The 72089-nt window shown below is 45.2% G+C and overlaps 1 long non-coding RNA gene across 3 annotated transcripts; it reads left to right on the plus strand.

Annotated features, from left to right (window-relative positions):
• Window positions 1-14072: 14072 nt before the first annotated feature.
• LOC147092407 (uncharacterized) lies at window positions 14073-52190 on the plus strand. Of its 3 annotated transcripts, none has more exons than XR_015075015.1 (2): window positions 14073-14214; window positions 52031-52190. It is a non-coding gene; the product is annotated as an uncharacterized LOC147092407 (long non-coding RNA). The 3 variants fall into 3 exon arrangements; XR_015075013.1 differs by lacking the exon at window positions 14073-14214 and adding an exon at window positions 22503-22674; XR_015075014.1 differs by lacking the exon at window positions 14073-14214 and adding an exon at window positions 51051-51272.
• Window positions 52191-72089: the final 19899 nt, after the last annotated feature.

Below are 72089 nucleotides of genomic sequence, written 5' to 3' on the forward strand. Positions count from 1 at the left end.
CATCCTCCCTGTGTTACACACTGTGTTATCTCACTGGGCCCATCCTCCCCGGGTTACACACTGTCTGATCTCACTGGGTCCATCCTCCTCGGGTTACACACTGTCTGATCTCACTGCACCCATCCTCCCCAGATACACACTGTCTGATCTCACTAGGCCCATCTTCCCCGGGTTACACACTGTCTAATCTCACTGGACACATCGTCCCAAGGTTACACGCTCCCTGATCTCAATGGGACCATCCTCCCCGAGTTACATACTGTCTGATCTCACTGGGCCCATCCTCCCCGGGTTACACACTGTCTGATCTCACTGGGCCGATCCTCCCCGGGTTACACACCGTCTCATCTCAGTAGATCCATCCTGCCTGTGTTACACATTTTCTGATCTCACTGGGACAATCCTTCCAGGTTACACACTGTCTTATATCACTGGGCGGTTCCTCGCGGGTTACACACTGTCTGATCTCACTGGGCCCATCCTCCCCGGGTTACACACTGTTTGATCTCACTTGGCACATCCTGCCCTGGTTACACACTGTCTAATCACAATGGTCTCATCCTGACCGGGTAACACTCTGACTGATCTCAGTGGGCCCATCCTCCCCGGATTACACACGGTCTGATCTCACTGGGCCCATCCTCCCCGGGTTACACAGTGTCTGATCTCACTGGGCCCATCTTCCGCGGGTTACACATTGTCTGGTCTCACTTGGCCCATCCTCCCCGGGTCACACTCTGTCTGTACTCACTGGGCCCATCCTTCCTGGGTTACATACTGTAAGATCTCACTGGGCCCATCCACCCCGGGTTACACACCGTCTGATATCACTGGGCCTATCATGCCCGGGTTACGCACTGTCTAATCTCACTGAACCCATCCTCCCCGGGTAACACACTGTCTGATCACACTGGGCCCATCCTCCCCGGGTTACACACTGTCTGATCTCACTGGACCCATCCTCCCCGTGTTACACACTGCCTGATCTCACTGGGCCCATCCTCCCCGGGTTACACATTGTCTAATCTCACTGGACCCATCGTCCCCAGGTTCCACGCTCTCTGATCTCAATGGGACCATCCTCCCCGGGTTACATACTGTCTGATCTCACTGGGCCCATCCTCCCCAGGTAACACACTGTCTGATGTCACTGGATCCATCCTCCCCGGTTTACACACTGTCTGATCTCACTGGGCCCATCCTCTCCCGGTTGCACACTGTCTGATCTCACTGGGCCCATCCTCTCCCGGTTGCACACTGTCTGATCTCACTGGGCCCATCCTACTCGGGTAACACACTGTCTGATCTCACTGGGCCCATCCTCCACGGGTTACACACCATCTCATCTCAGTAGATCCATCCTGCCTGTGTTACACACTTTCTGATCTCACTGGAACAATCCTTCCAGGTTACACACTGTCTGATATCACTGGGCGCATCCTCCCGGGTTACACACCGTCTGATCTCACTGGGCCCATCCTCCCCTGGTTACACACTGTCTGATCTCACTGGGCCCATCCTCCCCGTGTTACACACTATCTGATCTCACTGGCTCCATCCTCCCCGGGATACACACTGTCTGGTCTCACTGGGCCCATCTTCCCGGGGTTACACACTGTCTAATCTCACTGGACCCATTATCCCCGGGTTACACGCTGTCTGATCCCACTGGCCTCATCCTCCCCGGGTTACACACTGTCTGATCTCACTGGACCCATCCTCCCCACGTTACACACTGTCTGATCTCACTGGGCCCATCCTCCCCTGGTTACACACTTTCTGATATCACTGGGCCCATCCTCCCCAGATTACACACTGTCTGATCTCACTGGGCCCATCTTCCCCGGGTTACACACTGTCTAATCTCACTGGACCCATCGTCCCCAGGTTACACTCTCTCTGATCTCAATGGGACCATCCTCCCCGGGTTACATACTGTCTGATCTCACTGGGCCCATCGTCCCCGGGTTACACACTGTCTGATCTCACTGGGCCCATCCTCCCAGTGTTACACACTGTCTGATCTCACTGGTCCCATCCTCGCCGGGTTACACACTGTCTAATCTCACTGGCCCATCCTCCCTTGGTTAAACACGGTCTGATCTCACTGGTCCCATCCTCCCAGTGTTACACACTGTCTGATTTCACTGGGCCCATCCTTCCAGTGCTACACACTGTCTGATCTCACTGGGCCCATCCTCCCCGGGTTACACACTGTCTGATCTCACTGTGCCCATCTTCCGTGGGTTACACACTGTCTGTACTCACTGGGCCCATCCTCCCTGGGTTACATACTGTAAGATCTCACTGGGCCCATCCTCCCCGGGTTACACACCGTCTAATCTCACTGGACCCATCCTCCCGGGGTAACACACTGTCTGATCACACTGGGCCATCCTCCCCGGGTTACACACTGTGTTATCTCACTGGGCCCATCCTCCCCGGGTTACACACTGTCTGATCTCACTGGGTCCATCCTCCCCGGGTTACACACTGTCTGATCTCACTGCACCCATCCTCCCCAGATACACACTGTCTGATCTCACTAGGCCCATCTTCCCCGGGTTACACACTGTCTAATCTCACTGGACACATCGTCCCCAGGTTACACGCTCCCTGATCTCAATGGGACCATCCTCCCTGAGTTACATACTGTCTGATCTCACTGGGCCCATCCTCCCCGGGTTACACACTGATCTCACTGGGCCGATCCTCCCCGGGTTACACACCGTCTCATCTCAGTAGATCCATCCTGCCTGTGTTACACATTTTCTGATCTCACTGGGACAATCCTTCCAGGTTACACACTGTCTGATATCACTGGGCGCTTCCTCGCGGGTTACACACTGTCTGATCTCACTGGGCCCATCCTCCCCGGGTTACACACTGTCTGATCTCACTTGGCCCATCCTGCCCTGGTTACACACTGACTAATCACAACGGTCTCATCCTGACCGGGTAACACTCTGACTGATCTCAGTGGGCCCATCCTCCCCGGATTACACACGGTCTGATCTCACTGGGCCCATCCTCCCCGGGTTACACACTGTCTGATCTCACTGTGCCCATCTTCCGCGGATTACACACTGTCTGATCTCACAAGGACCATCCTCCCCGGGTTACACACTGTCTGATCTCACTGGGCCCATCTTCCCCGGGTTACACACTGTCTAATCTCACTTGACCCATCGTCCCCAGGTTACACGCTCTCTGATCTCAATGGGACCATCCTCCCCGGGTTACATACTGCCTGATCTCACTGGGCCCATCCTCCTCGGGTTAAACAGTGTCTGATCTCACTGGATCCATCCTCCCCGGGTTACATACTGTCTGATCTCACTGGGCCCATCCTCCCCCGGTTACACACTGTCTGATCTCACTGGGCCCATCCTACACGGGTAACACACTGTCTGATCTCACTGGGCCCATCCTCCCCGGGTTACACACCGTCTCATCTCAGTAGATCCATCCTGCCTGTGTTACACACTTTTTGATCTCACTGGGACAATCCTTCCCTGTTACACACTGTCTGATATCAATGGGCCCATCCTCCCCCGGTAACACACTGTCTGATCTCACTGGGCCCATCCTCCCGGTTTACACACCGACTGACCTCACTTGGCCCATCCTGCCCGGGTTACACACTGTCTAATCACACTGGACCCATCCTGACCGGGTAACACTCTGTCTGATCTCACTGGGCTCATCCTCCCCGGGTTACACACTGTCTGATCTCACTGGGCCCATCCTCCCCGTGTTACACACTGTCTGATCTCACTGTGTCCATCCTCCCCGGGTTACACACTGTCTCATATCACTGGGCCCATGTTCCCGGGGTTACACACGGTCTAATCTCACTGGACCCATTATCCCCGGGTTACACGCTGTCTGATCTCACTGGGCTCATCCTCCCCTGGTTACACACTGTCTGATCTCACTGGGCCCATCCTCCATGGCTACACAATGTATGATCTCACTGGGCCCATCCTCCCCAGGTTACACACTGTCTGATCTCACTGGGCCCATCTTCCCCGGGTTACACAGTGTCTACTCTCACTGGACTCATCCTCCCCGGGTTACACGCTGTCTGATCTCACTGGGCTCATCCTCCCCGGGTTGTGCACCGTCTGATCGTACTGGGCCCATCCACCCCGGGTTACATCCTGTCTGATCTCACTGGATCCATCCTCCTCGGGTTACACACTGTCTGATTTCACTGGGCCCATCCTCCACGGCTTCACAATGTCTGATCTCACTGGGCCCATCCTCCCCAGGTTACACGCTGTCTGATCTCACAGGGACCATCCTCCCCGGGTTACACACTGTCTACTCTCACTGGGCCCATCCTCAACGAGTTACACACTGTCTTATCTCACTGGGCCCCTCCTCCCCGGGTTACACACTGTCTGATCTCACTGGGCCCATCCTCCCCGGGTTACACACTGTCTGATCTCACTGGGCCCATCCTCCCCGGGTTACACACTGTCTGATCTCACTGCGCCCATCCTCCCCGGGTTACACACTGTCTGATCTCACTGGGCCCATCCTCCCCTGTTTACACACTGTCTGATCTCACTGCGCCCATCCTCCCCCGGTTACACACTGTCTGATCTCACTGGGCCAATCCTTCGCATGTAACACACTGTCTGACATTACTTGCAGTTGTTTTCTACTTTGCACAACTCTCCAAACCCTCAGCCCCGAGGCTGTGTGTTTTGTTTGCTATTTATCCTCAGAGTGAAAGTCCGGCCGCCTGAGAGTTCCACATTTCCACTCAACCAGACCGAAATGCGCCTTTCCCCTGCACATTGCTGACACTTTCAAATCTCACTCGGCCCATCCTCCATCCCCGGACCATCCACCGTTTTTGGCCCTTTTCAGTGCATTCCATGTGGCTTATATCCAGGAGCATCCCATGTATTGTGACCCAGCTCAGTCCATTCCCTAGGGTTTATATCCCAGACCATCCCCTGTAATCTGGCCTGGTCCAGTACAGTCCCTCAGGTTTAAATCGCGGAGCACCCCCTGTATTATGACCCAGTTAAATCCATTCCCTGGTGTTTATATCGCGGACCACCCCCTGTACTATGACCCAGTTCATTCCATTCTCTGCAGGTTGTATCCCGGACCATCCCCTGTTTGTTTCCTCGCTGTGATCTATACTCTGGGCTGAGCATCCGCACTGTCTGGCCATGTGCTGAATTGAGCCGAGTTCTCTCAGTCACAGAGCGTGGCCCCTGTAACCCGGGGAACAATCCGTCTTTTTACCGTCACCCACAGACCGGCCTGCGCCACCCGGCACAGAGCCAACCCCGCCCACTGGACTTCCCTGCACTAACGGCAATTATACCCGTGTATCCCGGAGAATGATCCTGCTCCTTACCCTCTCTCACAGATCACCCCACACCTCCCAGCACAAGCAGAAATCTGACCCGTGACTGGGAAAACCCCAAATAATGGCAGCGAGCAACACTGCACCTGAATGAGAGCAAAGGTGCTGGACTGTGCCTGCGTATCAGAGCCAGGCTACTTTGCCTGCTCTCATTAAGTTATTGGCGGAACAGGATCGAGGGCCTGATTTGAATCCAATTGTTCCTATCTGTCTATGGTCTTGTACTGTCCCATATTTCTATCATATGTTAATTACCTGGAACCAATATTAACGACCCATCACATAAAGGCTCTCCCTAAACAGTTGTAAGATGACTAAACGTGTCTCATGCAATTAGAACTTGCAGATCCACTTCCATTTGGAACGAATGAAAGGTTTCACTAGAACTGTGATATCTGAGGTGTAACATGACATGAATGTGATAGATGAGTTGGGCCAACGGTAATTGAGAATCTTACAGGAAGTGTGCTTTACAAACAATAATTAATTAATTACTGTTGAATCTCAACGTCATTGCTCAATCTCAAACTGATGAAATGGAATATATTTTCACAGCATCTGTAGGCAGAGGCCAGAATGGCAGGCGGACATGTGGCAATGTTAGAATATGTGCGAGCACCAGGTTGAAGCAGGCTTTATTATTAATATAAAATGGTTATTTAGCCCTGGCAAGAGGACGTTTTGTGAATTATATGTACCTATAAAACCTACTGCTTTTACACAACAGCATTATAACTATTTTTAATATTGTTAGCATTGTACTAAACTATTCAGAAGATGTTCCTACTCCTGGACTGCCGACTGCACAGACAGGAGTTTACACTGACTGTTTCACAATCTTTCAGATATAAATTGGAGCCAAGGCCTCTTCTACTGAGAGCTGACAGTTTGTTACCCTGGCAATAGAGGAAATCACTTAGCGAAAATTAAATAACGGAAGTAACAAAACCAACTTCACATGTTCTGAGTTTATTTCAGAACATTAACCCTAAACATTCAGGCAGTGTTTATAACCATGCAGCTACGATTCCAATAATGGATTTTTACACCACCAGGCCTGGAACTGCGGATTTACTGTATCCACCGTCAGTTCCAGTTGTAAGGAACATTAAACAGCGCCGCATCTACAGAAATACATCGATAAAATAGTCACATTGTTAGAAATAGACCCCGTCACATCAGTAAATCTGATTGTCTTAAACCATTTAAATGTGCAACTGCTAACAGTGACCAATTAAATTGCAGCTAAAATATTGAATTCGATGGCAAAACATCTGATAATCACCTTCTTTATACATAAGAACTTTTATAACATTTCAATAGAAACATCATTTCATGAAACTCCAGTTCCTCATTAAAGTGCTGAAACACTGTATTTTTATGTCCTGTTAAAAGCAGGTCCCCGCAATAATCAGGTGACTCTGTTGAACGAGCTGGGTAATAAATCCAGAGATTATGGGGAGAAACACTGCTCTCAGTTTAATAAAATGAACTCTCGGCCGAGGCAGGGAATTGGATCAGCAGAGCACCGAGAGCCTTCATTCTGACTCAACACACACAATATTTATATAATAGCAAAATACTGCTGATGCTGGAACCTGCTTAATATCTATTACATCTCCAGCTTTTTCCAGTTCTGATGAAGGGTCCCAGACCTCAAACGTTAACTCTGTTTATATGTCCACGGACGCTGCCTGGCCTGCTGAGTGTTTCCAGCATTTTTTGTTGTTATTAAACACAATATTTAATTGGAATTAAAGTAACAAATTTTTACTTTAAAACTAATAACGCTTCGTCTTAAAGTTCTCACCGGTATATAGCTGAATAACCAATTAATTCAACAGTAATTGTTATTTTGTATTCCTTCCTGCGATGTGGGCATCGCTGGCAAGGTCAGCGTTTAATGCCCATCTCTAATTGCCCTTGAGAATGTAGTAAGTGGTGAGCCGCCTTCTTAAACGGCCGCAGTCCGTGTTGTGACGGTACTCCCACAATATACTTCTTTGCATCGGTTTAGTACAACTTACTGGCTTGCTAGGCCATTTCAGAGGGCCGTTGAGAGTCAACCACATTGCTGTGGATCTGAAGTCACATATAGCAGACCGGGTAAGGATGGCAGATTTCCTTCCCTAAAGAACAGCACAGAACCAAATGGGCTTTTACATAGAAACATAGAAGTTGGGAGCAGGAGTAGGACATTCGGCCCATCGAGCCAGCTCCGCCATTCAATGAGATCATGGCTGATCATCGAAATTCAGTACCCTGTCCCTGCCTTCTCCCCATAACCCTTGACCCCTTTAGCCTTATGAAATATATCTAACTCCTTCTTGAATATATTTAATGAATTGGTATCCACTGCCGTCTGTGGTAGAGAATTCCACAGTTTCACCACTCTCTGGGTGAAGAAAATCCTCCTCATCTCTGTCCTAAATGGCTTACCCCTTATCCTTAGACTGTGATCCCTTGTTCTGGACTCACCGTCCATCGGGAATATCCTTCCTGCATCTAGTATGTTTAGTCCTGTTAGAATTTTATAAGTTTCAATGAGATCCCCTCTCATTCTTCTAAACTCCAGCGAGTATAAGCCCAATCGACCCAATCTCTCCTCATACGTCATTCCTGCCATCCCAGGTATCAGTCTGACAGTTACGACAATCCGGTACATACAGAATATTCCAGATTTATTTAATTAACTCATTTTATATTCCCCCACTGTCGTGGTGCGATTTGATTACATATCTCCGGATCATTAATATAGGTCTCTGGATGTCTAGTCCATTAACTATGGTACCGTGAACCAGTTATCGTTATTATACACGGGAGAGGCGATTCCGTTGGCCTGGCTGTGCAGCACCCGAACCCCCACTAATCTCCAGGTGTAACCTGAGATCAGTGATTTTAAATCCATTCCTTTTACTCCAAGGACCTGTAAATGTCTACGTGGGAACTAATCGGGCAGGCAGGTTTCTGAATATCTGGGACAGGCATTGACCTGTGGGGCTGCTGGGGAAAATTAGGAAGACATGGATTCTTAAAGAGAACTACAGGGAGTATAATCGGGTATTACATTTTTAAGATATCTCAATGTGGACCAAGACATGAGAGGAGACCACTATTCTTCCTTCAGTAGAGCCGTGGGTTATTTCCCTTCCACCTGTAGATGCAGTCAGGACCTGGATTGCATTTGTCATTTTAAAGACGACACACCCGACAATGCAGCACTCACTCAGTCTCTTCCGATTATGTGCTCCGGTCCTTGCTGTGGGTCTATGAATCTACAAGAGTGAAACTGGGCTAGTCCGGGACAGGTAACCTGGTAAGGTAAAACGACCCAACAGCGCCATGTATCAGAATGTTTCAAACTCCCCAGGCTCACTCACTCACGAAAACACGTCAAATAAATTCAGTTTGTCTGTTGCCTTTCATTCAGGGCTCTTGTTAGCAGGGTGATCAATATTACAATTGGATATACCTGTAGTTTTATTACATTACGATTTTCCATGTCTGTGGTGATCAATATTACAATTGGATATCCCTGAAGTTTTAATATAATATAATTCCCCATGTCTGTTTGATCAATATTGCATTGGCTATACCTGTAGTATTAATATATTACAATTCCCCATGTCTGTAGTGATCAATGTTATATTGGATATACCTGTAGTTTTTCATATAATACAATTCTCCATGAATGTTTGATCAATATTTCATTGGATATACCTGTAGTATTAATATATTACAATTCCCATGTCTGTAGTGATCAATATTTTATTGGATATACCTGTAGTTTTTCATATATTACAATTCCCCATAACTGTGGTGATCAATATTACATTGTGTCTACCGGTAGTATTAATATATTACAATCTTACACATCTTTGTGATAAATATTACTATTGGATATACCTGTTGATTTAAGACATTACAATTTTCCACGTCTTTTTGATAAATATTACTATTGGATATACCTGTAGTTCTAATATATTAAAATTCCACATGTTTGTGTGAACAAAATTATAATTGGGTACACCTGTAGATTTTTAAATATTAAAATTCCCCATGTATATCATGATCAATGTATCACAATCGGATTCTCCTGTAACTTTTATTATTTTGTCATTCCTGATGCCTGCAGTCATCACGGTATTGCAATCCACTTCCTGCTCTTATTAAACTATAACAGTTCATCATGCTTGCAGTTACAGTTATATTACAATTCTACAAATTATTTTGTTATCAATGTTACAACGTTTTAAAGATGTGTAAATGTTGCAGTCGAATGGGAGGAAAGGGGAAGTTGAATTTTTTCTCTGGGTTTGAATAAAAGACAATTTGTAAACTCAAAGACAGAGAATCATAAACACCCAGGATTGCCATAAACATAGAAGATAGGATAGAAACATAGAAGATAGGAGCAGGAGTAAGCCATTCGGCCCTTCGAGCCTGCTCCGCCATTCAATGAGATCATGGCTGATCATCCAAATTCAGTACCCTGTCCCTGCCTTCTCCCCATATCCCTTGATCCCTTTAGCCTCAAGAATAATATCCAACTCTTTCTTGAATATATTTAATGAACTGGCCTCCACCGCCCTCTGTGGCAGAGAGTTCCATAGGTTCAGCACTCTCTGGGTGAAGAATTTCCTCCTCATTTCAGTCCTAAATGGCTTACCCCTTATCCTTAGGCTATGACACCTAGTTCTGGACTCCCCGGCCATCTGAAACATCCTTCCTGCATCTAGACTGTCCAGACCTGACAGAATTTTATAGGTTTCTATGAGATCCCCTCTCAATCTTCTAAACTCCAGTGAGTATAAGCCCAATCTACACAATCTCTCCTCATACATCATTCCTGCCATCCCAGGTATCAGCCTGGTGAATCTTCGCTGCACTCCCTCCATGGCAAGAACGTCCTTCCTCAGGTAAGGTGACCAATACTGCACACAATACTCAAAGTGCGGTCACACCAAGGCCCTGTACAACAGTAGCAAGACATCCTTGTTCCTGTACTCGAACCCTCTTGCTATGAAGGCCAACATATCATTTGCCTTCTTAACCGCCTGCTGCACCTGCATGCTTACCTTCAGCGACTGGTGCACAATAACACCCAGGTATCTCTGCACCTCCCCTTCTCCCAATCTATTGCCATTCAAATAATAATCTGCCTTCCTGTTTTGCCACCAAAGTGGAAGATGACCAGCAATGCATCTACTATCTCTAGGGCCACTTCCTTATGTACCCTGGGATGTAGACCATCAGGCCCTGGGGATTTATCAGCCTTCAGTCCCATCTATTTTCCTAACACCATTTCCCTACAAATACTGATATCTTTTCCTCCCTTTCATCAGACCCTATGTTCCCCGACATCTCTGGGAGGTTATTTGTGTCCTCCTTTGTGAAGACAGAACTTAAGTATGTATTTAGTTGGTCTGCCATTTCCTTGTTTCCCATTATAAATTCCCTTGATTCTGACTGTAAGGGGCCTATGCTTGACTTCACCAATCTTTTTCTCTTCACATATCTATAAAAGCTTTTACAGTCAGTTTTTATGTTCCCGGATGGCTTACTCTCATATTCTATTTTCCCTCTGTTAATTAATTGGATATGTGACTAGTTGCTAAGATAGAAATAAAGATTGCTCCACGCATTAGAGTACAGTACACAATGCTTATGGGGAGAGTTGGAGGCCAAAACGATTAGACTGTCATATAAATATGTTGAGCGTGGCTTCAGCTTGGTGGAATACTGTAATAGTTTGTTCAGCCCAATGTAGCCGAATAGGGTAAGGGTAGATCCTGTTCCCTTCAGTCTGCTCACTTGGGTTTTAACGAATTCAGTCTTCTGCTTATATTCATTTCATTCTTTAACTTCAGCATAGAAAGCAGTTTACAAGCAGAGTCTAGTAACAGATAGAGCACGCGTCCCTAGGCATGGGTACGTCCATGCTCCCATACAAGGGAAAAAGCTTACATTTATACACTGTTTTCTTATCAAACCTCTACAGGCATTGCCAAATATGGATATCTCTGGCTAATGTATAGTCAAAAGATGCAATCTACATCAATAACACACAGATAAACATCTTGGCCTTGCTATGGTGAGCATAAACACTCGTTCTGGACTTTCCTTATCCTAACATATTATTTCTAATCTAAACATTCTATTGGCCCAGTAATTCCATTCCAAACGCGTGAGTATGGTCGGGGTACTCACGCGTCTGGCCGGAGGAAATGCCGGTTTGCAGCATGCACAGCGCATGCGGGGAAAACCGGCATTTCCTGTCCTCTGAACGAAGGGGTTCAGAGGCACAGCGCGTGCGACTGCACAGGCAGCGCGTACGCAGTGAACTTCGTCGATTTCATTCATGGATTCAGTGAGGTTAAGTCCTTACAACTTACACGTGAAAAAAGCATGTGTAAAGTTGCTCCAGAGGCTGCGGAGGAAGATATATTTTATCGTGGAGCTTCTGCAAGACAATATTTTTGTTTGGGAAAGGGAGGAAAGTTATTTTAAGAAATGATGAGGTAAGTTTTAAAGTTACTTTTTTTTTTTTCAACGGGTTTCCAGTACTGTAGGTAGAAGGAGCAATTGTGGCTGTGTGAATTGAATTTGCTGTGTTAAATGACTGTTCTAAAATGAGTAATGTAAAATTTCCAACATTTTTAAGAAAGAAACTTCATCAGTAATATATTCTTTTAAGTAATTATGTATGTATGTCCATATATATTCCTTTACATATATGTATATATTCCTTTACTTATGTGTATGAATGTATGTATTTAATTATGATTTTCCAATAAGTTACTTTCTCTGAAAGTCATAATTAAATACATACATTCATATACATAAGTAAAGGAATATATACATACATATACGCAAAGGAATATATACAGACATACATACATAATTACTTAAAAGAATATGTTACTGATGAAAAGTTTCTTTCTTGAAAATGTTGGAGTCATTTTCACATTTAATAAACACAGCAAATTCAATTCACATAGCCACAATTGCTCCTTCTACCTACAGTACTGAAAACCCGTTTTAAAAAACAAAAATAAACTTTAAAACTTACCTCAGCTTTTCTTAAAATAACTTTACTCCCTTTCCCAAACAAAAATATTGCCTTTCAGAAGCTCCACGATAAAATATATCTTCCTCCGCAGCCTCTGGAGCAACTGTACTCATGCTTTTTTCATGTGTAAGTTGTAAGGACTTAACCTCATTGAAAGCATGAATGAAACTGGCGAATTTTACTGCGCACGCGCTGGCTATGCAGTTGCATGCGTTCTGCCTCTGAACCCCTTCATTCAGAGGACAGGAAATGCCGGTTTTCCCCGCATGCGCTGTGCATGCTGAAAACCGGCATTTCCTCCGGCCAGACGCGTGAGTACCCCGACCATACTCACGCGTTTGGAACGGAATGACTGGGCCAACACTTTACATGTCAATAAAATGAAAAATTTAACAATTGCATGATTTGCCCCCTCGCATCTGCAACTGAGGGTCCAAGGAGGTGCATTGCGCAAGAGGTCATCGTCGTACATATCCTCACACTGTTCCCCTTCGGGAACTGTATGAAGTGGTGGAAGGTTTTCTGGCCACGTTAATGCTCCTTCCGTGACCATAACCATCTTCATACCAGCCATTAGGGTGGTTAGTCCTATGGCGTGAGGGTTTTACGGGCTCCCACAACCCATCTGAGGGGCACCCACACACGCAGACGCAAGTATCCCGCTGGATGTCCACCCAGAATTTATAGTTGGAGCTCCGACTCCACTTGCCAGGGCTGTCTGGAGCGGGGCTTGAAACCCTACTCCTTCTGGCCCAGTGGCGGGGATGCTTACCGCTACTCAAAAGGCCCACTCCGCGCAAAAGGTGACACCCATACGTTTCCTGCGCCTTTTTCCTCCCCGTGACTGGAGCCCTATGCTGCCACTTGAAAGACCAAGCTATTTTCTCTCCTTTTTGCGGCGCCTTGGACTTCTCATTGCCAATGATGAGCAGGTGCTGCGCCTCCACCTCGTTGAGGAGATTGCTGAGGTCATCATCAGTTCAATTGCTAGTTCTTTGAATGCCGTGAATTGTGCTCATTCCAGCCATTTCACGTTGCTAATCTGAGTGGGCCTTTGGCGTAGCGGTAGCATCCCCCCCACTGGACCACACGGCATAGGATTTCTAACCCCGCTCCAGACAGTCCCGGCAAGTGGAGTCGGAGCTCCGGCTCTAAATTCTGGGTAGACATCCAGTGGGATATTTGCGTCGGTGGGTGTGCGTGGCCCCTCCCCCCCGTATAGATTGTGGGAGCCTGTAAAACCCTCCTGCCATAGGACTAACCACCCTAATGGCTGGTACAAAGATGATTACAGTCACAGAAGGAGCGTTTATCACGGCCAGAAATCCTTCCACCACTTCATACAGTTCCCCAAAGGGAACAGTGCGAAGACATGTACGACGATGACGTTGCTAATTAAATAAATGGAATGAAAGAAATGCTTTTAAATCGCTTTAATTCTGTTCAAAACTACTTCAGATTCTTCAAAATAATGTAAACTTTTATAAAAGTTACCAAAAGCTTCTTAAAAATACCAAAAACCTATTTAAAATGCTGCTCTACATGTAAAAATGCTTTGCAGCTTGTGAGAAACATTGGGGGCGTGTCCTTTTAAAATGAGACCTCAAGGGGCGTGTCTCACTTGCACGGCGCGCTCCAGGCTTCACGCTGGCTGCACTCCTGGGCGGCGTGACGTCAGACGCTGCCCGGGAGTCAACATTTTAAACCAGGAATTCCAGGCGTCCCTGAAGCTCAACGGCCGGCGCGTCGGGTAAGTGCAGATCGGGGGCTTCTCCCCCCAACCCGAATTTCTGCCCCAATATGTATATCGAAGGCTGGTTGGTTGCAAAACTCCAGCTGTTGCTAAGTGAAATCTGTCTTTCCGTCTCTTTGTCGCTCTCTCTCTCTAAAAATATGAAACACTTTTTTCCCTTTAACAAATTAATTGAACATGAGTTCCTTTCAGAAACTGATTTAACCGGGGTCCATATGCCAACATGTCCCACTTTTGTATGGGTTATTTTACCTCTTGGCAAAGTGTTTTATATCATTCTTTGTCTTTACTAATCCTGGCCTCCTCTTAGTGCCCTTGCTATCTTCTTACCTTTCAGCATTTCCTATGTCCATTATCGACTCCCTTACACAGCACAATGCAATGACCAGAATCCCAAAAGCTTTTGTCTGTGCTATCACCAATCCCATCTGGAATAATCTAGCCCAAGGATATAGTTCCACGCTAGATACTACTTCCCACCATTCATGATTCCCAGTATCGGGATTGCACTGTCTCTCTATTTGTCTTTATCATTTGCACTATGTGTTTCTGGGATATCCTAGTTCATTGAATTATGCCATTTAAAGCCAGAGACAGAGGAGGTAGGAAGGGTGACAGAGGAGGTAGGAAGGGTCTCACATGAGGAATGGTTCGAATGGCTTCATCCTTTAGCCACGTGCTAATGAGTATAGGAGTGGGAGGATAGAGCAGATGAATGAGTGGCTAAAGAGTTGGTGCAGGAGGGAGGGCTTTAGTTTCCTGGATCACTGGGTCTGCTTCTGGGGAAGGTGGGACCTGTACAAGACGGACGGGCTGCACCTGAACCGGAACAGCACCAACATACTTGCGGGAAGGTTTGCTAGTGCTGTTGTGGGGCTAAACTGATTTGGCATGGGGATGGGTTACGGAGTGGAGCTATAGTAGGGGGTGATGCACAGCCAAATATAGAGGGAAAGCAATTCAGCCTGGAAGGCAGAGCAAATATGTAACGGCACAAGGGCGTATGGCAAGGCTGGAAGGCATTTAATGTAACACATTGGCCCAGAAATTAGGTTTGGGGGCTTGCCGCGCGTGCAAGCCCCTGATGTGCACTCACCCGGCGCGCCGACATCTGAAGCCTGGGCCTGCTTGGAATTCCTGTCACTGGCCCGGTTCAGATGTTGGCGCGCTGTGCTTGCCTAATCCAGCGGCGTAGTTAGTGCGATGTGCCGGCTGGAATCAGATGAGCACTGTGCAGCCAATCAGGGGAGGGGAAACTTCATTCATGAGTTTGATAGTAAGAACTGTCAAACTCATGAAAAGTACGGGCACCCAAAAGACTAGTTTAACTTTAAATAAAATTTTTAAAAACATCCCAAAAGTTAAATAAACTATAAATATCTTTAAAAAACTATTTTAATCAATTAATCAAACTTTTGAAAAAAATAATTTTTTAAGAAATCGAGTCTAAAAATAAACTTACCTTACTGTAAAGTCCTTAAAAACAATAAAACTGTGGGAAAAATTTTATAATTTTAAATAATAGACCACTTACCTTAAAGAATCAAGTCCTTACGCCTCCTTTTTATATGTCTAAATAGTTCAGGCCCTTACACACGGGCAAACCTGTCAAAAAGGAAGTTCAATGCATCCGCGCAGAGCCCTGCATGCACGCGTTGGACCTCTGAACCCCTTGGAGGGAATGCCAGTTTCCCGCGCATGCGCTGTGCATGCTGAAATCCGGCACTTCCAGCGGACCAACGCGTGAGTACCCCGTCCGTACTCACGCGTTGGGACCGGTATTACTGGCCCAAGGAGTCTTGCGAGTAAGGCAGACGAAGTAAAGGTGTTGATGAACATTTGGGAGTACGATATTGTTGCTCTCACAGAGACATGGCTGAGGGAGGGGCAGGACCGGCAGCTCAATATTCCGGGGTATAGCATCTTCAGGCGAGACAGAGGGGCGTGTAAAATAGGAGGGTGTGTCGCAATATTAATCAAGGTGTCAATGACTGCTGTAAGGAGGGATGCTACCTTAGCAGGTTCCTCTAATGAGGCCTTATGGGTAGAACTTAAGAACAAAAAGGGGCAAGCACTTTGCTGGGAGGGTACCATAGGCACCCAAACTGTCAGGGGGAGATAGTTGAACTGGTATATAGGCAAATCTCAGAGAAGTGCAGAAATAAGAGTGTAATAATAGTAGGGGATTTCAACTTCGCCAATATTAACTGGGATAGTGAGAGTGTGAAAGACTAAGATGGTGCAGAATTCTTAAAGTGCATCCAGGAAGGCTGTTTGAGCCAGCATCTAGAAAGTCCTACAAGAGAGGGGCGGTACTAGATCATTCTAGGGAATGTAGCCGGGCAAGTTGTAAAAGTGTCAGTAGGAGAGCATTTTGGTGACAGTGACCATAATTCGGTGGGATTTAAAGTAGTCATGGAAAAGGACAAAGATGGACCGGAAATAAATATTCGATTTTAATATGACAAGGCAGGATCTGGCAAAGTGAATGGGGATCAGCTACTTGTAGGAATATCCACAGCAGAGCAGTGGGAGTCTTTCTGAAAGGAAATAGAGAGAGTACAACAGCAACATCTTCCCGTAAAGGTCAAGGGTGGGACCAACAAGCCCAGGGAATTCTGGATCTCAAGGGATATACAAGAATGCATTAGGAAAAAAGGGAGGCTTTTGGCAGATACACAGCACTGAAAACAGTGGAAGCCCTAGAGGAGTATAGAATGTGCAGGGGGTACTTAAAAAATAAATTAGGAGAGCGAAAAAGGGGCATGAAAATACACTGGCGGGCAAAAAAAAGGAAAACCCCAAGGTGTTTTATAATTATATTAAGGGCAAGAGGATAACCAAGGAAAGAGTAGGGCCCATTAGGGTGTAATGGGTCCAGTGGTGTATCGCAGGGGTCGGTGCTGGGAACTTTGACGTTTGTAGTGTACGTTAATGATTTCCATCTTCTGTGTGTAGAGCCAGAAGATTTAGGAGAAGTTTTAATTAATATTTTGTATCTGTGTTCACTATGGAGAAGGACGATGTAGGCATAGAAATCATGCAGGGGGATTGTGATATACTTGAACAAATTAGTGTTGATGAGGAGGATGTACTAGCGGTTTTAGTGGGATTAAAATTGGACACATCCCCAGGCCCAGACGAGATGTATCCCAGGCTGATGTCTGAGGCAATGGAGGAGATCGCAGGGGCTCTACAGGGGAGGTGCCATAGTACTGGAGAATATATAAGGTAGTACCATTATTCAAGCAGGGTAGTAGGGATAAACCAGGGAATTACAGGCCAGTGAGCCTAACACCAGTGGTAGGGAAATTATTGGAAAAAATTACGAGGGACAGAATTAGTCTCCACTTGGAGAGGCAATGATTAAACAAGAATAGTCAGCATGGCTTTGTCATGGGGAGATCATGTCTAACTAATTTGTTTGAATTTTTCGAGGGGGTGGCTAGGTGTGTGGATGAGGGTAGTGCAGTTGATGTGGTCTACGTGGACTTCAGTAAGGCTTTTGACAAAGTCCCGCATGGGAGGCTGTTCAAGAATTTAAGAGCCCATAGGATCCAGGGCAATTTGGCACTTTGGATCCAAAATTGGCTTCGTGGCAGGAGTCAGATGGTGATGGTCGAAAGGTTGTTTTTGTGACTGGAAGCCTGTGTCCAGTGGTGTATCGCAGGGGTCGGTGCTGGGAACTTTGACGTTTGTCGTGTACGTTAATGATTTCCATATCAATGTAGGAGGTATGATCAGTAAGTTCGCAGATGACACGAAAATTGGTGGAGTCTTAAATAGCGAGGAGGGAAGCCTCAGGCTACAGGACGATGTAGACAGGTTGGTTAGATGGGCAGCTCAGTGGCAAATGGAATATAACCCTGAAAAGTGTGAGCTGGATGCATTTTGGGAGCACTAACCATGCAAGGGAATACACAACGAATTGTAGGACCCTAGGAAGGACAAAGGATCAGCGGGACCTTGGTGTGCATTTTCATTGGTCCCTGAATGCAGCAAGACAGGTAGATAAGGTGGGTAAAAAGGCATATGGGATACTTGCCTTCATTAGCCGAGGCATAGTCTATAAGAGCAGGGAGGTTATGATGGAGCTGTACAAAACGCTACTTAAGCCACAGCTGGAATACTGAGTGCAGTTAAGGTAGCCACACTTTAGGAAGGATGTGATTGCATTGGAGAGGGTGCAGAGGAGATTCAGCAGGATGTTACCTGGGCTGGAGCGCTTCAACTATGAAGTGGGACTGGACAGGCTGGGGTTGTTTTCCTTAGAGCAGAGAAGGCTGAGGGGGGACCCGATTGAGGTGTGCAAAATTATGAGGGGCACATATTGGGTAGATAGAAATGAATATTTCCCGTTAGTAGCAGGGTCAATAACCAGGGGGCATAGTTTCAAGGTAAGGGGAAGGAGGTTTAGATGGGATTTGAGGAAAAAACGTTTTCACCCAGAGGGTGGTTGGAATCTGGAACTCACTGCCTGAAAGGGTGGTAGAGGCAGGAAGCCTTACAAAATTCAAGAAGCATTTAGATGAGCGCTTGAAACGCAATAGCATACAAGGCTACGGACCAAGTGCTGGAAAATGGGAATAAAATAAACATAGAAACATAGAAGATAGGAGCAGGAGTAAGCCATTCGGCCCCTCGAGCCTGCTCCGCCATTCAATAAGATCATGGCTGATCATCCAAATTCAGGACCCTGTTCCTGCCTTCTCTCCATATCCTTGATCCCTTTAGCCTTATGAAATATACCTAACTCCTTCTTGAATATATTTAATGAATTGGCCTCTGCTGCCTTCTTTGGCAGAGAATTCCACAGGTTCACCACTCTGTGGGTGAAGAAATTCCTCCTCATCTCTGTATAAAATGGCTTACCCCTTATCCTTAGACTGTGACCCCTGGTTCTGGATTCCCGACCATCTGGAACATCCTTCCAGCATCTAATCTGTCTAGTCCTGTTAGAATTTGATAAGTTTCGATGAGACCCCCTCTCATTCTTCTAAACTGCAGCGAGTACAAGCCCAATCGACCCAGTCTCTCCTCATTTGTCATTCCTGCCATCCCAGGTATCAGCCTGGTGAATTTTCGCTGCACTACTTCCATGACAAGAATAACCTTCCTCAGATAAGGCTACCAAAACTGCACACAATACCAAGATGTGGTCTCACCAACGCCCTGTACAACTGCAGCAAGACATCCTTGTTCCTGTACACAAACCCTCTCGCTACGAATGCCAACATGCCATTTGCCTTCTTAAACGCCTGCTGCAACTGCATGCTTACTTTTAGCGACTGGTGCACAAGGACACCCAGGTCTCGTTGCACTTCCCCTTCTCCCAATCTATTGACATTCAGATAATAATCTGCCTTCCTGTTTTTGACACCAAATTGGATAACCTCGCATTTATCCACGTTATATTGCACCTGCCATGCTTCTGCCCAATCACCCAACCTGTACAAGTCATACTGGAGTTTCTCGGCATCCTCCTCACAGCACACACGCCCACCCAGCTTTGTGTTGTCTGCAAACTTGGAGATATTACATCTAGTTCCCTCGTCCAGATCATTAATATATATTGTGAATAGCGGGGGTCTAAGGACCAATCCCTGCGGTACCCCACTAGTCACTGCCTGCCGCTTGGAAAAAGAGCCGTTTGTTCCAACTCTTTGCTTTTTGTCTGATAACCAGTTCTCTATCCAAGTCAATACCTTGCCCCCAATACCATGTGCCTTAATTGTACACGCTAATCTCTTATGCGGGACCTTATCAAAAGCCTTTTGAAAATCCAAATGCACCACATCGACTGGTTCTCTCTTATCTATTCTGCCAGTTACATCCTCAAAAATTTCCAGTAGATTAGTCAACCACGATTTACCTTTTGTTAGTCCATGTTGACTTTGTCCGATCTGGTCACATTATTCCAAGTGTTCTGCTATTAAATCCTTTATAATGGACTCTAGCATTTTCTCCACTACCGATGTCAAGCTTCCCGGTCTGTAATTCCCCGTTTTCTCTCTACCACCCTTTTTGAACAGTGGGGGAACATTAGCTACCCGCCAATCCATGGGTACTGTTCCATAATCTATCGAATTTTGGAAGATGACCAGCATTGCATCTACTATTTCTAGGGCAACTTCCTTAAGTACCCTAGGATGTAGATTACCAGGCCCATGGGATTTATCGGACCTCAATCCCATCAATTACCCTAACACCATTTCCCTACAAATACTGATTTCTATCAGTTCCTCCCTTTCATTAGACCCTATGTTCCCCGACATCTTTGGGAGGTTATTTGTGTCCTCCTTTGTGAAGGCAGAACCAAAGCATGTATTTAATTGGTCTGCCATTTCTTTGTTCCCCATTAAAAATACCCCTGATTCTGACTGCAAGGGACCTACGTTTGACTTCCCCAATCTTTTTTTCTTCACATATCTATAAACAATTTTACAGTCACTTTTTATGTTCCCTGCAAGCTTACTCTCATACTCTATTTTCCCCCTCTTATTAATCCCTTTGTCCTCTTTTGTTGGATTCTAAACTGCTCCCAATCCTCAGGTTTACTGCTTTTTCTGGCCAATTTATATGTCCTCTCCTTGGATCTTATGGTATCCCTAATTTCCCTTGTTAGCCACGGTTGAGTCACATTTTTTGTTTTATTTTTATGCCAAACTGGGGGAACAAATTCTGTAGTTCATTCATGCCATCTTTGAATGTTTGCCATTGCCCATCCACCGTCAACGCTTTGAGTGACATTCCCCAATCAATCCTACCCAACTCGCACCTCATACCATCATAGTCGCCTTTATTTAAATTCAGGACGCGAGTCTCTAAGTCAACTATTTCACTCTCCATCTTAATGAAGAATTCTATCATATTATGAACGCTCCGACCCAAGGGGCTTTGCGCAAGATTGCTAATTAATCCTTTCTCATTACAATTTACCCAGTCTAAGATGGCCTGATCTCTGGTTGGTTCCTCGACATATTGGTCCAGGAAACCATCCCTTATAAACTCCAGAAATTCCTCCTCCACAGTATTGTTACTAATTTGGTTAGCTCAATCTATATGTAGATTAAAGTCAACCATGATAACTGCTGTGCTCTATTTTGCACGCTTATCTAATTTCCTGTATAATGCCATCCCCGACCTCCTCATTACTCTTTGGAGGTCTATATACCACTCCCACTAACGTTTCCTGCCCCTTGGTATTTCTCATTTCTACCCATACAGATCCCACATCATCAGAGCTAATATCTCTCCTTTCAATTGTATTAATCCCCTCTTTAACCAGCAATGCTACCCCACCTCACTTTCCTTTTTGCCAATCATTCCTGAATATTGAATACCCCTGGATGTTGAGTGCCCAGCCTTGGCCACCCTGGAGCCATGTTTCTGTCATCCCAATCATATCATATTTGTTTACCTCTACTTGCACAGCTGATTCATCCACCTTATTAGGAATGCTCCTCGCAATAAGACACAAAGCCTTCAGGCTTCTTTTTTAACGCTCTTAGATATTTGAGAATTATAGTTTGATGTGGACATATTTGATTTAAACCCTTGATTTCTCTGCCTGTCCCTTTTGTTTTTCTCCTTCCTATCTTTTGCTTTAATCCTTGTTTCCCTTTCCTCTGTCCCCCTGATCAGGTTCCCAACCCCCTGCCATTTTAGATTAAACACTCCCCCAGAGCACTAGCAAACACTCCCCCTAGGACATCGGTCCCGGCCCTGCCCAGGTACAAATCTTCCGGTTTGAACTGGTCCCACCTCTCCCAGACCCGGTTCCAATGTCCCAGGAATTTGATTCCCTCCCACTTGCACCATTCCTCTAGCCACGCATTCATAGTAACATAGAGATAGGAACAGGAGTAGGCCATTCGGCCCTTCGAGCCTGCTCCGCCATTCAATGAGATCATGGCTGATCCTCGTCTGAGATCATAGCTGATCTTACCAGTTCAGTACCCCGTCCCCGCCTTTTCTCCGTAACCCTTAATCCCCTTAGCCTTCAGAAATATATCCAATTCTCTCTTGAAAATATTTATTGAATTAGCCTTCACAGCCCTCTGTGGCAGGGAATTCCACAGGCTCACCACTCTTTGAGTGAAGAAATTCTTCCTCATCTCTGTTTTAAATGATTTGCCCGCTATTTTTAGACTGTGGCCCCTGGTTCTGTGCTCCCTGGCCATTGGAAACATTCTCTCTGAATTCAGCCTGTCCAGGCCTGCCATAATTTTATATGTTTCGATGAGATCCCCTCTCAATCTTCTAAACTCCAGTGAGTACAAGCCCAAACTATTTAATCTCTCTTCGTAGGTCATTCCCGCCATTCCAGGTATCAGCCTGGTGAATCGCCGTTGCACTCTTTCCATGGCAAGAACATCCTTCCGCAGATGGGGCGACCAAAACTGTACACAATACTCCAGATGCGGTCTCACCAGCACCTTGTACAGCTGTAGTAAGGTATCCCTATTCCTATACTCGAACCCCCTTGATATGAAGGCCAACATACCATTTGCCTTCTTAATCGCCTGTTGCACCTGCATGCTCTCCTTCAGTGACTGGTGCACAAGAACACCCAGGTCCCTCTGCACTTCCCCATCTCCCAATCTATTGCCATTTAGATAATAATCTACCCTCCTGTTTTTACCCCCAAAGTGGATAACCTCGCATTTATCCACATTATAGTGCATCTGCCACGTATCCGCCCATTCCCCCAACCTGTCCAAATCGCACTGTAGCCTCCTGACATCCTCATCAGAGCCCACCCCTCCTCCTAGTTTAGTGTCGTCAGCGAATTTGGAAATATTGCATCCAATTCCCTGATCCAGATCATTTATATATATTGTGAACAGCTGGGGTCCCAGGACAGATCCTTGCGGCACCCCGCTGGTCACTGCCTGCCACTCTGAAAACGAGCCGTTTATTCCAACTCTCTGTTTTCTATCCGCCAGCCAGTTCTCTATCCACGTTAATACTTTGCCCCCAATCCCATGAGCCTTAATTTTGCATGACAATCTTTTGTGTGGAACCTTATCGAAGGCTTTCTGGAAGTCAAGGTACACCACATCCACTGGCTCTCCCCCATCTATTTTACCAGTTACTTCCTCAAAAAATTCCAGCAGATTAGTCAAACACGATTTACCCTTTGTAAATCCATGTTGACTCTGTCCGATCCTTTCCCCATTTGTCAAGTGCTCCGCTATTTTATCCTTAATAATGGACTCTAGCATTTTGCCCACAACCGATGTAAGGCTTACTGGTCTATAATTCCCTGCTTTCTCTCTACCCCCCTTTTTAAATATTGGGGTAACATTAGCTACCCTCCAATCCACGGGTACTGTTCCCGAGTCAATGGAGTTCCGGAAGATGATCCTTAGAGCATCTGCTATCTCCAGGGCCACCTCCTTAAGTACCCTAGGATGTAGTTTATCAGGCCCCGGGGATTTGTCGGCCTTCAGTCCCCTCAACTTACCCAACACCATATCCCTAGAGATACTAATTTCTGTCAGCTCCTCCCTCTCATTAGTCCCTATGTTTGCCGATATTCCTGGGAGGTTATTTGTGTCCTCCTTTGTGAATACAGAACCAAAGTATGAGTTTAATTGGTCTGCCATTTCCTTATTCTCCATTATATATTCTCCCGAATCGGACTGCAGGGGACCGACTTGGGATTTTACCAGTCTTTTCCTCCTGATATACCGATAAAAGCTTTTGCAGTCTGTCTTTATTTTTGCTGCAAGTTTACTTTCGTATTCTATTTTCCCCTTCCTGATTAATCCCTTTGTCCTCTTCTGCTGTATCCTGTACTGCCCCCAATCTTCCGGTCTGGTGCTTTTTTTTGCCAGTTGATATGCCCTTTTTTTTGATTTTATGCTGTCCCTAATTTCCCTCGTTATCCACGGTTGAGTCACCTTTTTAGGTTTATTTTTATGCCAAACCGGTATAAACATGTTCTGGAATTCTTCCATTCTATCTTTGAATGCTTGCCATTGTCTATCCACTGTCAATCCCCCCAGAAACACCACCCAATCAATCTTACCCAATTCCCGTCTCATACCCTCGTAATTCCCTTTATTTAAGTTCTGGACCTTAGTCTCTGATTCAATTTCCTCACTCTCCATCTCGACTGAGAGCTCGATCATATTATGATCGCTCTGACCCAAGGGGCCTCGTACAAGAAGATTGGTGATAAGTCCCTTCTCATTGCACAATACCCAGTCTAAAATGGCCTGATCTCGAGTCGGCTCCTCGACATATTGGTCCAGATAACCGTCCCGAAAACATTCCAGGAATTCCTCCTCCTCAGAATTTTTACTAATTTGGGTAGTCCAATCAATATGTAAATTAAAGTCACCCATGATGACAGCTGTGCTCTTATCGCACGCTTCTCTAATTTCCCTTTTTATGCCTTCCCTCACCTCCATATTACTATTTGGAGGCCTATATATCACACCCACTAACGTTTTTCTCCCCTTGCTATTTCTCATTTCTACCCATACAGATTCCGTTTCATCCGAGTTAATATCCTTCCTTTCCATTGCATTAATCCCCTCCTTTACCAGCAATGCTACCCCACCTCCCCTACCTTTTTGCCGATCCTTCCTAAATATTGTATATCCCTGGAAGTTAAGTTCCCAGCCTTGCCCACCCTGCAGCCACGTTTCTGTAATCCCAATCAAATCATACTTGTTTACCTCTATTTCCACAACTAATTCATCCACCTTGTTCCTAATGCTTCTAGCATTAAGATACAAAGCCTTCAGGCTTGCTTTTTTCACACTCTCATTATGAATTAGTTTGGCCCTTTCTATTTCTACTCTGACTAGCACGTGGCACTGGCAGCAATTCTGAAATTACTACCTTTGAGGTCCTACTTTTTAATTTACCTCCTAACTCCCTATATTCAGCTTTTAGGACCTCATCCCGGTTTTTACCTCTATCGTTGGCACCTATATGCACCACTACAACTGGCTGTTCACCCTCCCCTTCCAAAATGTTCTGCAGTCGCTCTGAGACATCCTTGACCCTTGCACCAGGGAGGCAACACACCAACTTGGAGTCTCGCTTGCGGCCGCAGAAATGCCTATCTATTCCCCTTGCAATAGAATCCCCTATTACTATAGCACTCCCCCTCTTTTTCCTCCCGTCCTGTGCAGCAGAGCCACCCCTGGTGCCAGGAAGTTGGCTGCTGCTGCCTTCCCCTGGTAAGCCATCCCCCCCATCAGTATCCAAACTGATATATCTGTTTGAGAGGGGGATGTCGAGAGGGGACCCCTGCACTACCTGCCTGCGCATATCTGCCGTGTGACCAACTGATTAAACATGCTATTCACGACATCCTCAGCATCGCAAATGTTCCAGTATGTATCCAATCGCTGCTCCAACGCCGCAATGCGGTCTGCCAGTAGCTGCAGCTGGACACACTTCCTGCACACATAGTTGTCAGGGACACAGGAAGTGTTCCTGAGTTCCCACATAGCGCAGGAGGAGCATACCACAGCACCGGGCTGTCCTGCTATGACTTACCCTTTAATTAATTGAAATTAAATTAATCAAATGAGTCATACCAATTACGCTACAGATAAATGATATATTTAAGGGCCCTGGTTTAACAACAGACCACAGAGTTAAAGTTTTAAAAAAAAGCGTGAAATACTCACCAGCCAATCACTTCCCTCTTTCTGGTGACGTCACACTTCGATTACGTTTTACTTCTCTCCCTCTCTGAGATTGGAGATTAGTAAATGTGAGGCCTACCTGAGTCTCTGGGGCCTTTTATAGCCTCGCTGCTCGCATTTCCCGCCACCCCCGCTGCCGCTCTGAGGCCTACCTGGTATCTGGGGCCATTTATAGCCTCGCCGCTCGCATTTCCCGCCGCCGCCACTGCCGCTCTGAGGCCTACCTGTGTCTCTGGGGCCATTTATAGCCTCGCCGCTCATGTTTCCCGCCGCTGCCACTGCCGCTCTGAGGCCTATCTGAGTCTCTGGGGCCTTTTATAGTCTCGCCGCTCGCATTTCCCGCAGCCGCCACTGCCGCTCTGAGGTCTACCTGAGTCTTGGGGGCGTTTTATATCCTCGCCACTCGCGTTTCCCGCTGCTGTAGCTCTGAGGCCTTCCTGAGCCTCTGAGGCCTTTTATAGCCTCGCCGCTTGCGTTTCCCGCTGCCGCCGCTGCCGCTGTGATAGTGCATGATAGCCGGCATGGACACGATGGGCCGAAGGGCCTCTTTCTGTGCTGAGTATCTCTATGGTTCTATGATTCTCTCCTCCAGAGGCAGTTACATCTGTAGGTTACTAACTTTATAATGATGTACCGGTACCAACGTTTTAGCACCTGTATGCGTATTTCTCATTGGAATCAAACAAAACTGGTGTTCTAGTATGGGGAATTTGCGAGAACCCACAGTCATATAAGTGGACGTAGTAGTCACACAATATAATCATTTTGCTTTATACACCATTTAAGTTTTGTCTTCACCCCATTTACTTATTTCAATCTGGCATTTTGGTGATTCTTTGCGAGGGTGAACCCAAAACGTGGAACAGCATGTTGATGGAGTATGTCACATCTACAAACCCATGTGATCCCTTTCAGCGTACAACATTACTATCCAAGTTCCTCCCTTCTTAATCTGATATCTTCGATATTCCTCATACTGTTTATGGATCGGAACTAACTCCGAGTCTTCGTAAATTCCAATCGATTCTACCCTATAGACCTTCCAAGGTTTTATTTCATTTCCATTTTTCTTAACACAGGCAAGACCAATCGCACTGGCATAATATCTTCACTTTCTTCCCCATCCTAGGGGAAAAAACGCCATTCCCATTTGTTGTATGACATCATAGACTATGCCGTGGTTCATTTAAACCATTTTCTCAGTTATTCTCATGCATAAACAAAGGGATTTGATTACCCGTTATGTTGACCAATCCCTTCTGTACCACATTCATCACAAATGACACACAGAGGCTACACATGATGCCTCTAGTAAGGCCTTGATTCTGGTCGGCCTTATTGTTTGCCAATAATCTTTTTAATTGCCTCTTCATTACCTCTTCGTGTTCCCACATATTTCTATATCTATTCTGTTTACTCCTGTTAAGCTTGCCATGGCTCCCTTTCCTAGCTATCCTGTCAGCTTTCGCTTTATTTTCGATTTAAACTGATTCGCCTTAGGTTCCCTATCTTACTCAGCCCTTGGTTCCTGTTCTCTATTCTTTACTGACACATCCTTTGCTAATTCTCCTACCATGTTGTCTATTCATTGTGAATATCGCCCTCCACATAATCTACTTGACAGATCCAAGCTCTTTTTAACACTTTCAATTGAAATTAACAATTTCAAAACGCACATCGTTATTTAATAAATTTCATTATTCAATTATTTCTAGTCCATTAACATTTGGGTCCTTTTCCTGGATCAGAAAGTTAAAGTTTTATTTGCGAGGTGGGATGTCTTTTTTTTAGTCCCACATATGTTTTAGTGTGATGACGATCACCATCAGCATTTGTACTTGGCAAACCAATAGTTAACATTATTAACATAAGGCTTTTCTTAATTTAAAATAACCGGCTGTCATTACCTTTTAAGTTTATATTGAAGTCTTTTACATTGTGCTTGAATCACTTTTTGCCCTAGTGTGATACGAACTCTTTAACAGAACCCTATTTATACCGTGACCAATTCAGTGTTTGGCATCAGGAAGTGTCCAATACAACCTGGTTCAGGGTAGTCTTCCTGGTATCCCGCATACGGGACTCCCAATCTTCCCAAGGAGCCCACCTTAAGGTTATTTCTCTAGTACCGCCGAAATTATGCTTCTGAGAGGCTGTACCTCGTTTTAGCACGGATTCCAAACTTACCCCTTTTGAGGTCTTTTGCTTCCGCGTGGAGGTCGCCTCTCACTTGGATCTATATGTTGTTATGGAACCTTGTCTCCCTCCTTCAGCTTGTAGCTGATTTGCATTCAACCTTGTCCAGACAGACAGGCCTCGACCTCCATGATTTTTTTGCTTGTTTATTCTCCCTATCAGCCTTCTTTGTTTAGTACTTAGTGGAGGCCTTACAATTGACGACCATTCTAGATGTAAGGACATATTAATTGATCAGCATTCTCTTTACTTTTAATTTTAATGCATCTGACAGGAAGCAGTGTGTTTACCTCTATTTTGATTATTTCAAAGTTGGATTCACTATGGAGAATGCGTCATAGCTCGTATCAAATTCTAAAGAACCATCTGGTTCACTCATGTCCTTTAGGGAAGGAAATTGACTGTTCTTACTCGGTCTGGCCTATATGTGACTCCAGACCTAGAACAACTCTTCTTGAAAACTGATTGAATTGATGGACCATTTCAGGGGGCATTTCAGAGTCAACCACAAGCCGTGAATGAATTAAAACAATTGAACGTGTCTCACTCTCCTGAGCCACATTAGATATTTCATGTTGTGCTGTTGTCGATAACTGAGCATGTGTGAGACTCATTCATTCAGCCACACACTGGTATACTGTTTTCGTGAAATTAAGAAATGGCTGAGCGCACCAGATACAGGAAAGGCTATGGGTCCCGACAACATCCCTTCTATCGTGCTGAAGACCTGTGCTCCAGAACAACCCGCAAATCTAGCCAAGCTGTTGCAGTACAGCTACAACACTGGCATCTCTCAGACAATGTGGAAAACTGCCCACGTATGTCCTGTCCACAAAAAGCAGCACAAATCCAACTTGGCCAATTATCGCCCCATCAGTCTATTCGCAATCATGAGCAAAGTGATGGAAGGTGTCATTGACAGTGCTACCAAGCAGCACCTACTCACTAGTAACCTGCTCATTGATACCCAGTTTCGGTTCGGCCAAGACCATTCAGCTCCCAACCTCATTACAGTATTGGTCGAAACATGGACAAAGACGCTGAATTCCACAGGTGAGGCGAGAGTGATTGCCCTTCACATCAAGGCAGCATTTGAGCGAGTGAGGCATCAAGGAGCCCTAGTAAAACTGAAGTCAAAGGGAATCGGGGTGGGGAACTTTACACTGACTGGAGTCATACCTAGCACAAAGGAAGATGTTTGTGCTGGTTGAAGGTCAATTATCACAGTCCCAGGACATCGCTGCAGGAGTTCCTCAGGGCAGTGCCCTAGGCCAAATTATCTTTAGCTGCTTCATCAATGAACTTCCCTCCAACATAAGATCAGAAATGGGGATGTTCCCTGTTGACTCCACATTGTTCTGCGCCATTCACAACTCCACAGATAATGAAACAGTCCATGCCAGCAGGCAACAAGACCTGGATGACGTTCAGGCTTGGGCTGATTTGTGGCAGGTAAAATTCACGCAACATAAGTGCCAGGAAATGACTCTCTCCAAGAAGCGAGAGTCAAACTACCTCCCCTTGAAATTCAACGGCATTACCAAAGGAGAATCCACCACAATCAACATTCTGGGCAACACCATTGACCAGAAACTTAACTGGACGAGCCACATAAATAATGTAGCAACAATAGCAGGTCAGAGGCTAGGTATTCTGCGGGCTGTGTCTCACCTCCTGACTCTGCAAACCCTTCCACCATCTACAGATACAAGTAAGGAGTGTGATGGAATGCGCTCCACCTGCCTGGATGAGTGCAGCTCCAACAACACTGACGAAGCTCGACACCATCCAGGACGAAGCAGCCTGGTTGATTGGCACCCAATCCACCACCTCAAACATTTGCTCCCTCCACCACCGGCGTATCGTGGCTGCAGTGTGTACCATATACAAGATGCACTGCAGCAACTCGCCAAGGCTTCTTTGTCAGCACCTCCCAAACCCACGAGCTCTTCCACCTAGAAGGAGAAGGGCAGCAGGCAGATGGGAACACCATCACCTCCAAGTTTCCCTCCAAGTCACACACCATCCGGACTTACAAGGATATCACCAATCCGTCATCGTCGCTGGGTCAAAATCCTGGAAATCCCTACCTAAAAGCACTGCGGAATGACCTTCATCACATGGATTGCAGCGGTTCAAGAAGGCGGCTCACCTCCAGCTTCTCAAGGGCAATTAGGGATAGGCAATAAATACTGGTCTTGCCAGCGACGCCCACATCCCATAAACGAATAAAAAATATGTATATCATAACAGACCTGACATCTGAACCAAGAATTCTCGGGCTTCCAGGTGATCTTAAGAAAATATCTTGAAATGTCTGGAGATCTTTGCTCATCTCGCACTGCATGCTCCCGATATCTGGGATAGTGACCCAGCTATCAAATTCACTTATCTTATTGTTCAGTGTGAGAAATGACACAAACATCTCCAAGTGAAAGCTTATCAATTCATTACACTCTCCGAGTTTCTCAATAATTTACATTAATATGAGATTGTGCCCAAGTGCATTATGCCAATTTGCCTAAGAAAAATGATTTTCCAAAAAATCAAATGTTTGTGTGTAATTTTCCTGTTTACTTCTTATATCCTCACTCACTTCCCCTACTTCAATTTTATACAGTATTCAGCATTTCATTTATTCACCCCGATGAAATTTACTGTCTAATACAATATTATCATAATATCTTTAAAACATTGATCAAACGTTTTCACTTGGTTCAAGATATAACCCATTTTGTTTGTTTATTTTGTTTAACCGAACCTCTTCTTGGAATTTTAATTCCCCAAAATATGCCAGAGATCAATTCAGTCTACAAGATGTGGGTGTCAGTTACTTTTAACATAAAAGTATCCCCCAAAAATTCTTTCAGAATTAATAGTTTGAACTTAACCCAATAGGTTAAAGTCCTAAGTTCAATTTTGTCACCACGCTGCGGCAGTCGATGTCTGCAGATTCATTCTTGAAACTATTATATCTCTTGCTATGCCATCAACCTCTATAAGGTCCAGGAAACCCTGATCCTCTGTCTAAAGGACAATAGAAAGAGAGGACCCATTGTGGATCTGCTTAAGACACCAAGGGGTTAACCTGATAATTCATAAATTCCTTCAGTCACCGTGGGGACATACTGAAATCCAATATTACAGAAGTGGTTCTTTGATGATTTAAGAAAACGGCAGTCAGCAGAAAGGGTTAACTTCTTTGTAGGTTTTTAAGAAGGCGGAGCAAAGCGTTGCCTGACATCATTATGTCACCGCACCTAAATTTAAGAAAACTTTCCCAAACAACCAAACGCTATCTTTTTCATTTTTTAGCAGCAAAAATTGGAATCAACATCACTATTAACTTTAAGCATTCTGCGAATCAATTCTGTTCCACTATAGGGTGTCATTATTCCCCAATGTGAAAGGCTCATGCCTGGGATTAGAGACCGTCACACAATTAAAAATGACCAGCATTTCACTGTAGTCACAACGAAAGTCGGGCTTTCACCATGTAATAGGTTATTTAAACCTCAATAGTTCCAAATTAATTCAGACCAATATTTTATTGACTAAATACAATACAGAACAGATCAAATAAAATAAATTGCCTATGCTAACAGTGAATGACATCTTTCTTTTTCGTTCTTCAGGTGACTTTCCAAATGACTGTAACAAATTGTAAATAACTGAATAATAAGTTAGTTTTCCTCTGTGAAACACAACTTTTAACATTCTTACACAAAAGGGGAAAATACCAAATACCTTCACACAAGCTGTTCACAGAGGCAGTACACTAAAATCTTACAGATTTAATACTAGAAAAGCGACAGAATCTTTCTCTTTCTCCTTCTTTACTCCATCATGGACTACTTTATCATTTTTTCCTCAAACCAATTTTCAATTTCTGATGTTTGGTACTTAATCTAATTTACAAAAGCAGTCAATTGCAACCAAAATGTATTGGTTACCCTTCTAATTCTTCTGAAAACTGGTCAATGTAATTAAGCTGCAAATTTCTCTCTATCTACGTTATCCGTTCCCTTTAATATCTTGAAAACTTCCATCAACTCACAGCCCCGCCCTTTCGTTAGAAGTTCCAGGGAATACAAATGCATTTCTGGTAAATCACTGCACTCTCTCCAAGGCCGACATATCCTTTTAAGGTGTGGGTTGACCACGGCTTTGTATAGTTGTAGGATGACATCTACACGCTAGTCTTATAGATATAAAGGCTAGCTTTCCATTAGCCTTTTAGATTATTTCTATTTTTTGATTTTTGTGCATGGACCAGATCCCCATTTCTCTTTGGTACTCCATTGTTTCTAGCTTTTCATCATTTAGAAAGTGTTATCGTTTTTTATCCTTTTTATGTCCAAAGTGGTTGACCTCACATTTGCAACAATCATGAGTCTTTTAATCGTAGGTATTTGTAACTGTTCTGGAAGTTTGTTTAGAATATTTCAGGCTCTGGTCTCACCATCAGATCCCATTGTCCACTGTCCCAATTGAACCCAGACCCTGTTTGCTAATAAGTGCTCTAATGATGGAGGAAGGAGGAACATGAGTTGTCAAATTGATGTTAGGCATCCCTGTTTATGGATAGTTACTGAAAATGAAAATGTATTGTTGAAAAATGAAGGCTGTTCTTGTAGCAAAAGAATCAGAAGCAACAATATTGATATTCTGGCCTCAATCAGTCTTCCAAATGGTGTTAAAGTGGGTGATCTGCTGAACACTTGCAGGTCCTTCTAAAGCATATTTGGTGAGTACCGTCTTAGTTCCTGGACACATATTGTTCCAACTCATTTAGCACATGTCACCATTTTTAATCAGTAACTCGTTGTTCACAGGTGATCTACCCTCACATTCCAGTGTGAATAAGAAGGGGTGGGAACAAAGTCTGAATGGAAAGAAAGGCGAGGATGAACAGCTAGATATCGGTGTTTAAAGACTTAATTTCCTGACAGTACGGGTGCAGAGAGTAAATCCATCATAAAATCAGCAGGAATTCGTGTTTAACATAGAGGGGCATTGAGCGCAAGAGTAACAAGTAATAATGCATTTGGGCGAGGTTTTGGTTCGGCCAAAGTTAGAACAAGAGCTGCAGCTTTGGTCGCCTCATTATAATTCAACCCAAAGAGAGGCACTCCCCAGAATGCTGTCAACGTCCTGCGGAGTCTCGCCGGTCCCCTCCAGGCAACGTCCTGTTCTCACTGAGTTACACAGTCCGGCTCTACCAGCGGAACTCACTGCGGGATTTGGCTCCTGGACTTTGCCTCACCTCACACTGCATCCTCTTTCAACTCAGAACATTGAAAATCCCCGCAGATCACAGCAGGTACAGAGTAAAATAATCCTGATATTAATTAGTAGTTTGAGGAGTAGTAAGCAGTTGAACTCCGACACCAAAATATTATTTGTAACTACAAATATGTTTATTGTGTTCAACCCAGTCCAGATAAACATGTTTTCTTTGCTTTTCCACATAGCTAGAACCATACTGTAACATAGAAACATAGAAATATAGAAGATAGAAGCAGGAGTAGGCCATTCGCCCCCTGGGGCCTGTTCTGCCATTTAATGAGATCATGGCTGATAATCCAACTTCAGTACCCTGTCCCAGTTTCTCCCCGTATCCCTTCATCCCTTTAGCCTTAAGAAATATATCTAAATCCTTCTTGAATATATTTAATGAATTTGCCTCAACTGCCTTTTGTGGTAGCGAATTGCACATGTTCACCACTCTCTGGGAGAAGAAATTCCTCCTCATCTCTGTCCTAAATGGCTTGCCCATTATCTTTAGTCTGTGACCCCTGGTTCTGGACTCCCCCGCCATCGGGAACACCCTTCCTGCATCTACTCTGTCTAGTCCTGTTAGAATTTTATTAGTTTCAATGAGATCCCCTCTCATTCTTCTAAACTCTAGCAAATATAAGTCCAATTGACCAAATCTCTCCTCATACGTCATCCCTGCCTTCCCAGGTCTCAGTCCAGTGAATTTTCGCTGCACTCCCTCCATGGCAAGAACATCCTTCATCAGATAAGGTGATCAAATTGTACAAAATACTCATGGTGTGGACTCAACAAGCCTGGTAGAGCTGTTGCAAGTCATCCTTGCTCCTGTACTCGAATCCTCTCACTATGAAGGCCAACATACCATTTGCCTTCTTAACCACTTGCTGCATCTGCATGCTTACCTTCAGAGACTGGTGCACATGGACACCCAGGTCACGTTGCAATTCCCCTTCTCCCAATCTATTGCCGTTCAGATAATAATCTGCCTTCCTGTTTTTGCCACCAAAATGGCTAAACCCGCATTTCAACACATTAAACTGCATTTACAATGCATCTGCCCAATCACCCAACCTGTCCAAATCATACAGGAGTTTCTCGGCATCCTCCTCACAGCAAACACGCCCACCAAGCTGTGTGTCCTCTGCAAACTTGGCGATATTACATTTAGTTCCCTCGTCTAGATCATTAAAATATATTGTGAATAGCTGAGGTCCGAGCACCCATCACTGCGGTACCCCATTCGTCACTGCCTGCCACTTGGAAAAATACCCATTTATTCCGACTCTTTGTTTCCTGTCTGGCAACCAGTTCTCTATCCAAGTCAATACCTTACCCCCAATCCCGTGTGCTTTAAATTTACACGCTAATCTATTATGCGGGACCTTTTCGAAAGCCTTCCGAAAGTCCAAATACGCATTGGTTCTCCCTTATCTATTCAGCCAGTTACATCCTCAAAAAATTCCAGTAGCTTAGTCAAGCACGATTTTCCTTTTGTAAATCCATTTTAACTTTGTCTGATCCTGTCACTGTTTTGCAAGTGCTCTGCTATTACATATTTTATATTGGACTTCAGCATTTTCCCCACTACCGATGTCAGGCTTACCGGTCTATAATTCCCTCTTTCCTCTCTACCACCTTTTTTGAATAGTGGGGTTACATTAGCTACCCTCCAATCCATGGGAACTGTTCCAGAATCTATAGCATGTTGGAAGATGAGCAGCAATGCATCTACTATTTCTAGGGCCACTTCCTTAAGTTTTTTTTTCAATTCATTGATGGGTTGTGGGCGTTGCTGGCTAGGCTTGCATTTAGTGCCCATCCCTAATTTCCCTTGAGAAGATGGTGGTGAGCCGCCTTCTTTAACCGCTGCAGTCCATATGGTGTAGGTACACCCATAATGCTGTTAGGAAGGGAGTTCCAGGATTTTGGCCCAGCGACAGTGAAGGAATGGTGATAAAGGTTCAAGTCAGGATGGTGTGTGGCTTGGAGGGGAACTTGTAGGTTGTGATGTTCCCATGCGTCTGCTGCCCTTGTCCTTCTAAGTGTTAGAGGTCACGGGTTTGGACGGTGCTGTTGAAGGAGCTTTGGCGAGTTGCTGCAGTGCATCTTGTAGATGGTACACACTGCAGCCACAGTGCACCGGTGGTGGAGGTAGTGAATGTTGAAGGTGGTGGCTGGAGTGCCAATCAAGCGGGCTGCTTTATCCTCAATGATGTCCAGCTTCTTGAGTGTTGTTGGAGCTGCACTCATCCAGGCAAGTGGAGAGTATTCAATCACACTCCTGACTTGTGCTTTGTAGATGGTGGAAAGGCTTTGGAGAGGCAGGAGGTGAGACACTCGCCGCAGAATTCCCAGCCTCTGGCCTGCTCTTGTAGCCACAGTACTTATATGGCTGGTCCAGTTCAGTTTCTGATCAATGGTAACCCCCAGGATGAAGATAGTGGGGGATTCAGCGATGGTAATGCCATTGAATGTCAAGGGGAGATGGTTAGAGTCTCGCTTGTTGGAGATGGTCATTGCCTGGCACTTGTGTGGTGCGAATGTTACTTTCCACTTGTCAGCCCAAGTTTGAATATTGTCCAGGTCTTGCTGCATATGGACACGGACTGCGGCAGTATCTGACGAGTCTCAAATGGTGCTGAACAGTGTGCAATCATCCGCGGACATCCCCACTTCTGACCTTATGATGGAGGGAAGGTCATTGATGAAACAGCTGAAGATGGTTGGGCCTAGGACACTGCCCTGAGGAACTCCTGCAGTGATGTCATGTGTTTGAGATGAATGACCTCCAACAACCACAGCCAACTTCCTTTGTGGTAGGTATGATTCCAACCAATGGAGAATTTTCCCCTTGATTCCCATTGACTTCAGTTTTGCTAGGGCTCCTGGATGCCACACTCGATCAAATGCTGCCTTGATGTCAAGTGAAGTCAGTCTCACCTCACCTCTTCAGTTCAGCTCTTTTGTCCATGTTTGGACCAAGGCTGTAATGAGGTCAGGAGCTGAGTGGCCCTGGCGGAACCCAAACTAGGCGTCAGTTAGCAGGTTATTGCTGAGTCAGTGCCACTTGATAGCACTGTCGACGACAGCGTCCATCACTTTGCTGATGATTGAGAGTAGACTGATGGGACGGTAATTGGCCGGGTCGGATTTGTCCTGATTTTTGTACAACGTAGATTATCATGCCCTGGGGATTTATCAGCGTTCAATCCCGTCAACTTCCCTAACTCCATTTCCCTACAAATACTGATTTCATTCAGTTCATCCCTCTCATTGGCCCTATGTTCCCCGACATCTCGTGGGGGTTATTTGTGTCCTCCTTAGTGAAGACAGAACCAAAGTATGTATTTAATTGTTCTGCCATTTCGTTGTTCCCCATTATAAATTCCCCTGATTCTGACTACAAGTGACCTACGCTTGACTTCACCAATCTTTTGCTCTTCACATACCTATAGAAGCTTTTACAGTCAGTTTTTGTGTTCCCTGCCAGCTTACTCTCATGCTCTATTTTCCCCCTCTTAACTGATCCGTTTGTCCTCCTTTGCTGAATCCTAAACAGCTCCCAATCCTCAGGTTTGCTGCTTTATCAGTCCAATTTATATGTCCTATCCTTGGATCTTATGCTGTCCCTAATTTCCCCTGTTTGCCACGGTTGAGTCACCTTTTTGATTTTATTTGTATGCCATCAGGGATGAACAAATTCTGTAGTTCACCCATGCGATCTTTAAATGTTTGCCATTGCCTATCCACCATCAACCTTTTAAATAACTTTCCCCAATCCATCCTATCCAACTCACGCCTCATACCATCGTAGTTTCCTTTATTTAAATTCAGGATCCTAGTCACTGAGTCAAATACTTCAGTCTCCATCTGAATGTAGAAATCTATCATTAAACGATCGCTCCACCCCAAGGGGCTTCGCACAAGATTGCTAATTAATCCTTTCTCATTATATCATCCCCAGTCTAAAATGGCCTGATCTTGTGTTGGTTCCTCGGCATATTGGACCAGGAAACCATCCCGTATAAACTCCAGGAATTCCTCCTGCACAGCATTTTTACTAATTTGCTTAGCCCAATCTATATGTAGCTTAAAGTCAGCCATGACAACTGCTGTGCCCTTATTGCATGCATCTCTAATTACCCGTTTAGTGCCAACCCCAAACTCAGCAGTACTGTTTGGCTGTCTGTATACAACTCCCCCTAGCGTTATCTTTCCCTTGGTAATTCTCAGCTCTACCCATACAGTTTCCACATCATCAGAGCTAATATCCTTCCTTACTATTGTGTTAATCTCCTCTTTAACCAGCAATGCTACCACACTACCTTTTCCTTTTTGCCTGTCTTTCCTGAATATTGAATACACCTGGGTGTTGAATTCCAAGCCTTGGTCACCCTGGAGCCATGCCTCCACTCCCAATTATATCATATTCGTTTACATCTATCTGTGCAGCTAATTCATCCATACTATTACGAATGCTCCTCACATTAAGACACAAAGCCTTCAGCTTGTTTTCTTAACAAGCTTTTGTAGGAATTCGGGTTGACCTCAGCAGGTATTGGACGAATGCATACTAAATAATCGAGTTCGACTTCAGGAGAACAATAAGTACGTTCTTTAATGCAGGAAGCAGACGAAATACAGCAGGTAAGTGAGATGGTTGCAGGAGCGCCGTAGAGTAGGTCTTTCCCCAGTGGGGACGCCACGAGGACTGAGTCCGCAGTTATCATGCTCGGCCGTGTTTTCCCGCGCTTCGGGCATCACGTGACCACGTCGTGACATCAGCGCATTCGCCCGCGCTTGGGGCGGTCATGTGACCGACGCTGATACGTCATCGCATTTACCCATAAGTGAGGCTGGCCGTTGCGACCGAAGTCACGGGAGCGAGAGGCACCCGGCACTGCAGCTGGCCGATGAGGCTGAAGTCGCGGGAGCGGTAGGCCTGCTGTGCCGGCAGCCGTTATGGGAAGCCGAGCCGGGCCGGCGGCTGCCGCGGGTGCATCACGTGATGCACGACGTCATCAGCGTGCTAGGGTGCGCCTTAAAGGGGCAACGGCCCAAACAGGTAAGTTAAAGGGGCAACGGCCCAAACAGGTAAGTAATATACATACCGTTAGTATAACGTGAATTATGTCCATTATATATGTAAGGGACATCCGGTGGAACCGCCACATGCGCCCCACCAGAATTCACTTTAACGAATGTCCAATGATGAGAGGTCTGACAAGCCAGTGGTCTCGGCGGGCGTGCTGTCTCGACTTGGCGGGCCAGGTCTGAAGCTGCTGGTAATAAGCGGATCATTACGCATGTCATGGCAAATTAAACGTATCGATCAGGCGAAGGACCATGGAGACGTGCGAAGCAGCAGGCCTTGTCAGAGTGATGGGCAGGTTGGGCGGACGCGGGCGATGCCTCCGTTGATGTTGAAACAAGTCCTTGTTCTGACGAACTCTGCAGGAATGCCTAACGAGCGATCCAGAAGGACTTGACAGGCGAAGTCAGTAATCTCGGCGACAGGTGATCGACACCTTCGGGAAACTGGAACGCACAGAACGGTGCGTGCCATAGTGTTACGACGATAACATAACGGAGGGTGAAAAGTTGCTGCATTGATCAGTGATCGGTGAGGATAGCAACTTTCACCTGGCTGATCGCAGCCATGGGATGCCCGCTGGACCCGTCCTCAATGTTTTCTGCGTCAGTGGATGTTTGCATTTGTTAAGGAGAAAACTGGAGTAAGGGCAGTAACAGTCCAGGTTGATGTTGATTGCGGTAGGGGTAAACTCTGGCTGGAGGGCGGCAGCACTTGTAGTTGTTCTTGCTATTGGAGTAAACAGCCGGGAGGGCGGCACGCTTCTTGCCTCGCTGAAAAGTGTGGTAGGTAACGCAACCAGCAGGCTGATGGGCTGGTGCTTCGTCGGCGGGGCACGAGTCTTCGTGTTTCATGAGGGATGGGTCCTCGTGGTTCGTGAGTGATGGATCCTCATGATGCGTGAGGAGTGCGTCCTCGTGGTTCGTGAGGAGCGAGCCCTCGTGGGTCATGGGGGTCAGCCCTCGTGGTATCCCCGCAGGGCGTGCTCCGATCTTGTGTGCCCTATCATACTGTACCCCATGCTTGGAGAGATTTATACTTGCTGTTGCATAGGACGTACAGGCGGATGACCCGCGTGGCAGTAGAAAAGTCGAATACGGAGAACGTAAACAAGTGCGTGGTCTGCGATGCATCAATGTTCTCGGAGAACAGGGCTTCTACCTTTACAAAGCACGAGGGTGGTTGTTTCCCACTGAATTGCGTTAGCGACAGCGGAATGGCTTGTGCTTCCATGGCGTGCTTCTTTGGTGAAAATTTTTCACAAAACATCGTGGTCCGGCTGCGTTTTGTCCGTGAAAAATGGGATCACCTCCAGGCTGCGCTTCCTTTGCGAATACGTTCGCAAAGGCGGGCTCGCCAATGTAGGAATTGGTGTTTGTCAGCTGTTCGTCGGTTATCTTCTGTGAAGACGAGCTTCAGGCTGCGCGTTGCTTCCGTGAAAATAGTTCATGGATACAGGGACACCAATTGTAGTGTAGGAATTGATGAGCTCCCGTACTCATGTCGTTGGGTTACCACTTTTAGGTGAGATTCATTAATTGTAGGTGAGGTTCAGGCTGTGCGGTTCCTCCATGAAAACCGTCCACGGAGTGGGGTCACCAATTGTAGGAATTCAGGTTGACCTCTGCAGGTTTTGGACGAATGCCTACTAAATAATCGAGTTCGACTTCAGGAGAACAATAAATAAGTTCTTTAATGCAGGAAGCAGACGAAATGCAGCAGGTAAGTGAGATGGTTTCAGGAGCGCCATAGAGTAGGTCTTTCCCCAGCGGGGACGCCACGAGGACTGAGTCCACAGTCCTCTGGATAGCATGATGACATTATCACGCTCGGCCGTGATTTCCCGCGCTTCGTGCGTCACGTGACCGCGTCGTGACGTCAGCGAGTTTGCCTGCGCTTGGTGCGGTCACGTGACCGACGCCGATACGTCATTGCATTTACCCAGCAGTGAGGCTGGCCGTTGCGGCCGAAGTCACGGGTGCAAGAGGCACCCGGCACTGCAGCTGGCCGATGCGGCTGAAGTCGCGGGAGTGGTAGGCCTGCAGTGCCGGCGGCCATTACGGGAGGCCGAGCCAGGTCGGTGGTCGCCGCGGGTGCATCACGTGACACGCAACGTCACCAGTGCGCTAGGGCGCGTGTTAAAGGGGCAACGGCCCAAAAAGGTAAGTTAAAGGGGCAATGGCCCAAACAGGTAAGTAATATACATAGTTAGGTTAAAGTTAATTATGTACATTATATATGTAAGGGACATCCGGTGGAACCGTCACATGCGCCCCCCCAGAATTTGCTTTAACGAAAGTCCAATGATGAGATGGTCTGACGAGCTAGTGGTCTCGGCGGGCATGCTGTCTCGACTTGCCGGGCCAGGTCTGAAGCTACTGGTAATAAGCGGACCCTTACGCATGTCGTGGCAAATAAAATGTATCCGTCTGGTGAAGGACCGTGGAGACGTGCGAAGCAGCACGCCTTGTCAGAGTGATGAGCAGGTTGGGCGGGCGCAGGCGATGTCTCCGTTGATGTTGAAACAGATCATTGCTCTGACGAACTCTGCATGAACGCCAAATGAGCGATCCAGAAGGACTTGACAGGTGAGGTCGGTGAACTCGCCGACAGGTGATCGACACCTTCGGGAGCCTAGAACGCACGGAACGGTGCGTGCCATATTGTTACGACGATAACACAACGGAGGGTGAAAAGTTGCTGCGTTGATCAGTGAGGACAGCAACTTTCACGTGGCTGATCGCGGCCATGGGATACCCGCTGGACACATCCTCGATGTTTGCTGCGTCAGTGGATGTTTGCGTTTGTTAAGGAGAAAACTGGAAAAAGGGCGGCAACAGTCTGGGTTGATGTTGATTGCGGTCGGGGTAAACTCTGCCTGGATGGCGGCAGCACTTGTAGTTGTTCTTTCTATAGGAGAAAACAGCCGGGAGGGTGGCACGCTTCTTGTCTCGCCGAAAATTGTGGTAGGTAACGCAACCAGCAGGCTGATGGGCTGGTGCTTCGTCGGCGGGGCATGAGTCTTCGTGTTTCATCAGGGATGGGTCCTCGTGGTTCACGAGTGATGGGTCCTCATGGTGCATGAAGAGTGCGTCCTCGTGGTTCATGAGGAGCGAGTCCTCGTGAATCGCGGGGGGGTGTCACCATGGTATCCCCGCAGGGCGCGCTCCGATCTTGTGTGCCCTAACATGCTGTACCCCGTGCTTTGAGAGATTTATACTTGCTGTTGCATAGGACGTACAGGTGGATGACCCGCGTGGTGGTAGAAAAGTCGAATATGGAGACCGTAAGCAAGTGCGTGGTGTGCGATGCATCGATGTTCTCGGCGAACAGGGCTTCTACCATAACAAAGCATGAGGGCGGTTGTTTTCCCTGAAATGTGTTAGTGACAGCAGAACGGCTGGTGCTTCCATGGCATGCTTCTTTTGTGAAAAATGTTCACGAAAAATCGGGGTCCGGCTGCGTTTTGTCCATGAAAAACTGGATCACCTCCAGGCTGCGCTTCCTTTGCGAATACGTTTGCAAAGGTGGAGTCGCCAATGTAGGAATTGGTGTTCATTGGCTGTCCGTCAGTTGTCTTCTGTGAAGATGAGGTTCAGGCTGTGCGTTGCTTCTGTGAAAATTGTTCCCGGTTACGGGGACACCAGTTGTAGTGTAGGAATTGATGAGCACCCGTACTCACGTCATTGGGTCACCAATTTTAGGTGAGGTTCAGTAATTGTAGGTGAGGTTGAGGCTGTGCGGTTCCTCCGTGAAAACCATCCACCGAGTCGGGGTCACCAATTGTAGGAATTCAGGCTGACCTCAGCAGGTATTGGACGAATGCCTACTAAATAATCGAGTTCGGCTTCAGGAGAACAATAAATCAGTTATTTAATGCAGGAAGCAGACGAAATACAGCAGGTGAGTGAGATGGTTTCAGAAGCGTCGTAGAGTAAGTCTTTCCCCAGCGGGGACGCCATGATGACTCAGTCCGCATTCCACTGGATAGCGTGATGACGTAATCACGCCCGGACGTGTTTTCCCACGCTTCGGGCATCACGTGACCGTGTCGTGACATCAGCGTGTTCGCCCGCGCTTGATGCGGTCACGTGACCCACGCCAATATGTCAGCGCATTTACCCAGCACTGAGGCTGGCCGTTGCAGCCAAAGTCGCGGGAGCGAGAGGCACCCGGCACTGCAGCTGGCCGATGCGGCTGAAGTCGTGGGCGCGGTAGGCCCGCTGTGCCGGCGGCCATTATGGGAGGCCGAGCCGGGCTGGCGGCGGCCGCGGGTGCATCACGTGATGCGCGATGTCGTCAGCACACTAGGGCACACCTTAAAGGGGCATCCGCCCAAACAGGTAAGTTAAAGGGGCAACGGGCCAAACAGGTAAGTCATATACATACAGTTAGATTAAACTGAATTATGTACATTATATATGTAATGGACACCCGATGGAACCACCACGCTTTGATCTTTTAGAATTATTATTTACTGTGGCCATGTTGATTTAAACCCTTGATTTCTCTGACTGCCAGATTTTTTTTTCTACTTCATGTCTTTTGCTTTTATCCTTTCTTCCCTTTCCTATGTCTCCCTGTATAGGTTCCCATCCCCCTGCCATTTTTGTTTAAACACCCCCCAACAGCACTAGCAAACAGTCCCCCTAGGACAGCGGTCCTGGTCCTTTCCAAGTGCAAACCGTCCAGTTTGTACTGGGCCCACCTCCCCCAGAACTGGGTCCAATTTCCCAGGAATTTGAATCCCTCCCTCTTGCCCCATTCCTCTAGCCACGTATTCATCTGAAATATCTGTCTATTTCTACTCTGACTAGCACGTGGCACTGGTAGCTATCCTGTGATTACTACCTTTGAGGACCTATTTTTAAATTTACCTCCTAAATCCCTATATTCAGCTTTTAGGATCTCATTCCGGTTTTAACCTATATTTTTGGTAACTATATGCACCGCGACAACTGGTTGTTCACACTTTCCCTCCAGAATGCCTTGCAGCCGCTCCGAGACATTCTTGACCTTGCACCAGTTGGTCAACATACCATCCTGGAGTCGTGGTTGCGGACGCAGAAATGCCTATCCATTCCCCTTACAATAGAATACCCTATCGCTCTCTCCCTCTTTTTCCTCCCGTCCTGTGCAGCAGAACCACCCACGGTACCAGGATGTTGGCTGCTGCTGCCTTCCCCCGATAAGACATCTGCCTCAACAATATCCAAATTTGTATATCTGCTTGAGAGGGGCTGGGCTCAGCGGATGCCTGCACTACCTGCCTGCGCCTACTACTCTGCCTGGTGGTCACCCATTCCCTTCCAGCCTGTGCAGCCTTTACCTGTGGTGTGACTAACTGATTAAACGTGATATCCACGACGTCCTCAGCATCGCAAATGCTCCGGTATGTATCCATTCACAACTCCAATGCTGCAATTCGGTCTGCCAGTAGTTGCAGCTGGATACACTTCCCTCACACATGGATGTCAGGGACACAGCAAGTGTCCCTGATTTCCCACATAGTGCAGGAGGAACATTCCACAGGGCCGAGGTGTGCTGCCATGACTGACCCTTCATTTAATTTAAGTTAAATTAATTCAAAACCACCAATTACACTACAATTAAATGATATACTCAAGGTCCGTTGGTTAACAGCACTCCCCGATAATCAACAGACACCCTAGAAACTATAACCGCTAAAATTAAGGCCTTCTAAACTTTATAAACTACTAACCTTAACTGTCAAACTATAGCTTAGTCTAAATACTCACCTGGCCGTACTCACCCAATCGGCTGCTTCCTCTTGCAAATGTCACTTTTTGAATCACGGCGTGGCTCTGGAATGCTGCCGCCGCTCTGCGAGATTGACCAGCCTTTGAGAAAAAGCCCGCAGAAGTGAATTAAAATACTCACAACTCTCCTGCTGCACTCGAAACCGGCCTCTTCCTACAGGGTGAAAAGTTGGGAAAAACAACGGCGGCGCAAGGGAGCTCTTCCTTCCACTCCTCACCTAACTCCGACTCACCCAACACGCAGCACTCTGTTGAAACCACACTCAGTCTGTCTCACTCATTCGCAAGTGTCATGTTGAGAAGCGCCTGAGGCCCTCATTATTTAATGTAACAGACACAAACACAAGTAATAGTTCAAAATCAACCTGAGGGTTGCGCACACAAATAAACACAGGCAGAGATACATAGAGAATCGGGAAACAGCAGGTAACAGCCAAGAAACATTGACATTGGCAAAGGCCATCAGAACATTGCATGAACCCCTTTGGTCAATGAATGGTTTGATGGCTGACTTCCTTATGCAACTTGGAATTCAGGAGGGCTTGGTTCCCGATTTGTCGAACAGTTTGAACCCATGAATCAGAGCCAACAGCCGCCTTGTTGCAATAAGCGACAATGACGCACATGTTACCGGGGCCCGGCTAGTTGAGTCGGTAGAGCATCAGCCTCTTCGTTTCAGCATTGCTGGTTCAAGCCCTATTTTGGATGAATATCTTTTTAACCTGTTCTGTTGTTTTTACAGTGACCCCCAGGTCTGAATTCCAGCGGGAGTGTCACTGCGCTGAAACCGGTTCATTTTACGGCAGCTATTGGTTAATATTTTATATGCTGGTTTATGTGTGAAATCTGCCCTCTGCAAACCATCATTTGGAGTGGGATTTAACTGCTTACAACTCCTCAAAACAGGAATTATAAATTATCAGCGGTCCAGACAGAGTAGATGGAGGGAAACTGTTCCCATAGGCGTAAGGGACTAGAACCAGAGGACACAGATTTTAGGGGATTAGCAGAAAGTCCAAAGGGGACAGTGGGAAAAATATTTTTATGCAGCGACTGGTTATGATCTGGGATGCACTGCCTGAAAGAGTGCTGGAGGCGTATTCAATCGAGGCTTTCAAAAGGGAATTGGCTAAGTAGCTGAAGGGAAATACACGCAGGGCCACGGGATAAGGTCGAGGGAGTGGGACTAGCTGAAGTGCTCTTGCAGAGAGCCGGCATGGACTCGACGGGCCGAATGACCTCATTCTTTGCTGTAACCAAGCTTGAATTCTATGAGTCTATGAATGAGAAACGAAAGGTTTGACGTTGACCAGACTCGCAATGAGCCTGATATTTGTGAGCTCAACCTTTATATTTGATATTTTCTCCCCTTTGATCAGGGTCAGCTTTAGTTCAGCGGTTACTTCGCAGCACCAACTTCATCAGGAGACCAAATCTATCTCACCGCGGGTGCTGCCTGGCATTTTAGTGTTATTTTCAATCCACTCCTTTTACACTGAAACAAACTGTAAACGTGATATTAAATTAGCGCTCGGTGATTTTTAGATGGCTTCTTTAAATCATTCGAAAATGACTACTGTCACGTGGCATTTCTCGGCTTTCCACGTCTTCAATCGAAAGAAAAACAAATAATTGAGGAATGAGGGATTACAGTAATGTGGATAGCCTGGAGCAGCTGGGGTTGTTCTCCTTCGAGAACGAATTAGTCCACGGATTGCAAAGAGGGTAATGTTTGCATGCAGCATTCCCTGGCAGTCTACTGTTTAGGATTCGGTGCTCTCATCGTCCGCACCTCATTCAGTTCTCCTGTAGTGCAGCAATTTTTACAAAACAGTTAATCCATCAGAGGAAGGATAGTTGTTTCCATCACAATGAATAAACCTACAGGATTCTCTTGGACACGGAAGGAAATGTTAACCGAGTGACCAGGGGCCTTTCCCATGTGAGGCGACGTTGATAACCGCTACACTACGTAAACATCTAACTTTTTGACCTCAGGCCTGAGACAGTGTTGAGGGAGAAGGGGAAAACCTGACTATCTTTAAAACACATTTCACCACTCGGAAAGACACAAGTCACACGGGAAAAATATCCATTACAAAGTCATTAAACTCCCGAAGGAGATCCCGAATGTACTTCTTTGAATCCTCTGAATCGGATCACTCCAGTTAGCATCCATTTGGATGGAAACCGGCTGGTCTCTGCCTCCCGGAAATGGACATTCTAATTCAGTGACTGTGGCGAGTTTTGCTTGGACACGTTCACAACTGATTATTCTCAATATCACGTTTCCACGATGGGACTTGAGGTAATAATTCAACATGTTTCGGCACTGACTAGCACAGCTGGACAAGGATCGCCCAGGCCAAGCAGAGCTGGACAGAGAGACCCAGCGACCAGCACAGCTAGACAGGGATCAACCGAGCAAAACACAGCAGCATTGGAATACCCAGGGACTAGCACAGCTGGACAGAGATACCCAGGGACTAGCACCTCTGGACAGGGATATCCCGGGACTGTCACTGCAAAGTTACACGTGTTTATAGCTTCTTTCTCTTTTTTGTGCAAACGAGGTCAAATGTTGATTGGTGTTTTTACCAGCATTTACGGGTGCAGTCCTCTCCAGGGGAATGTTACTATTTTAAGGGCAAGTGTTGCAGTAAGGAGGCATGAGATTGGCAAATTTATGCTTTCATCGTCTGCTGATTGGCACTAGCTATTTCTCTCGGGTGTTTCTAGGGGATATCCCAAAGCGCTTCATAGATGTGTAAACAAAGACATGGATGCCAATCCCAAAGAAGGGGCTCGTTAGTGGGAAGACCAAATCTGCTGAAAGCTTTCGGTTTCAACGAGGGACTGAAAGGAGGTGAGCGATGGGTAATGGGGGAGGTGTTTAGGCAGGGAATTCCACACATGACGTCTACAAAATTATTGTATCATTTTAATATCTGTCTTCTACCGGACAGCAGTGTTTTACAAAACTTTACAAACAGTTATTGCATGCTGCTAAAAAGCACTAAAATGGTCCAAAATGCTCTGAATTATTTTCCTTAATATCAGCTGTACAATAGCCACAAATTAAATGTAGCCTCACATGGTGCGATGGCATGTTCCAGTTCTATATATGCAGATTGAGAATCAATTTCCATCGGTTCCTTGGATAACAAAAACTTCATTTATTTCTAATGTATTGAATGGAGGAATATGACCCATCTATATTTTTATCCTTTTAAAAAATGAATATTCATGAAAGTATTTGGGTGGGAACTTAATGGATAACAGCACAGCTGGTAATGTTTGCAGTATATTTCCTTGTAGCCAAAGCACACATTGACAACCTGAAACTGTGCAGCAATGAATCATAAAGGGCAAAAGCCTTCGTCCCTGGGTGGGCTCGATCCAACAACATTTCATGTAACAGAGTTAGCCATGCAAGATTCTAAAATCCTTAGAAAGGTAATACTGCAAAAGTAACCGCTGAGCTAAAGCTGACGATGTTTAAAGGAGCAGAAACCACTAAATATAAACGATGAGCTCACAAATATCAGGCACAGTGCGGGTCTGGCCAATGTTAAAACCCTCCTTTCTCATTCAATAGAGGAAGAAGAGACTTACTGGGAGTCAGACGGAAGAAATATTCATAAATAGAACAAAGAAAGACACAAATGCAAGTAACACCGTTTTCGAAACTTCTTCACGATAAATTTATTTCTGGGAGAGAAGCGCCAGGTGCCCTCATTTAGTTAATGTAACAAACAGACACAAACACACGTATTCAGTAAATTTTTCAACACAGCTTAATAATCCGTGGCCCCCTCCCCACTTCTAGGGAATCTCCCAATTCGCCTCATAGAGGTGTGATCAAATATATGGAAGCCCAATCCCAAGAAGGAGCTATTAAGGCGTGTGACCATAATTCTCTTCAAGGCTTAAGGTTTTAAGGAACGTCTTAATTGAGATGGAAGGGTTGGTGGAGAAAATTCCAAATGAGGACATGTTATGGCAGGCTACTTGTAGTGTGATGAAAAAGGAGGATGCTCAAGAGGCCTGATTCATAGAATCTTCGGATCTTACAGCACAGAATGAGGCCATTCGGCCCATCCTGCCTGTGTCGACATTTCAAAGAACTGTTCACTTTAGTCCCACACCCCAGCATTTACCCCATAACCCTGCTAACTGGTTCTATTCAAATACATGACTAATTAGCTTTTGACATTTCCTGTGGAATCTGATTCCACCATATTTTCAGGTGATATATTCCAGATCGTAACAACCCTCTATGTGAAAACATTCTCGTAAAGGCCCCTTTATTTCTTTTGCCAATTATTTTAAATCTATAACCTCTGGTTGTCGCTCAACTGGCCAGAGGAAACAATTTCTCTCTGCTTGCTCTATCAAAATCCCATCCAATTTTGAGTACCATCATTAGTTCTTTTCATAAACTTCTCTGCTCGAAGGAGAACAATCCTAGGGTTAGTTTTCTGATAGGAACAAATCAACTGTGCCGAAGAAGCGGTTGCAGTTAATTTCAAATAATACAACTGCACGGAGAAATTAAACGATCTGTATGTCAGAAGTGTGATTCGAACCCACGGCTACGAAAGGGGGCTGCAACTTTAGAATGCTCCGCTATCCTGACTCATAGTGCTTAGCTTCAAAGTGCCTGAATTTCCCCACAGAGGCCAATGACAGTTCCACTCATCCTGGTCCTCCATTAATGTTGGAAGGCTCAATGACTTCAAAAAATATCACTTTTGTCCCACACTTAAACCTCTAATCCTTCTCCTCCGTTGCCTTTTACAGAGACTTCACTGATCGAAACCACAGTAATTACAGAGGAAATAAATATGTAGTCATTATCGTTCTGAAGGAGCTCCTTGATTGTCTTCCCCTAATCTCCTGAATCAGATCATTCCCTCCGGTTCCGTTTGAATTGAATCATATAATGATATATTTATACAGCACAGAAGGAGATAATTCGGCCCATCCTGCCTGTGCCACTGTTTGGTAGAGTTATCCCATTAATCTCAGTCCCCGGCTTTTCCCCGTAGGGATATGGGGAATGGGCGGGAAAGGGGAGTTGAGGTTGAAGATCAGGCATTACCTTATTGAATGGCGGTGTAGGCTTGAGTATGGCCTACTCCTGCTCCTAATTCTTATGTTCTTATGTAGAGTAGGGTTTCCATCAGAAAAGTTAAAATGTCGTCATTACCACTAATGTTAGTGTACAGTCACAATGAATAATGTTAGAATAGGGTTTCCGCCAAATATATTAGAATGGAATGATCACCAGTAATGATAGTGTAGATACGCCTTCGGTAAGGTTACAGTTCGGTCACCAAAAGCAAAGTTAGATTAAGGTCAACACCAATGGGATTAGAATACATGGTCCAGCAGCAATGTTAGAGTTGGGTCAATGCCAGTAATGCTAGAGCATTAGCGTCACCAGAAATGTAGGAGAACTATCAGCAATGCTGGAGTAGAGTCTTCAAAGCTGAAGTCAGTGGATGGCCATCTACATTCCTGTGAGAGTAGAGGGCACACCAGCAATTTTACAGTAGGGTTACCTCCAATAATGCTACATTAAGGTCAACACCATTAATGTTGGAGTAGGGTCACCACAGTTGTATTAGAATAGGGTCACCACTAGCAATTACAGAATATGGTCACCACCAGTAATGTTAGGATAGTGTCACCACAAGTAATGTGAGAGTAGTCACCACCAGTAATGTTAGAGTGGAGTCACCAGCAGTAATGTTAGAGTAGGGTCGCCTCCAGTAATGTTAGCGTACTTTCAACACCAGTAATGGTAGAGTACAGTCACTACCAGTAATGTTAGAGTTGGGTCACCACCAGTAATGTTAGAGTAGAGTCACCACCAGTAATGTTAGAGTAGAGTCAATACCAGAAATGTTTGAGTAGTGTCACCACCAGTAATATAAGAGTGGAGTCGCCATCAATAATTTTGGAGTAGGGTCACCAGCAGTGAAGTTAGAGTAAAGTTACCACCAGTAATGTTACTGTGGGATCAACACCAGTACTGTTAGAGTAGGGTCACCACTGCTAATGTTAGAGTTGTGTCAACACCAGTAATGTTAGGGTAAGTTCACCACCAGTAATGTTAAAGTTGAGTCAACACCAGTTATGTTAGAGTAAGCTCACCAGCAATAATGTTAGATTTGCTTTACCACCATTAGTTTTACAGTAGGGTCACCAGCAGTAAAGATAGAGCGGAGTCATCACCAGTAAAGATGGAGTAGGTTCATCCCCAATAATGGTAGAGTAGGGTCAGCACCAATAATGTTAGAGTAGAGTAACCACCAGTAATGTTATTGTACGGTCACCACCAGCGATGTTAGAGTAGGATCAAAACCAGTATTGTTGGAGTAGGTTCATCAGCATTAATATTTGAGAGGATGCATCGCCAGTAATGTTAGAGAGGCGTCATTTCTGGATATCATTATAGTAAAAAGGAAAGTTATGCAATGGGTGAGTGAAGTTTTCTACGAGGCCTCAGTAACCTAATGCCTTGTCCGGGAGGGATGTTCCATTCAGCATTTATGGGCCATGCACAGGTCACATTCCCTCTGGAATTACATTCCATACAATTTCCCCACTGGCGGCCCAGGCACTCTGAAGTGGAAAATCGCCCCTTGTTTGTTAAGTGACTGTAACTATCGTCACTTATTGTTTAGCTTGTTTTCCTTACCGGGGCACCGATTATTCTACAAAGGGGAGCATTTACGGATCTCAGGTACATTCTAGTGGTATCCTTAAAGCTGGGCACAATTCATACATGCTTCTAAAAAAATGGAGCGGGCAACAATCTACAGAATCAGGGATTTCACTACCCTATTCTCAGCAGCCTTTGGTGCGCCCGGTAAATCAATGTATCCTGTTGTCTAATAGCTGTTGACTATCTCAATGTTTCTGATTATGTAACAGATTCCCAGAATGTCTCATTGCAGAGTCATTTATCCACAGGGATCAGTCGATGAATATCACCAAAGAATGTGTTGCTTCGTGACCATGGTAATCATTTCATCTGTCCCGTTGTTCCCTGTCCACTTTAAGTTGGTAATTACTTGTACTGCAGCCACCTCCAACCATCAGAGGACAGTGAAAGATATTTGGAGCAACTGTTGCCGCTCAGGATCCACCAGCTCCCGCTCTGTTACCGAGCAGTTCCCTCACGGCGAGTATAAATAGCAAAAGCGCAGAGTTTCAACCTAAATTGAAAATTTTCGTCTCAGTTGAATGTTATGTTTAAATTCATATCTTTCCACTAATTGTTTGTAAATTATATTGAATACAGCTGACATCTGATGCCGCTCCCGAGATCCCCCTTGCCAATCAAACCGATGAGAATAAATGGAAAATTCCATCGATTGCTCCCTGGGGCCGCTGTAGTAACTCATCAATTTGGCTCAGTGCATCACCTGGTTCCAGCCTCATGGCAGGATGGTTTCAGCGCTCCACACTGCAATGAAATATGTGCTTGGATGTATGTAAGGAATCCGCTTCTTTATTGACTATCAAAAATGAACAAGTTGCCCTTGAGAAGGAGGTGGCGAGCTGCCTTCTTGAATCGCTGCAGTCCATGTGGTGAAGCAGGTCCCATGGTTCTGTTAGGGAGGGATTTCCAGGCATTCGACCCAGGAACAGCGATATTTTTCTAAGTCAGGATAGCGTGTGACTTGGAGGGGAACGCAGAGGTGATGGTGTACCCATTTGCTGTGAGGTTTATCTGAGTGTCCCAGTTATTGACCTCTTGTCCATCTTTCTTACAGCGAAACTACTGACAATGGTGATTCTCTCCAGATGAAAATGCGGGCATTCCAAATGTGTCTCCGTACATATGGTGGCCATGGCCACAGCAGATCTACTGGTCATGATCATCAATGTAATCGTATTTCATTTATTCAGTAAACACTTCTCATATTCATTCCTGCCCTACACTGCCGCTTGTAAGTTCATGGTGTACATTGATTGTGTCAGACTGGATATGTCAGTGTGGTTTACCGTCTCCTTCACATTTGACTGATACGTAAATATATGTTGTCATGAATTTAAAATGCAGTATTGCATAGTGAGAACTGTGGCCGCGATTGTAACAACGATCTCTATCCTGGATTATTTAGAGGACATTCCCTATTTGTTTCCCTTTTAACACAAATGAATAATCAAAAATGTCCCTGGGGTGTCCACCACATTGTCGGCTTTTATTCATCGCCTACAGGTGTACCCTTCTCCTAATTAGAAAATATTTTAATTACATATCTTTTTGTATTGATATTGCTATTTAATTGTTTGACATTCAGACATACTTTAGTGGCCAGTCGATCCCGCAGGGGACTCTGGGGTCACAGCAGTGGGAATCAGAGCAATCCAGAGATGGAGAGCCGAAGCAAATCCATCATTTTACTGTTCAGTGTATCGGCCAGCTTTGGATTGTTGTGGCTGATATCTGCCGTGAGTGCTGTAGATAACAACCTGGCGATTATTCACCTACCCGATGATACCTCTCCTGCATACATCAGCGCTGAAACCGGTTATATGCTCATGTATTTGAGTTCTTGTACAAACACATGTATTTATGCAGCTACACAAACTAAATTCAGGGAAGAGCTGAAGAAGGTGGTGAAATCTCCTTGGACATTGATTCAGATATTTGTTAAAAAAACGAAAATTCAACCTAAAACTTCCTTTATGTAGAGTAAAAATACAGCCAGTGTTCCACTTTAGAATGGCCGTCTTCCCATTAGAACGAAAGCCGATTGTTGCTGTGAAAATGAACAGGTATCAGAAAACTTTTCTTCCTTTTTGGGTCGTGTGTTTTGTGCCTGCTGTTTTCCCTGGGTCAGCCACGGCTCAGCTGGTAGCAACCTCGTGAGAAGTTTGTGGCTTCAAGTCCAACTCCAGAGACTCAATAATCTACCATAATCTAGGCTGACACTCCAATGCAGGGCTGTGGGAGTGCTGCACTGTCGAAGGTGCCGTCTTTCGAATGAGTCGTTAAACCGAGACTCCATCAGCCCTCTCAGGTGGACGTAAAAGATCCTTTGCACTATTTCGAAGAAGAGCAGGGAGTAATCCCGGATGCCCCAGCCAAAAGTTATCCCCCAATCAACATCACTAAAAAACAGATTATCTGGTAATTATCACATTGCTGTTTGTGGGAGCTTGCTGTGTGAAAATTGGCTGCCGCGTTTCCTACATTACAGCAGTGAATGCACTTCAAAAAGTACTTCATGGCTATAAAGCACGTGGGGCCATCCGCTGGTCGTGAATGGAGCTACATGAATGCAAGTTTTTTAATTTATTTTACCCCGCTAAAACAGTGGACTTACCTCTCAAGATACAAAGAGAACAGTCACGATTGAGCTTCAACCGTGGAGTAGAACATGTGGGTGTCAGTGCTTACTGCCTCACACTGCAGTTATTGAAATGAGACACACAGTTTAGATAATAAATAAAATTTCCTTTAATGTAGAAACAATGTGCTACAATGGTGGATATCTATAATTCTGTAATCTTGGTGTGAATGTTGCAGGCACTGGTCTCCCCATCCGACTCCGCCTCCCATTGTCTACTGGAGCAATAGAACGGGGCCCTGTCTCCTGTCAGTGTCTAATATGGAGACAGTAGGAACTTGCCTCGTCCATTTGACATTAGACTAATTGTTTCCAGATATTTACTGAAAATTTCAACTGGTCATCACAATGTTGCAATGTTATAACAGTCCATTTGAGCCACTCAGTACTTGTCGACATTCACTCTCCACCTGAGCAAATAGTTCCAATGATCTTACCCGCCCAGACTCAACTTCAATTCATCCTAATCATATTTAGACATCTATGCAATTTGTTCTTCAATATTGACATTTTTTTCCTCCGTTGTATCCACAGTCTCACAAATCTCCATGTAAAGAGGCTTCTCCTACTTTTAGTTCTAAATCTCTTACATGTATTTTTTTAATCTCTGGCCATTAGTTCTTCATCCTTCAACTAACGGAAGGTTTCGCTTCCATTTATCCTGCCCCATCCCTTCTTAATGTAAACCACCTGGGTAGGACTCAGCAAAAGATATGATTCCGCGATCAGTGCACACTATAGTGAAAGACAGGGAAGTGTTGTTAAGATGGTTAATTGCTAGTTTTCACTTGAAGCTGGTTGTGTCCTTGATTTAGCTGAAGAAGGAAATCAAATACCGGGACCATGCAAGGGCGAATCTCATCAAACACCCACCTGCCTCCGATCCATTGATAGATAGCCAGAAGGGGCTGGAATGGCTTGTATCGGATGTCTGGCACTGTAAGATCTTGGGATATCACTGTGTTTGCAGAAGTGACGCGTTGTACATGAAGCAACTTGCATGATATATGTGCGGTGAATATACTCTGATGAACCGATCCAAAGCATGGACACTCGCGCGGACAACTCCACGACATGAAATGGTTAATGTGGCTCTGGCGAGTGAGAACATGTGTAAATTTTTTTGGAGATCTGCGCAATAGAATAGGCCAAGATAGACATATGATGCTGAGGAGTTATTGTTCAGTGTTGACCTTAAATACTCCAACATCAACAAAGTGGGCACTGTAAGGAAAGGGTTAATCAGGTTATCCTAACATATGGTAATATGGTACTGTTGTGGTTATCTTTATATTGTTGTAATGTTAACCTGTAGCCTTGTCCTGTTAAGCAGGGAAGTACAAGTCTATTTAAAGTACCACTGGGTTATTGGGGCAGGGCTGACCCTACAAAAATATTCAGTTCGGGATGAAGTAACATGCGATGTAATTAAACTCATGACATTGCAAACAGATTCATCAACTTCAGGGAAGTTTCATCCTTTGGTAACAGTTTGGGAAGAGATTTAGTTCTGCAAAGGAAAATATCTGGGCATCCAACATCATTTTCAAATTGTACAATAGATACAGAAACACAAAAATCCTACTGTTAAAGGATTCACTTGGTACAATCGCAATTGAATGGCCAACAATTAAACTACCGATCAGATAAATCAATTAAATTATCTTTATAGAGAGTTTATATTAACTTTGATATAGTTCTGCAATGCAAAATTATCTGGATTGTCAAGTGCAGGGATTGAGCAAAATCTATAAAAACCTATCGTGTTAATGAAGATTCGGTTTGGTAAAAGCCTAAGGTAATAAGCTCAGCACGGCGACATGCTTGGATCACCATGCAGCCATCATCAGGTGTGGCTCTAATTTATTCCTTTTAAGTGTACATTTAAGTACTATGCATGAATTATATGCATCAAGCTGGAATTGTGAGAAGGCGATGTGTAATCAACTACATGATCCAGAATCAACATGTAAAACAGCGAGCAAAGGCACGAATAAGTTAACTATTACAGTAACATGTCAAATTCAATCTGATGTGGTTAGGATGCTCCGTCCCCTGTTTCTAAAGGAAGGTTGCCCTTTATCTCCAGCGGGCTGGAATACAAAGGGGAGCAAGTAATTCTTCATTTGTATCGAGCTTTGATTATACCCCACCTGGAGTGTGGTTTATGGAACTACACCCCAGGAATGATATATTCACCTTGCAGGGGATGCAGCTTAAACATCGCATCAAACATTTAAATATAACAGAGGCACGGGCGGGGGATGAACCCGCTCTCTGTGTTTTATAACACTGTCTACTTACTGCTGGATCACCGGAACACCTCCACGTTCCGTCCGTGACTCCGCACGCTGCACTTCAGATGTCAGATGTCAAACATGTTTCAAAGATAATATCTGCATTCACCTTCCCCCACACCGATCTGGTGTTCTGATTGGCAGTCGTTACTTTTATAGATTCCCTTAAAATGCATCTATGCCATTCGCCTCAACGCACTCCATGTGGTGGCTAAACACTCTCTGGCTAAATTCGGATGTGTTAGTGACTCTCTTATATTTATCACCCCTATTTTGGATACCCAAACATTCAGAAACATTTTCTCTACGTCTAGCGCTTAATAATTTGTGTAACCTCTATTAAGTCGCCCTTCAGATTTCTATTTTCAAGAGTGGTTGCTGATAGTTTTAACCTGTCACTAAATTAAGGTGTCCCACGTGGTGGGTCTCTCACTATCTGCCGCAAGCCCAGTCTTTTTGCACATTCCTCATTGCCTCCATGTCATTTTTTGTAACATTGAGATCAAACTGTGCACTATACCTCATTTGTGGTCTAAACAAGGTTCTATACAAGCTTAATATAATTTCTCTATCGGATTATGTGGCCTCCTTATTCCTCCTATCAAAATGAAACACCTCACAAAATTTATATGAAATTAATTTGCCATTTACACTCCCATTCTACAGGTTTGTTACCATCTGATTGCATTTTATCACAATCTTTCTCTGTATTAACTATACCTCCCAATGTTTTAATATCTCAAGTTTTGATATTATACTTCAGAATCCTGAGTCCAACCAATTTGTGTAAATGGTGAACAACAGTGGTCCCAGCACCAATCCTTGGCCAGCACCACTTTCCATCTGCCACCAGTCTGAGTAACCTCCACTCTGTTTTCTGTTTTATAGCCAGCGTGCAGTCCATTCTGCTATTTGTACCCTGACTCCACAAGCTCTGAACTTAGTCACCAGTCAATTATGTGGTAGCTTATAAAAGGCCTATTGAAAGATCAGAAGATTGAGAAAGTTCCATGCATTGGGGCATATAAGGATTGATAAAGTCAATGGACTAGGATCTGTCAATGGACTGGGATATATTCATGATACATGGAATATAAATATATACATGCGGAAATGAATCGACTGGAAAATATAAATGGATTTGGAAAGTCAATAGACTGGGATATATAAATGGATTGGGACAATCAATCGACTGGGATATATAAATGTAATGGGAAAATGAATGGACTGGGATAGATAAATGGATGAGTCTAGTCAAGGATTATAAATATCAATGTTTTCAGGAACAGCAGCAGATTACGTTAGAATAGGGTTATGTTTCTGACAGAGTAATCCAGAAGCCTGGGCTCATTATGCAGGGACGTGAGTTCAAATTCCACAGATTGCAGTCTGTGAATTTAAATTCAGTTAATTAAATAAATCTGGGGGGGGGGGCGGAATATATCATTTATGGTGACCATGAAGCTATCGGATTTTTGTATAAAACTAACTGGTTCAGTAATGTCCTTCAGAGAAGGAAACATGATGCCTTTTTCGATCTGGCCTTTATGTGACTCCACACCCATATATAATGTTAGAATGGCATCACCACCAGTAATGTTAGTATTGTGATCGCCACCAGTAATGTTAGTATTGGATCACTACCAGTAATGATAGTATTGTGATCGCCACCAGTAATGTTAGTATTCAGATCACCACCAGTAATATTAGTATTGTGATCGCCACCAGTAATGTTAGTATTGGGATCACCACCAGTAATGTAAGTATAGTGATCACCACCAGAAATGTTAGTATTGAGATCACCACCAGCAATGATAGTATTGAAATCAGCACAAGTAATGTTAGTATTGAGATCACTATCAGTACTGTTAGTATTGAGATCACCACCAGCAATGTGTGTTGGCAGGAATTTCAGCGGTGGCAATGGGGCTATAAAAGGCTCCAGAGACCAGGTAGGACTCAGTGCATCGGCGGGAATGTCAGTGGCTCCAGAGACCCAGGTAGGCCTCAGTGCGTCGGCGGGAATGTCAGCGGCAGCAGAGGGGCTATAAAAGGCTCCAGAGACCCTGGATGGTTTACCACTCTCCGAACTCAGAACTCAGAGGGAAGGAGAGAAGTAAAAAGTAATCGAGGTGTGACGTCACCAGAAAGCAAGTAAGTGATTGGTTGGTGAGTATTTCTCTCTTTTTAAACTTTAACTCTGTGGTTTATAGTTTCAAAAGTCTCTGGTGTAGCGGGGACTGTTTATAAACCAGGGCCCTTAAATAAACTATTTAACTGTAATGTAATTTGTGGGATTCATTTGATTTAATTTAATTTCAATTAAATAAAGGGTAAGTCATGGCAGGACAGCCCGGGGCCGTGACATGCTCCTCCTGCGCTATTTGGGAACTTGGGGACACTTCCTGTGTCCCTGACAACTAAGTGTGCACAAAGTGTGTCCAGCTGCAGCTACTGGCAGACCGCATTGCGGCGCTGGAGCTGCGATTGGATTCATTCTGGACCATTTGCGAGGCTGAGAACTTCGAGAATAGCACGTTTGATCAGTTTGTCACACCGCAGGCAAGGTTTGGACAGCCAGAAAGGGAATGGGTGACCAACAGACAGAGTACTAGGCACAGGCAGGTAGTGCAGGGGTCCCCTGTGGACATACACCTCTCAAACAGATACACCACTTTGAGTACTGTTGGGGAGGATGGCATACAAGAGGAAGGCAGCAGCAGCCAACTTCCTGCCACCAGGGGTGGCTCTGCTGCACAGGACGGGAGGATAAAGAGGGGTAGAGCTATAGTAATAGGGGATTCTATTGTAAGGGGAATAGATAGGTGTTTCTGCGGCCGTAAATGAGACTCCAGGATGGTGTGTTGCCTCCCTGGTGAAAGGGTCAAGGATGTCTCAGAGCGGCTGCAGAACATCTTGGAAGGTGAGGGTGAACAGCCAGTTGTCGTGGTTCATATAGGTACCAACGATATAGTTAAAAAGCGGGATGAGGTCCAAAAGTGGAATATAGGGAGTTAGGAGCTAAATTAAAAAATAGGACACCAAAAATAGTAACCTCAGGATTGCTACCAGTGCCACGTGCCAGTCAGAGTAGAAATAGAAGCATATTTCAGATGAATATGTGGCTAGAGGAATGGTGCAAGGGGGAGGATTCAAATTCCTGGGATATGGAAGCGGTTCTGGGGGAAGTGGGACCAGTTCATAGAGGAAGGTTTGCACCTGGGCAGGGCCAGGACCGATGTACTAGGGGGAGTGTTTGCTAGTGCTCTGGGGGAGGGTTTAAACTAAGCTGGCAAGGGGTTGGGAACCTGAGCAAGGGGACAGAGGAAAGGGAAGCAAGGATAAAAGCAAAAGATGGGAAGGAGAAAAACAAAAGTGACTGTCAGAGAAATCAAGGGTTTAATCAAACATGGCCACAGTAAATAATAATTCTAATAGGTGTAAGAGCGTTAAGAAAACAAGCATGAAGGTAAACAAATATGATTTGATTGGGATCACGGAAACATGGCTCCAGGGTGGCCAAGGCTGGCAACTCAACATCCAGGGGTATTCAATATTCAGGAAAGATAGGCAAAACGGAAAGGGAGGTGGGGTAGCATTGCTGGTTAAAGAAGGGATTAACACAATTGTAAGGAAGGATATTAGCTCTGATGATGTGGAATCTGAATGGGTAGAACTGAGAAATACCAAGGGGCAGCAAACGTTAGTGGGAGTGGTGTATAGACATCCAAACAGTAATGCAAAGGTTGGGTATGGCATTAAAAGGGAAATTAGAGAAGCGTGCAATAAGGCCACAGCAGTCTTCATGGGTGACTTTAATCTACATATAGAATGGGCTAAATAAATTAGAAACAATGCTGTGGAGGAGGAATTCCATGAGTGTTTAAGGGATGGTTTACTGGACCAATATGCCGAAGAACCAACCAGAGATCAGTCCATCTTAGACTGCGAATTATGTAACGAGAAAGGATTAATTAACAATCTTGTTGTACAAGGCCGCTTGGGTCAGAGCAATCATAATATGATCGAATTCTTCATTAAGATGGAGAATGAAATAGTCGACTCGGAGTCTAGGGTCCTGAATTTAATTCAAGGAACTACGATGGTCTAAGGTGTGAGTTGGGTAGGGTTGATTGGGGAATATCACTCAATGGGTTGATGGTGGATAGGCAATGGCAAACATTCATAGACCGCATGGATCAACTACAGAATTTGTTCATCCCAGTTTGGCATAAAAATAAAACAAAAACGTAACTCAACCATGGCTAACAAGGGAAATTAGGGATAGCATAAGGTCCAAGGAGAGGATATATAAATTGGCCAGAAAAAGCAGTAAACCTGAGGACTGGGAGCAGTTTAGAATTCAACAAAGGAGGACAAAGGGATTCATTAAGAAGGGGAAAATAGAATATGAGAGTAAGCTTTCAGGGAACATAAAAACTGACTGGAAAAGCTTTTACAGATATGTGAAGAGAAAAAGATTGGTGAAGTCAAGCATAGGTCCCTTGCAGTCAGAATCAGGGGAAATTATAATGGGGAACAAAGAACTGGCTGACCAATTAAATACATATTTTGGTTCTGTCTTCACAAAGGAGGACACAAATAACCTCCCAGATATGTTGGGGAACATAGGGTCTGATGAAAGGGAGGAACTGAAAGAAATCAGTATTTGTAGGGAAATGGTGTTAGGGACATTGATGGGATTGAAGGCCGATAAATCCCCAGGGTACTTAAGGAAGTGGCCCTAGAAATAGTTGATGCTTTGCTGATCATCTTCCAGCATTCGATGGAATCTGGAACAGTACCCATGGATTGGAAGGTAGCTAATGTTACCCCACTATTCAAAAAAGGTGTCCGAGAGAAAACAGGGAATTACAGACCAGTAAGCCTGACGTTGATAGTGGGGAAAATGCTAGAGTCCATTATAAAAGATGTAGTAGCAGAGCACTTCGAAAACAGTGACAGGATCGGACAAAGTCAACATGGATTTACAAAAGGTAAATCGTGCTTGACTAATCTACTGGAATTTTTTGTGGATGTAACTGGTAAAATAAATAAGGGAGAACCAGTGGATGTGGTGTATTTGGACTTTCATAAAGCTTTCGAATAGGTCCCGCATAAGAGATGAGCATGTAAAGTTAAGGCACATGGGATTGCAGGCACAGTATTGACCTGGATAGGGAACAGGTTGGCAGACTGAAAGCAAAGAGTTGGAATAAATGGGTCTTTTTCTGAGTGGCAGCCAATGACTAGTGGGGTACCGCAGGACCGCTCTTTGTCCCCAGCCACTCATAACATATATTAATGATGTAGACAAGGGAACTAGATGTAATATCTCCAAATATGCAGATGACACAAAGCTGGGTGGTCGTGTGTGCTGTGAGAAATTCCAGGATGATTTGGACAGGTTGGTGATTGGGCAAAACCATGGCAGATGCAATATAACGTGGATAAATGCGAGGTTATCCACTTTGGTGGCAAAAACAAGAAGGCAGATTATTATCTGAATGGCAATAGATTGGGAGAAGGGGAAGTGCAACGAGACCTGGGTGTCCTTGTGCACCAGTCGCTGAAGGTATGCATGCAGTTGCAGCAGGCGGTTAAGAAGGCAAATGGCATGTTAGCCTTCATAGCGAGAGGGTTTGAGTACAGGAGCAAGGATGTCTTGCTGCAGTTATACAGGGCCTTGGGGAGACCACATCTTGAGTATTCTGTGCAGTTTTGGTCGCCTTATCTGAGGAAGGATGTTCTTGCCATGGAAGGAGTTCAGCGAAGATTCACCAAGCTGATACCTGGGATGGCAGGAATGACGCATGAGGAGAGATTGGGTCGATTGGGCTTGTACTCACTGAAGTTTAGAAGAATGAGAGGGGATCTCATTGAAACTTATAAAATTCTGACAGGACTGGACAGACTAGATGCTGGAAGGATTTTCCCGATGGTCGGGGATTCCAGAACCAGGGGACACAGTCTAAGAACAAAAGAACATAAGAATTGGACTGGGAGCAGCTACTTGTAGGAAAATCCGCATCAAAACAGTGGGAGACTTTCAGAAGGGAAATAGAGAGAGTACAACGCCAACATGTTCCTGTAAAGGTCAAGGGTGGGACCAACAAGCAAAGGGAACCTTGGATGACAAGGGACATACAAAAATGCATTAGAAATAAAAGGGGGGCTTTTGGCAGTTACAAAAGACTAAAGACGGAAGAAGCCCTAGAGGAGTATAAAAAATGCAGGGGCATACTTAAAAAAGAAATTAGGAGGGCGAGGAGGGGCCATGAAATAACACTGGCGAGCAAAATAAAGGAAAATCCTAAGATGTTTTATAAGTATATTAAGGGCAAGAGGATAACCAGGGAAAGGGTAGGGCCCATTAGAGACCAAAGTGGCAATCTGTGTGTAGAGCCAGATGATGTAGGCGGGGTTTTAAATGAATTTTTTGCATCTGTGTTCACTATGGAGAAAGACGATGCAGACATAGAAATCGGGCAAGGGGGCTGTGACGTACTTGAACATATTAGCATCGAGAGGGAGGAGGTGCTAGCGGTTTTAGCAGGCCAAAAAGTGGATAAATCCCCAGGCCCAGACGAGATGTATCCCAGGCTGCTGTGGGAGGCAAAGGAGGAGATTGCAGGGGCTCTGACACAAATTTTCAGAACCTCTCTGGCCACAGGGGATGTACCAGAGGACTGGAGAACAGCTAACGTAGTACCATTATTCAAGAAGGGTAGCAGGGATAAACCAGGGAATTACAGTCCAGTGAGCCTAACATCTGTGGTAGGGAAATTATTGGAAAAAATTCTGAGGGACAAAATTAGTCTCCACTTGGAGAGGCAAGGATTAATCGGGGATAGTCAGCATGGCTTTGTCAAGGGTAAATCATGTCTGACAAATCTGATTGAATTTTTCGAGGGGGTGACTAGGGGGGTGGATGAGGGAAATGCTGTGGATGTGGTTTACATGGACTTCAGTAAAGCTTTTGACAAAGTCCCGCATAGGAGACTGGTCAAGAAGGTAAGAGCCCATGGGATCCAGGGTGCCTTGGCGCGTTGGATCATAAACTGGCTGAGTGGCAGGAGGCAGAGGGTGATGGTCGAAGGTTGCTTTTGTGACTGGAAGCCTGTGTCCAGTGGGGTACCTCAGGGATCGGTGCTGGGTCCCTTGTTGTTTGTGATCTACATAAATGATTTGGATGAGAATGTAAAAGGTATGATCAGTAAGTTCGCAGATGACACGAAAATTGGTGGGGTGGTAAATTGTGAGGAGGAAAGCCTCAGGCTACAGGACGATATAAACGGGTTGGTCAGATGGGCGGAAAAGTGGCAAATGGAATTTAACCCTGAAAAGTGCGAGGTGATGCATTTTGGACGGACAAATAAGGCAAGGGAATACACAATGAGTGGTAGGACCCTAGGAAGTACAGAGGGTCAGAGGGACCTTGGTGTACATGTACATAGATCCCTGAAGGCAGCGGAACAGGTAGATAAGGTGGTTAAAAAGGCATATGGGATACTTGCCTTCATTAGCCGAGGCATAGAATATAAGAGCAGGGAGGTTATGATGGAGCTGTACAAAACGCTGGTGAGGCCACAGCTGGAGTACTGTGTGCAGTTCTGGTCGCCTCACTATAGGAAGGATGTGATTGCTTTGGAGAGGGTGCAGAGAAGATTCACCAGGATGTTACCTGGGATGGAGCGCCTCAGCTATGAAGAGAGGCTGGACAGGCTGGGGTTGTTTTCCTTGGAGCAAAGAAGGCTGAGGGGGGACCTGATTGAGGTGTACAAAATGATGAGGGGCATAGATAGGGTAGACAAAGAGGAACTTTTCCCCTTAGTAGGGGGGTCAATAACAAGGGGGCATAGATTCAGGGTAAGGGGCAGGAGATTTAGAAGGGGATTTGAGGAGGAACTTTTTCACCCAGAGGGTGGTTGGAATGTGGAACTCAATGCCTGAAAGGGTGGTAGAGGCAGGAACCCTCACAACATTCAAGAAGCATTTGGATGAGCACTTGAAATGCCATTGCATACAAGGCTATGGACCAAATGCTGGAAAATGGGATTAGACTGGACAGGGATGGATGGGCGGCGCAGACACGATGGGCCGAAGGGCCTCTTTCTGTGCTGTAAAACTCTATGACTCTATGACTCTATAAGAAGTTGGAGCAGGAGTCGGCCATACGGCCCCTCGGGACTGCTCCGCCATTCAATAGGATCATGGCTGATCCGAATCTAGACTCACGTCCACTTCACTGCCCTCTCCCCGTAACCCCTAATTCCCATATCTGCTAGGAAACAGTCTATCTCCATTTTAAATTTATTTAATGTTGCCGCTTCCGCAGCTCTCTGGGGTAGCAAATTCCATAGATTTTCTACCCTCTGAGTGAAGAAGATTCTCCTCATCTCAGTTTTGAAAGGGCAGCCCCTTATTCTTAGATCATGCCCCCCAGTTCTAGTCTCACCCATCAGTGGAAACATCCTCACCGCATCCAGCCGATCAAGCCCCCTCACAATCTTATATGTTTCGATAACATCGCCTCTTATTCTTCTGAACTCCAATGAGTAGAGTCCAAACCTACTCAACCTTTCCTCATACATCAACCCCCTCATCTCCGGAATCAACTGAGTGAACCTTCTCTGAACCGCCTCGAGAGCAAGCATATTTTTTCTTAAATATGGAAAACAAAACTGGCAGTATTCCAGGTGTGGCCTCACCAATACCCTGTATAACTGCAGCAAGACTTCCCTGTTTTTATACTCCATCCCCCTTGCAATAAAAGCCAAGATTCCATTGGCCTTCCTGATCACCTGCTGCACCTGCATACTTACTTTATGTGTTTCATGCACCAGGACCCCCAGATCCCTTTTTACTGTAGCACTTTGCAGTTTCTCTCCATTTAGATAATAACTTGCTGTTTGATTTTTTCTGCCAAAGTACATAACCTCACACTTTCCAACATTATATTGCATCTGCCAAATCTCTGCCCACTCACTTAGGCTGCCTATGTCCTTTTGCAGGTTTTTTATGTCCTCCTCACTCACTGCTTTCCCTCCCATCTTTGTATCGTCGGCAAACTTGGATATGTTGCACTCAGTCCCTTCCTCCAAATCGTTAATATAGATTGTAAAGTGTTGGAGTTCCAGCACTGACCCCTGCAGAACATCACTAGTTACTGATTGCCAGCCCGAGAATGAACCATTTATCCCAACTCTTTGTTTTCTGTTAGATAGCCAATCTTCCACCCATGCCAATATATTACCCCCAATCCCGTGATTTCTTATCTTGATCAGTAATCATTTGTGTGGAACCTTGTCAAATTCCTTTTGGAAGTCCAAATACTCTACATCCACTGGTTCCCCTTTATCCACCCTGTATGTTACATCCTCAAAGAATTCGAGCAAATTTGTCAAACATGACTTCCCCTTCATAAAACCATGCTGACTCTGTCCTATTAAATTATGTTTATCCAAATGCTCTGTTACTGTTTCCTTAATAATGGACTCCAACATTTTGCCAACCACAGATGTTAGGCTAACTGGTCTATAGTTTCCAGCTTTTTGTCTACTTCCCTTCTTAAATAAGGGTGTTACATTAGCAGTTTTCCAATCTGCCGGGACCTTTCCTGAGTCCAGGGAGTTCTGGAAAATAATCACCAATGCATCCACAATCCCTACCGCCACTTTTGTCAAGACCCTAGGATGTAGGCCATCAGGTCCGAGGTTTTATCTGCCTTAAGTCCCATTAATTTACTGAGTACCATCTCCTTAGAGATTTTAATCGTGTTTAGCTCCTCCCCCCCATTGCCCCCTGTTTGTCCAGTGTTGGGATATTTTTAGTGTCCTCTACTGTAAAGACTGATACAAAATATTTGTTCAGCGTCTTTGCCATCTCCATGTTCCCCACCACTAGTTTCCCGGTCCCATCCTCTAAGGGACCAACGTTCACTTGAGCCACCCTTTTTCTTTTTATATAGCTGTAGAAACTCTTGCTATCTGTTTTTATATGTTTTGCCAGTTTACTTTCATAATCTATCTTCCCTTTCTTAATTAATCTTTTAGTTATTGTTTGCTGGCTTTTAAATGCCTTCCAATCTTCTATCCTCCCACTAGATTTGGCTACTTTATATGCCCTTGTTTTCAGTCGGATACTATCCTTTATTACTTTACTAAGCCACGGATGGCTGTCTTTTCTTTTATTCTCCTTTTTCCTCAGTGGAATATATTTATCTTGAAAAATGTGAAATATCTCCTTGAATGTAGACCACTGCTCTTGTACTGTCTTACACTTTAATCTGTTTTCCCAGTCCACTTTAGTCAATTCTACTCTCATACCTTCAGAGTCTCCTTTATTTTAGCTCAGTACGCTGGTTTGAGATCCAACTCTCTCATCCTCAAATTGAATTTGATTTTCAACCATATTATGGTCACTCATTCCAAGGGGATCCTCTACTAGGATATTGTTTTATTAATCCTGTCTCATTACACAGAACCAGATCTAAGATTGCCTGCCTCCTGGTTGGTTCAGTTACATACTGCTCAAGGAACCCGTCCCTAATACACTCTATGAACTCTTCCTCAAGGCTGCCATGCCCAATTTGATTAGTCCAGTCAATATGAAAGTTAAAATCCCCCATGATTATAGCTGTTCCCTTATTACAAGCCCCAACTATTCCCTGATTTATACTCCGACCAACAGAGTTGCAACTGTTAGGAGGCCTATATACTATGCCCACTAGTGACTTTTTCCCCTTATAATTCCTTATCTCCACCCAAACTTTTTCACTATCCTGATCCTTTGACCCAATATCATTTCTGACTATTGCAGTGATTCCACCCTTGATTAATATAGCAACCCCACCTCCCCTTCCTTCCTGTCTGTCCTTCCTAATTGGCAAATACACTTGTATGTTTAGTTCCCAGTCATGATTATCTTGCAGCCATGGTTCCGTAATGGCCACCAGATCATACCCATGTGTAGTTATTTGTACCGTCAACTCGTCAATTTTCTTACGAATGCTGCGCGCATTCAGATAAAGAACATTCAAATATGTTTTCTGACAATTTATTCCTGCTTTTACCAATTTTACTACTTTACCTTTATCATTATACATTCTTTCCCTTCCTGACACTCTCTGGTTTTTAATTCCCCCACTGCTACCTTGCTCTATTGCCTTCTCTGCTGTCATTTTTATTTTTTGCTCTCTTAAAACCTCCCCCCCACTAATTAGTTTAAAGCCCTCTCTACAGCCCTATTTATTCGATTCGGCAGGCCTCTAATCCCAGCACTGGCCAAGTGAAGTCCGTCCCAATGGAACAGCTCTCTCCTGTCCCAATACTGATGCCGGTGTCCCAGGAAGCAAAATCCATTTCTCCCACACCAGACTTTGAGCCACGCATTTAATTCTCTAATTTTATTTACCCTAGCCAAGTTTGCACGTGGCTCAGGTAGTAATCCAGAGATTATTACCCTTGTGGTTCTGCTTTTTAATTTGGCCCCTAGCTGCTCAAACTCCCTCAGCAGAACCACCTTCCTTGTCCTATCTATGTCGTTGGTACCAACATGGACCACGACAACTGGATCCTCCCCCTCCCACTCCAAATTTCTCTCCAGCCCAGAGGAGATGTCCTTAACCCTGGTACTGGGCAGGCAACACAGCCTTCGGGACTCTCGCTCTCGGCTGGAAAGAACACTATCTATCCCCCTAACGATACTATCCCCTGCCACTACATCATTTCTTTTATCTCCCTCCACTTGAATGGCCCCCCGCTCCACGGTGCTGTGGCCGGGTTGCTCATCCTCCCCACAGTTTCCGTTCCCATCCTCACATGGAGTAAGAGCCTCAAACCTGTTTGACAAGAGCAAGGGATGCGTCTCCTCCAACACTACCTCCTGGATTCCCGTACCTGCCTCACTTCTAGTCACACCATCCTGACCCTGGCCATAGACTACATCTGAATTAATTAATCTAATTGATGTGACTACCTGCTGAGACACAGAGTCCAGGTAACTCTCCCCCTCCCTGGTGTGTCTCAGTGCTTGAAGCTCGGACTCCAGCTCTTCAACACAGAGCCGGAATTCCTCGAGCAGCCAACACTTACTGCAAATGTGATCACCGTGAGCATCAAAGGCTAAGGGGTAGTTATTTAGGACAGAAATGAGGAGGAATTTCTTCACATGAGAGTGGTGAACCTGTGGAATTCTCTACCACAGAAGGCAGTAGATGCCAACACATTATATATATTCAAGAAGGAGTTTGATATATTTCTTAATGCCAAAGGGATCAAGGGGTATGGGGAGAAAGCAGGGATCGGATACTGAATTTGGATAATCAGCCATGATCACATAGAATGGTGGAGCAGGCTCGAGGGGCCGAATGGCAATAGATTGTGAGAAGGGGAAGTGCAAAGAGACTTGGGTGTCCTTGTGCACCAGTCGCTGAAGGTAAGCATGCAGGTGCAGCAGGCGGTTAAGAAGGCAAATGATATGTTGGCCTTCGTAGCAAGAGGGTTCTAGTACAGGAACAAAGATGTCTTGCTACAGTTGTACAGGGCCTTGGTGAGACCGCACCTTGAGTATTGTGTGCAGTTTTGGTCACCATACCTGAGGAAGGACGTTCTTGCCATGGATGGAGTGCAGCGAAGATTCACCAGGCTGATACCTGGGATGGCAGGAATGACGTATGAGGAGAGACTGTGTCGATTGGGCTTATACTCACTGGAGTTTAGAAGATTGAGAGGGGATCTCATAAAAACCTATAAAATTCTATCAGGTCTGGACAGACTGGATGCAGGAAGGATGATTCTGATGGCTGGGGAGTCCAGAACCAGGGGTCATAGTCTAAGGATAAGGGTTAAGCTATTTAGGACTGAAATGAGGAGGAATTTCTTCACCTAGAGAGTGGTGAACCTGTGGAATTCTCTGCCACAGAGGGCGGTGGAGGCCAGTTCATTAAATATATTCAAGAAAGAGTTGGATATGTTTCTTGAGGCTGAAGGGATCAAGGGATATGGGGAAAAGGCGGGGACAGGGTACTGAGTTTGGATGATCAGCCATGATCACATTGAATGGCGGAGCAGGCTCGAAGGGCCGAATGGCCTACTCCTGCTCCTATCTTCTATGTTTCTATGTTTCTATGCTCCTATCTTCTATGTTTCTATGTTTCTACGTTTATTGAGATCACCGCTAGTAATATTAGCATTGAGATCAGCACCAGCAATGTTATTATTTACATCACCAACAGTAATATTAGTATTGAGATCCCCACCAGCAATGTTATTATTGAGATCACCAGCAGTAATGATTGTATAGGGAGCACTACCAGTAATGTTTGTATTGAAATCATCACCAGTAATGTTAGCATTGAGATCACCACCAGTAATGCTACTATTGAGATCACCACCAGCAATGTTAGTATATGGACACGGGTCGGTAGTATTATGGTTATGCTAATGGTATAGTAATCCAAAGGCATCGACAATGATCCAGAAACGTAAATTCAAATCCCAAACATGAACCTGGATTAAAAGGCTAGTGTCAGTAGTGGTGACCATGAATGGTGCAAAAACCATCCTTAGCTGGTCTGTCCTTTGTATGACTCCAGACCAACAGCAACGCCATTGTCTCTTAAATTCCCTTAGAAATGGCCTAGCGAGCCGCTGCAAACAATGTACAAGAAGAAGAATACCGGACAGATAACCCATCATTGAACGATGCATGGTATTCAGCCACAACAAGAGCACAGCCACCCCAGTCGGCACTGAAAGTGCCTCCTCACCAGCAGTTAGGGCATTATAGCAAAATTGGGAGAGCTGCTGCAAAGACAAGACAAGCAACATCCTGACAGAATCATTCTCCAACTTCTCCATCAGTATACTTGGGTATGTCCTGCCCCACCAGCAGGACAGAACCACAGAGCTGGCGGCACAGTATATACAGTCGGGAGGGAGTTGTCCTGGGAATCCAAAGCTTTGCTTCTGAGACTCATGGAATCAGGTAAAATATGATCAAGAAAAGTTCCATTTAATTTCCACCTACCGCCGTTCCTCAGCTGATGAATTAGTGCATTTCCATGTTGAAGAAGCGCAAAGGGTAGCAAGGGCACAGAATGAAATTTAGGTGGGGAATTCAATATCCATCATAAAGATTGGCTCAGCCGCATCACTGCTGGCCGAGTCCTGAAGGACGTAATTGACAGACCGGGCTTGCGGCAGGTGAGGTGAGAACCAACAGGAGGTTAAAACAACTGCTTGAACACATCTTCACACATCGACCTGTCTCAGATGCACTTGTTAATGAGGAGTAGGAGAGGCAAAAGTGACCACTGCACAGTCCTTGTGGAGCTGTAGCCCCGTCCTCACATTAAGATCACCCTCCAATGAGTTGTGTGGCAATAACACCGTGCTAACTGGGATGGATTCAGATAACTGGTGCCTTCCAACCTATCATACAGCTTCCGTTTCGTTCTTCTTCTCCTCCACTTCCCTGGTTCTGTACTTGCTTAAAACTTATTATATCTCTTCAATTTGTTTCAGTACTGATGAACGGTTATCGACCTGGAACGATACCTCGATTTCTCTCCACGGATGCTGAGTATTTCCAGAATGTACTGCTTTTATATTAGATTCAGAACACATGCAGCAGCTCAAAACTGGGCATCCGTGAGGCGCCGTGAGCCATCAGCAGCAGCAGAATGATATTAAACCACAATCTGTATGCTTATGGCGGGCATGTCACCAACTCTACCATTAACATGAAGCCAGGTTCAATGAGCAGTGCAGAAGATCCTGCCAGGAACAGTAACAGACTTACCTGAAATGAGGTGCCAACCTGGTGAAGCAACAACACAAGACTGCTTGCATGCTAACCATCAGAAGCAGCAGGCTATAGACAGCTAAGCGATCACACAACCAACATATCAGATCAAGGATCTGCAGTTGTGCCCAATCCATTCGTTAATAGTGGAGGACAATTAATCAACTAACGAGAGGAGAGTTTAAACTAATTTGGCAGGGGGGTGGACAACAGGAAGTAGCATTAGAAAGGAGAAAGAAGGTGCACAACGGCTATGGAAGACGGATAGCACTAGAGTAAGAGACAGTACGGTATCAGGAAGGGTCAGAATAAGAGAGATTACAAGAAGGTCTAAGATAGGTTTATAGCACATGGTTGCGAAAGCACGAAGTGTGGAGAATAGGGTTGGTGTGCTGCAGCTGCAAATACCCCATTATAACATGATGCCGTGGCTCAAAATAGGGCAGTGTTATCTCGTAAATATAGTGTTCAGAAAGGATAGTGTCAGGAATGACTCAGGTTCTGCCTCACCTCGCCACCAGAGGGCACCATGAACTCTTAATGTTTTCCTTCTTTCTTCCTAATCGTACTCACCTGTGCATGGTTATATGCCTGCTATTTAAGTGGTGCTTATTTTTATGTCCGGTGCTCAGTCTTGAGTTTCACACTGCCTTGTGATCCTCTTGCCGGCCTGCTAGCCTGTATCTTTGCTGTTGTTATTTTGTTAGTTTCAATAAGGTCTATCTTTGTGTTTGCAACCTATCCTCTGCCTGAGTTTGCCTTCCTGCACTTGGGTTCACTCAGTGCCACTCGTCACAACAAGACTGAGCCAAACATGGACCCAGCAGAGAGGCACCAATGGCCAAAACGAGTTTTGAACATCTACAACTGATCTTGGATGAACTGCGGTGTTTCGCCACGTCATTCTCCCGAAGCCAGAAACAGCTGGAGGCCCTCGTCATTGCTTTCCATCAGAGCCAGAGTCAGGCAACCTAAGCTACTCCAGGATCATTACCCGCTCCTTCGGTTTCGCTTCCCCCCTGAAAGAACCGCGATTACCTGCACCTGAGCGCTAAGACGGTAACCCGGGAGGATGTCGAAGCTTTCTAACCCAGTTTTCCCTGGCTTTCAAGCTGCAAGGTTCATTGTTTCCCACTGACCGTTCCCGAGTTGCCTACATCGTTTCGCTACTCACTGGCAAAGCACTTACCTGGGCTATGGCCGTCTGGGAACAGCAAACTCCGGCATGTTCAAACTACCAACTTTTCACTGAGGAAATGAGAAAGGCCGTTGATCATCCTGTCAGTGGGAGAGAGGCATCTAACAAACTGCTTCGGCTTCGCCAGGGGGCTCGTAGCATTCCGGACTTCGCCATTGAGTTTCGCACTATC

The sequence above is a fragment of the Somniosus microcephalus genome, unplaced genomic scaffold (genome assembly GCF_052327205.1).
Source record: "Somniosus microcephalus isolate GS21.2 unplaced genomic scaffold, FLI_Smic_1.0 unresolved_chr2, whole genome shotgun sequence".
NCBI lineage: Eukaryota > Metazoa > Chordata > Chondrichthyes > Squaliformes > Somniosidae > Somniosus > Somniosus microcephalus.